Here is a 72,089-nt window from a genome sequence, read left to right as displayed (position 1 = left end):
GGTTTGCACATTTTTAAAACTGGTGGGGACAAAATTCGTATTTCAAATAGTGGGGGGGACGTGTCCCCCCCGTCCCCCCCGTAATCGACGCCTATGTCCACAGGTACCCAGTAGGGTTGTCGCGTGTGGACATTTTCACACCGAATAATACACTCGTGTCAACACCGGTATTACCGAGTATAAACGGTATAAACTTTGAAACTAGGTCAACCGCCATCTTCTCCGTAAACTCTCCTCTCACACTCGGTGACAGCGTCTGGCAGCGCGCCAATTCTCGGTGACAGCGTTTTATAACATTCTATATATAATAGTATAATATAATTGTATAGATAATATCACTGCTAAAAGCTCTGTGCGCCTCCGGATGGCCGTAGCGCGGGGAGCTCTCATAGGGATTGGGCTTCGCGGGGTTTGTTGACCGGCGTTGCTATGGTTACGATCTTGTAAGGAAGCGCGGCAATTCTCGGCGCGCCAATTCTCTTCCGCACAGAGCAGAACTATAGCCTATTTTACACATTTTTATTTTCTTAACTATAATTATATTATTAATTTCTACAGATTTTTTTTTTTATTACTGGAAAAAATAGATAATAATAACTCGGTGATAGCGGTAACACAGCAACCCTAGTACCCAGCACTATTCAAACCACACTCAAGCTTATGGTTATTGTCCCCACCACTTCTAAATCAAACTGACGCCGTTGGAGCTACAATAAGAACTCGACTGCTCTGCATGAGTAGCCGAGGAAGACGCAATCAGACGGCAGCGGCAGTGGCCATCTCCATGTCGCGTGTGAATCTTCTACCACCGTCAACGCAGCATCGCAAGAAGAGCAAGCCCACAGGACGGTTAAGGTGCCCTTAGCGCAAACTTTGCTGCAACTAAAATACCTAAAGTGTTTTGCACAAGAGACTGAGATCATTTCTGCACCTTTCATAACAGTTGATTTAAACCAAAGGACTTTAAGAGACTGAAACTTTATTCTCATTTTCATATAACAAGTTGATGTTTACTTACCCTTTCTTATTTAATTTAATTGAAATGCATTGATACTTACATTGTGTTGATATTGAGATTGGGTATGTTGGTGGTTACACTGTAAACATTCTATTAAACCAAACACTAAATTAAGAGACAACTGTATTACTGTGAATTTAAAGGTGTATTGCTGTCACTTGGCAAGTGTTTAATGTATCTAGCTTACCTTTGCAAGAGGCAATATCTTTGTTTATTGTCACTCAGAGTGATATAAGTTAAATACAGCTGTAAACAAATACCTCAAAAATATTGTAAGCTACCCTTAACTTAAAGGTTGGGTATGGGATTTGCGAAACGCCAGCAGATTTTGAAAATACACAACTCAAATGGTCCTACCCCCTCTCCTTTAACGCTGACTCTGACTCCACCCATTCCAAGTACCTGGACGCGCAATCATGCACGAGCGTGAACAGAGATGCGCGAGAGCGAGCCAGGCTAGCGTAGGTTTTCGTTTAACAAAATGGCACTACATTCAGCTGTAAGTTGCACCCAGTACCGCGGGAAGTAGGGGTGCTGGGGGTGCTGCAACACCCCCTGTCCGAGGCCCTGTCTTATCACAGAAAACGATCATTTCTAAAAACTCCGGCCAAAGTGGAGATTTCTGAAAACGCCGGTTATGTGTTGTCGTGTCAACGGGGAGAAACGGGATTTTAGGTTCTGAAGCGTCACATTATGCACCAGGAAATGCTTAACGTCATGTGAGCGCCCACTTAACCGTATTGGTCCGAATATAAACACAAACCCCATTGTAAGACGACCTATATTTGGAAAAAAGATTTGAAGACCAGATCTTGTTTTTATGAATAAATAAATTGTATTCATTGAAATAATATACGAAAATAAAAAGGCATAGAATAAAACACTGCATTGCCACTAAACAGTAGTGCAAATAGGCCGTACTGATGTGTACACCAAAGACTATTCCTGACACTCCTCTGCCCCGCTGTGTTCGCTCTGGCTGTGGTCGCTCCGAACTGTTTCGGCCCGTGGCAAAGCGAGTCATCCTCGCTGCTGTCCAAGGCATTTTGAGACGCAGCATTTATTTAATGCTCATATGACCTAGTGCTGAAAAAAGGTTATATGAAAAAGTGTGAGGGTAGCGGTGGTGCGCTAAACTTGTTCTGTGAGCAGCTGGATGTGAACCATGGTGTGAAGGAAGTGAACACAACGATCGATTTTCAACTGTGCGCGCATGCACTGGTGTAATTGAGCTGTGCTGCTATATATATCTTTTTTTATCAATGTAACGAGTTGCGAGTCTAGTGCAGGCTGAGTTTTTTTTTTCCAGCACCCCCTGCTGAGAATACGTTCCCGCGGCTATGGTTGCACCAGATGTTATAAACATTAAACGGTCACATAAATCATTACTATTTTTAGAAAATGTATGTTTGTTTCATATAATTGTATTGGAAGTCCTGGTTTTCACTAGGGTTGCCGCGGTGTGGACATTTTCACACCGAGTAATACACTCGTCTCAACACCGGTATTACCGAGTATAAACGGTATAAACTTTGAAACTAGGTCAACCGCCACACAAGCATCGGTTTTTAGACCCTTCTCGTCCTTCAGTTGCCGCCAACGTTCGAAAGCAGCGCCTAGGATTATTCTTGATTTCAGTTTTTCTCTTTCAGCGTTTTTATTATCAATTACTCTCTGAAAAAGAGTTTTCCTTCTCTTTGCTGGTGGTGGTGGTGGTGGTGGTGGGGATGGTGGCGTCTTGTCTGCCATGGAAATTGTCTTCTACTGCTAGGTCCAAATGTGGATTAACTAGTTCCAGTAGCTACCGCAGGATAACAACAAACAGGAGCTTGCTCTGGGTCACGAGTACTGCACGAAGGGGTCGCGCGCGGGGGAGGGGGAGTGCAGTACGACCGTTTGATTGACGTACTTAGTAAGTACGTCAATCAAACGGTCGTACTGCACTGGACAGTAAGTACTACTTACTGTCCAATGCAACTCGGTGGCAATGGAAATGATTGGCTGGAGTTTTTCGAGCCCTGCCCGTTCCACAGATGATTGACTTGTTTAATTTTCATGTCAGTACTTCTAACTCAGTGGCTGTAAGCGGGTTATGATAAGGATTTCAAGTTATTTTGCAAAAATGGCCAAAAAAGCGAATTCCATACCCAACCTTTAACTTTACTTCTGAGTTAATTACTAAGATAACGATAATATTGAATTCAAACCAAACTAAAGTAACCAAGTAAAATGTCAGAGTTTGAGCTAACCCCTGAGAGTGACGAAGCCATTGATGATGACATGAAGCAGCATTGCACAGAAGCACAACCACAAACGACTGAAGGCACTGAGTCGTCAAACTCAGCTCTGTGTTTGAAATTGTAAATAATTATACTCGAAGAAAATACTTTTGTTTTGAGTAAACAAAACAGGGTAACCCTAAAACCGAACCAAGGTAATCTGGACGGATGAGCAGTTGGCCAATGTTACATTAAGGTTTTACGTTTATATACCTCACAAGAGCCACAGGGAGGCAGAGTTCGTAAATTGACGGAAAAGGGCCAAGAACTGCACGATGAGCAGCTAAGAAAGGTTGCACACCGTTTCAGCCTGAGCTACGAGAAGTGGAAGGCTATCATTAAGGACGCCAAAGGGACGCTGAGTGGTCAATGCCCAAACGATCTGCTGCATGAACACATCACTAAGGTCAGCAATGCTTCAAAGAATCTAAATGATGTTTATGAAGAGCTAAGACACATCAACATTCCAGACCAAGACAAGCGTCGCAGAGTAGACACCTGTGAAGCAGTAACGAAGAGGATAATTGAAACTGCAAGAGGTTATCTAAAAACTGAAAAGGGTGAATGTCAAGTGGATGAAGAACACTGTGTTAAAGAAACAGGATCTGTGAGCAAGTCTGCAGCCGCAGATAAGATAAGCATTAAATCTCACCGCAGCAAGTCCTCCAAGTTCTCTGCCCAAAGCTCTCAATGCAGCTCAAAAAACACGTTCAGACATTCAAGTCAGTCTTCTTCAAACAGGCAATACGCTGCTGCCGAAGCTGCTGCCAATGTAGCCGAATTGCAAGTTCTGCTCGGAAAAAGAACAACATATTGAAGAACTTGAAAAACTCGAAGCTGAAGAATCGGAGAGGAAGAAGGTTCTAGAGGCCAAGCGCAGGCAAATAGAGCGAATGGATACAATAAAGAAGCTAAAGGCTGCCAAGGCACGACTGCAAGTATATGAGTAGAATGAATGCTCAGATGAAGAAATCGACACGCTGCTCCATCAACATGTCCCCTTTAAGGAGGAAAAGAAGGAGGTCAATAAGGAAAGTAACCTGTCAAAGTCTCACTCTCAACAACAAGCCATGCCACTTCTGAACCAAGAAGATACCACAGCAGCCCTCGTGAAAGTGTTCGCAGACTCCATCAGCGTGAGTCGTCTTCCTATACCTGAACCGTCAACGTTCAACGGCGATCCACTCAGGTTCAACGATCGGAAGGTTTCATTTAAGACTCTGATTGACCGGAAAAACATACCGGGTGAAGAGAAGATATACTACCTGCGAAGTTATGTGGCTGGAGTTGCGAAAAGGGCCATAGAGAGTAATTTCCTTCTAGGCACAGAGTCCGCCTATCACGCAGCGTGGACTATCCTAGAAGAGAGATATGACAATCCATTCCTCATCGCCAAAGCCTTCAGAAACAAGCTTGATTCATGGCCCAAGATAAGCTCCAAAGAAAGCTCAGAACTCCGAGAACTTGCTGACTTCCTCCGCAGCTGTGAAGCCGCCATGTCTCAGATGGATGGTCTTGAGATACTCAATGACTGCAACGAGAATCAGAAAATGCTTGCTAAACTTCCAGACTGGCTGAGCTCAAGATGGATTAGAAAGGTTATGGAAGAGGTAGAACATCGCAGGTTCCCAAGCTTCAGCAAGTTTGTCACACGTGAAGCAAAAATTGCCTGCCAACCAATAACATCCCTCCACGCTCTGAAACCAGTTGAAAGTGAGAAAAGCAGGGATCCAAGGAACAGAGGTCCTGAAGCAAAGGTATTGGCAACAAATTTAGACGAAAGGGCTGCCGCCACAAGCTGTGTGTTCTGTGAAGGGACAGGGCATAGTCTTCACAAGTGTTATAAATTCATGGAAGGAACTGTCTCTGACCGAGTTTGTGCGAGAAAGGAGGATGTGCTTTGGCTGTCTGAGGTCTGGCCACCGCTCAAAGGACTGCGAAAACAGAATGATCTGCCAAACGTGTGAGAAAAAACACCCGACTTGCCTCCATGATAATCGCACAGAGGAAGGAAGGATGTCAACAATGCCTAATGCAGCAAGAGACATGTCAAACGGACGCAAGATAGAACGCTCACAGCATAGGGCAACAAGAACCTCACTTGAAGCAACATCCAATAGAGTCCTCCAGCATGTCAAAGACACTCATAAGTCCACCATCATCCCAGTGTGGGTGTCAGCCCGAGTAAGCCGGATTGTGAAGTTCTTGTGTATGAACTTTTGGATACACGGTGACACAACCTTTCTCCTGGACGACACTGCAAAGGCTCTACATGCGAAGAACGAACCAGTTCAGGTAAAGCTCTCAACAATGGCTTCAAGAAACACTGTTGTGTCCTGTACGAAACTGACTGGTCTGCAAGTAAGAGGAATGTACTCTGACAAAATAATTCCGCTGCCAGTGACCTATACAAGAGTATACCTGCATTGCTGCAAACAGAGATCATATTCCAGCACCAGAGACGGCGAAAGCATGGCCACATCTCGAACACATCGCAGATGAGATAGCTCCGCACCAAAGCTGCGACGTAGGCTTGCTAATTGGCTACAACTGTCCTCAAGCACTCGTCCCAAGACAAGTGGTTTCTGGTGAAGAAAATCAGCCCTTTGCACTGAAAACTGACTTGGGCTGGAGTGTTGTTGGCTACGGCAACTTATGTCTCGATTATGGAGATGCGATTGGACTGAGTCACCAGGTCATCGTGAAGCAAGTGCTACCAGGTAATCCATCCTTATGAAATCTCTCAAGCGAAGTGCACTACGTCTGTAGAACACAGATCCAGGAAGTTGTCTCGCCTGCAGCTGTCATCAAGGTGCTGGAATCAGACTTTGTGGAAAGAGCTTCAGAGGACAGCAACATATCTCAAGAAGACCTCAGATTCCTGAGGTTGGAAAAGGGCATCAGGCTCAAGGAGGATGGTAATTATGAAATGCCACTGCCATTCAAGAAAGACGGACCCAGCTTACCAGATAACAAGATATGTGCTATCCACCGTCTCAGATGCTTAGAAAGGAAGCTGAAGATAAACGAGCAGTACTACCAAGACTACAAGACCTTCATGGACGAGACCATAACCCGTGGAGATGCAGAAAAGGTCCCACAAAAAGATATCGGCAAAGCCCCAGCATGGTACATTCCCCACCACGGGGTGTATCATCCGCAAAAGCCTGGGAAATGTTGTGTCGTCTTCAACTGCTCCGCAAGATTTAAAGAGACATGCCTGAATGATCATCTCCTGAGAGGCCCAGAGTTGACAAACACCTTGATCGGAGTCCTCTGTCGGTTTCGTCGAGGTCCTGTGGCAATCATGTGCGATATTGAGCGCATGTTCCACCAGTTCCACGTGAAGGCAGAAGATCAAGATTACCTACGTTTCCTATGGTGGGAGAATGGAAATCTCGAACACCTCGCCGCTGAAGGACGTGGACGCTTCAGTTTAAGACACCATCCGCTTCATCCAGAGGAATTTCTATGTTGATGATGGGTTGGCAAGTGTACCATCTGAAAGGCAAGTGATCCAACTAGTGAAAGAGGCAAGAGAACTATGTAGCACAGGCAAACTCCGGCTGCATAAGTTAATCTCTACCAGCAAGGAAGTCCTAGCCACAGTCCCTAAAGAGGAATGTGCTAAAGTTGCCAAGGACTTTGACATGGCACTCGGAGAGCAACACATGGATAGAGCACTCGGTGTTCATTGGTGCGTGTCTTCTGACCAGTTCCAGTTCAGGGTGCTTGTCAAAGAAAATCCATTTACCCGAAGAGGAGTCTTGTCCACGGTTGCCTCAGTATATGACCCGCTTGGGTTCGTGGCACCCTTCATCCTGGTTGGAAAGCAGATACTGCAGCAGATGTGTCGTGATGAGCTCAGTTGGGATGACCCCTTGCCTGATGACCTTCGACCCTTGTGGGAATATTGTCTCAAAGACCTGAAAAACCTGGCTGGTGTGAAGATCCAGAGATGCTACGCTCCACCAAGCTTCAATGTCCAACACTATGAGCTCCACCATATTTCCGACGCCAGTGTGTCAGGCTACGGAGAGTGCTCATACCTTAGAGCGTCAGTACATCAGGTGAAGTCCACTGTACCTTAGTCATGGGAAAGTCAAGAGTCACCCCTTCTAAGGTCACGACCATACCAAGACTAGAACTGTCAGCAGCCGTGGTAGCTGTCCGCACCAGTGACCTGCTCAAGAAATAGTTTGAAGTAGAATGCCTACAAGAAGTATTTTGGAGTGAATCAATGGTTGTACTTATACATCAGTAATGAAGAAAGAAGATGTCATGTGTTCGTAGCAAACCGCATAGAACGCATCAAGCAAAGCACAGAGTCAGCGCAGTGGAGGTATGTGACTACTGAGGAGAACCCAGCAGATCACGCCTCAAGAGGACTCACGGCAGAACAGCTTATAGCCTCTAACTGGTTCACAGGCCCAGACTTTCTGTGGCAGAAAGAGCTACCAAGTGGAGATGTAAAGGTGGGAAATATCTCAATTAGTGACCCAGAGCTCAAGAAGGCCCTGGTTCATGATACTCAGGCAAAGGAGGTTAAGAGTGGTCCGACTGGTTAAGACTGGTGAAAGCCATTGCCAGGCTCAAGCGCCGTGGAAGAGAAGTCAAGGGTCTCAAGCCGAAGTCCTGTGAAGCAAGCAGTCTAGAGGAAAGGAGAGAAGCAGAGAGGACCATAATCAAGATGGTTCAACATGCAACCCTATCTCAAGAATTCCAGTGCCTCCAGCATCACAAGGAGATAGCTTGCACAACTTGGATTTGAGACCTAAGTCCATTCCTGGATGACAAAGGAATCACCAGAGTGGGAGGTCGCTTAACTCATGCTGCCCTACATCCACATGTGAAGCATCCAGCAGTTCTTCCATAGGACAGTCATGTGTCAGCATTGTTGGTCGAACACTATCACGAGAGAGTGCACCATCAGGGCCGAGGAATGACTATGAACAAGCTCCGCTCGAATGGCATATGGATCCTTGGATGCAGCAAGGCAATGTCATCCCATATTTACAAGTGCACTAAGTGCAGGAAGTTCAGAAAAGGCACCGCACAACAAAAGATAGCAGACCTCCCGGAAGATAGGATGGACACTACTCCTCCGTTCACTTACTGCGGGATGGACTGCTTTGGACCATTCCACATCAAAGAAGGAAGGAAAGAGCTAAAGCGTTACGGGCTATTACTTACCTGCATATGTTCCAGAGCAGTACACATAGAGATGCTAGATAGCATGACCACAGATGCCTTCATTAACGCTCTGCGCTCCTTCATCGCTATTCGTGGAATGGTACGGCAAATAAAATGTGATAGAGGGACAAACTTTGTTGGTGCAAGGGGTGAGTTTGATGAAAAATTGAAAGAGATGGATCAAGAGGAGCTCAAGGAACTGGGATGCGAGTTAATCATGAACACCCCAGCTTCAAGTCACATGGGTGGTGTCTGGGAAAGACAAATACGCACCATCAGGAGTGTTTTGACGTCTATTCTAGAACAGTCAGCAAAACAACTTGACTGTTCCTCTCTACGAACATTCTTATATTAAGTCATAGCGATCGTGAACAGTCGACCTCTAACTACTGATAACCTGAATGATTCATCTAGTCCAGAGCCCTTGACATCGAACCACATACTGATCATGAAGTCTACGATCATATCCCCTCCTCCTGGAAAGTTTGTCAAGGAAGATCTTTACATCCGCAAGAGATGGCGTCCTAGCCAACAACTTCTGGTCACGATGGAAGAAGGAGCACCTCTTAAATTTCCAGCACCGACAGAAGTGGGTCAAAGACCGCAGGAATGACAAGGTTGATGAAATCGTTCTGCTAAAGGATGAGCTGACGCCGAGAAACCAGTGGAAGTTAGCTAAGATCAACGAAGTTTATCCTGGGAAGGATGAGAGAGTAAGGAAGCTCAAGCTGCTCATTGGTGACTCAACTCTGGATGGAATGGGAAGGCGCACCTCCAAGCCGGTTCACCTCGAAGACCCATTCATAAGACAGTCACACTGTTGGAAGCAGACTAAGGCCCCGTCCACACGAAGCCGAAACCGTTACGGTTTCGATCTATCCGGTTTCGGAGTATCTCCGTAATGACGGAGTCAAGCGAAACCGGGTAGATCTGTAGAAATGCTGTAGTACACATTCCAGGCCCATAAGGGGCGCTGCTTCTGCTACAGAAATCTTTGTTGTTGTGAGTTCTGAGACTCTGCGGGCTTAACAGTCATTGGCTAGAGGGTCGAGGGGTGGGGTGATGACGTCATGGTTTACGGTTTCAGTAGGTTTCAGGCGTCCACACGAATCCAAAACGAAACCGGGTAGATTTGAAACCACCTCCGAGGGTGGTTTCAGAAGTTTACGGTTTGGGTCAGCGGATTCGCCGGCTTCGTGTGGACGGAAGGCCGAACCGTACAAGACCTTTGCGGTTTCGCCATGAAATCGGCTTCGTGTGGGCGGGGCCTAAGACCTCAGGGTATTAAGATCACTCTGTTCATTAGTTACCTAAAATTAGATAGGACTTTATTTGATGTTTATATGCAGTATACAGCGCCCTCCATAATTATTGGCACCCCTGGTTAAGACTTGTTCTTTAGCTTCTAATAAATTCATTTTTTTTCTAAATAATATAGGACCACAATGAAAGAAAGTGTGAAATCCAGCCTTTAATTCAAGTGCATTTATTCAGTAGGAAAAAAATCCCACGTTAAGAAATAATTATTTATCATCAAATCATGTGTGCCACAATTATTAGCACCCCTGATGTTAATACTTTGTACAACCACCCTTTGCCAACAAAACAGCACCTAATCTTCTCCTATAATGTTTCACAAGATGGGAGAAAACAGAAAGAGGGATCTTCGACCATTCCTCTTTGAACAATCTCTAAATCATCCAGCGACCTGGGTCCTCTCTTCTGCACTCTCCTCTTCAGCTCACCCCACAGGTTTTCAATGGGGTTGAGGTCTGGGGACTGGGATGGCCAAGGGAGGAGCTTGATTCTGTGTCTGGTGAACCATTTCTGGGTAGATTTGGCCGTATGTTTAGGGTCATTATCTTGCTGAAAGACCCAGTGACGACCCATCTTCAGCTTTCGGGAAGAGGCCACCAGATTTTGATTTAAAATGTCCTGGTATTTCACCGCGTTCATGATGCCATGCACCCTAACAAGGTTCCCAGGGCCTTTGGAAGAGAAACAGCCCCACATCATCACCGATCCTCCCCCATACTTCACAGTGGGCATGAGGTGCTTTTCTGAATACTCATCTTTTGTGTTCCGCCAGACCCACTTAGAGTGTTTGTTGCCAAAAAGCTCTATCTTTGTCTCATCTGACCAAAGCACACGGTCCCAGTTTAAGGTCATGTACCGCTTAGCGAACTCAATGCGTTTGCGTTTATGATTTCGAGTGAGAAAAGGTTTTTTCCGTGCATGCCTCCCAAACAGCCTGTTGGCATGTAGATAGCGCCTGATGATTCTTTTGGAGACTTTGTGACCCCAAGATGCTACCATTCCTTGCAATTCTGTGACAGTGAGCTTTGGAGATTTTTTTATTTCTCTTACCATCCTCCTCACTGTGCGTGGTGGCAAAATGAACTTGCGTCCTCGTCCAGGCTTGTTTACCACTGTTCCAGTTGTTTTAAACTTCTTGACGATTCCTCTGACAGTAGATATGGGCAGGTGTAGGCGAGTGGCTATTTTCTTGTAGCCATTGCCTGATTTGTGAAGGTCGACACACATCTGCCTTACTTGAACGGTGTGTTCCTTTGTCTTTCCCATGTTGAAGAGAATGGCTTCTGTGGCATGTCATATTTATACCCCAGGGAAACCAGGAAGTTATGAATTACTAATTAAATGTTCCTACATACTCTGATCAACTTTGTAAACTACTGTAGAAATGACAGAAATACTTTAATTACATTTATTTCCTAGGAATTGTTAGGGGTGCCAATAATTGTGGAACAGGTGGTTTTATGAAAAATAATTATTTCTTAGTCAGGGATTTTTTTTTTCACTTAAATTTCACTTGAGTTGAAGGTTACATTTTTCTACAATTTTCAGTGTGAGAGAGGCTTTTAACACATCTTAACCAGGGGTGCCAATAATTATAGAGGGCGCTGTATGTCCTTAAGACGTTTAAGTAATCACATGTGATTGGTGGTAGTTTAACTGCCGCACATTGACAGTTTGTTTAATTTGTTAACCTCCCGTTTTTTGGTTCCTACTGTTCATAATGGCATTGGGGCGGAACTAATTGCCGCCGGCATAGGTTTCCGATGCCACTTTAAGTGACGTACATTGCCAAAAAACGCGAAAGAAGCAGCACCCTTTTTATAAACTAGAATTTAAAGTAAAGTTAATAGCACTTAAAGAACAAGAAAAAAAAACATAAAAGGACAAGAAAGAAGATTCCCTCCCTAAGTAGTTTAGCAGTGGACGAGGTTTGTTTACCTTTTATTGATTTATATGAAGAATGTGACCGAACGTATTCTGCTGGTTTTATGTTTCATTCCGTGACATGGTGGATAGTGATTTGCATACAATGTTAAGTTCGTGAATATGTTTATGTAAATTAACTTTGTAAATGTGTAAGTTGATGTTGAGCTGCGGGCTGTGTGTGAGTATTTTTGGTGTAATGTAGCATCTGATGTGCTGCTGTAAAAAACGGAAATTTGCATGTATTTACTTATTTGATTTATTTTTCTCTTTAAACCCAGTTCTCACGGGTCGGTTCGAACTGAAAATAAACCCTGTATTCAACAAAGACCTCTGGCTTTGTGTGACACTACTTGGGAGCTACAATCTATATAATATAATATATAATATCACAGCCAAAAGCTGTGTGCGCCTCCGGATGATATTATGAATTAAAGACTGCGTTGGGTTCGCGGACGTCTCTGGTACTTCCACAACAAGTAAAGACTCGTAGTAGGGGTTATCTCGGCCAGAGTCCTGCATTGGTTCGGGTACCCGACGGCGGGTGACCCGCACAATTTAGATTAAATGGGGAGAAAATAATGTACTGTGTTGGACACGGGTGCTGGCTTTGACCCTCTGAAGTCCAGATTGAACCACGACTTCAGATGGATGTGGAGACGTCGGAGCACCCGACGTGGTCGTTTATTCATAATGTCATCCAGAGGCGCTTTTGCCAGTGATATTATATTATTATCTATATATAATATTTTATCATTTAGATAAAGCGCTCCAGGTCTCCCGCCGGAGCTCCCGGAGCATTCTAGAATATCTTTCAGAACACGGCCAAACGCTGTGTGCGCCGGATGATATTATGATTAAACGACTGCGTCTCTTGTACTACATAATTACTTCTTTAGCTCTTGTGTGATCTACCGGTCACACCGTTCACGTCAAAATCCATACGTAGCACAAATTCACACCGGTGTAGGCCTACTCTCTATACCGTTAATACCATGCACCACCAAGTCCCACCCACTGGCACTGATCTGTAATAGTCCTGTAGCATCAGTGCTTAGCATCAGTGCTTGGTAAACCTAACCTAGTTAGGTTAGGTTTAGGGTTAACCCTAAATGTTAGCATTAACGCTAAACCTAACCCATCGGAGGAGAGCCTTTCTAACGAATCAGAGGTGAATCAGTGGCGAAAAAGGCGGTACTTTCCCCTACCATCCTACGAAGAAAGGATTTGCCTCCCGTCTCAGGGGAAAATGATGGAATGATGCAAGACATTAAAAAAGACATTAAAAAATATAAACAATTTACAATGTGCTACTAATTCTTTATAAACACAAATAATGCTGAAATTCATGATAAGGTCAGGTAGCTAGAAAGCAAAGTCGATATCTTAAGTGAGGGCTATCTATGGCTTACTAAGCATTTATAAATTACTTCTAAAGGCTGGCAACACCTCAAGTTGCGTTGCAGCAGTACCCAGTAATAAGTAGTAATTAAAAGAAAGGCAAAGTCCTCATTTTAGATGAGCTACCGCATAAGATTTAGCTAATGGTTTATAAATACCTGAACTCTACCGGATTTTACCTGATCAGAAATTATTAGCATTATTAAGGGTATACGAAGCATTATTAACACGTAAATTATTCGTAAATAATCAACTTGTGAATAATTAATTATCGTATGAACCATTTTCTCATTATCTTAATAAACTTAACTGATTGTTAATTCATGAGTAATCATTTAGGAACAATGCTTTGTAAATACTGAATTCAGTAAGAATTCACTCAACATTAAGCCTACTTTTTTAAGGTTTAATGTTGCTGTAATTCTTAAGTCCTACCCAAGTGCCCGAAATTGTACCCCACACTATTTAGGGAGTAACCATTTTGCGTACTGGTTGCCAGCATTAGGTACTACTTTATACCCATAATGCACCGTTACAAAATTGAACGACTGATAAGCAATTGTTTCCACACTATAACCCATGATGCATGGAAGATTGTCATTGGATTCATCCAATAGAGATGGCTGCACCTATGTTTATGCCACCAATACACCTGCGACCGATGCTTCTGGCGTAGAATTCCGCCAATACTTCCTTCCTTTGTGTAATTTAGTGTATTACTATAGTGTACTTCTAGTGTTCACTATATACAAATTAGGGAATGGATCCAACTAAGTTTGATGCTGACGGGGGATTTGAGTCTGAGAACATGATTAAACACCAGTAAATCTTTAATATAAAAGTATGGTTAAACTATTCAGATTGTTGTAGAGGGTTCTATATTAGTCCTGTATATCCTAAGAAACCTGAAAATCAACTCAGGATCTACCATTGATTAGTGCAGGAAGAGAAAGAGAGGTCAGAGGTCATACATCCATTGCAAATGTTTAGGAAGCAGGAAAGAGGTATATTATAAATGGATTAGATTAGATGGATGTGCAGGCCTATATTAGGGACTTTCTGGAAGTGAGTTGCTGATAAATGATCAGCAGACACCTGACGTGTCTGCTGAAACCTGAGGTTTCACTGTCATTATTTCAGTCATGTAATCAAAAGCAACAATACACCATCATGTACCATGGTGTATTGTACCGCAGACTGCTATCAAGATGAAAGATCAAAACATGAAACAGTTAATAATAGCGATAATTATAGGTCTATGAATTGAGTTTACCACTATGGATGCAATAAGAGGACTGCGTTAAGAAACACACAGGCTGTCACCTCTGCCATGTCCTACAACATGTACAGTGTCCATGGTGACTATGAAAAAGATCTGAGATTTAAACTGATTACCTTTCTGGCTAGAGCCGTAAAATAAATATAAATAAATAGACCTTGGAGTGAATTGTTTTTGTCGTCTTACTGAGCAAAATGTGAAAAGTCCCATTAAACTCCATGTTTTGTAAGGATTTTTTGTGTTTGAAAAATGTCATCGCCATCAATCACATCAATAACATTCAATGTAAAAGGACCTCTACATTGAAGCTCACAGAAGTCTTGGGAAGAACTGCCACAGAAACCAACAAAAGGGTTTACAAATATACATTCGGACGTTGGTGTCTTATTTATCCAACCCTAACCCTAACCACAAATATACATTCTATGTCGATAAGAGATAACCCTAACCCTACATTAAGACCTGCTCAAATAATGAATTTCATTGATTTTTTATGATGATTTGCTTCTGGTTACAAAATGATTCTTGTTAGTTTCCCCTAATATAAAAATATGGGCATAATTTCTCAAGACCACGAAACTACGAGAATAATTCATTTATTACGGAAAAAAATAAGTTCTTTATTTTGAATAATTGATGAAATAAGGTTTATTCTCTAAATTACATTCACATTTGGCAATATACCCTTGTTCTCCACGTTAAATGTCATCATTTAACTACATGACCCAAAACAACATGAACATAAGTTAACAGTAACACATTGAAAACAAACTACAACCAAGGAAGCCAATCACAGAAAACAGCACGACCAAATATGCATGTTGTCGGAGACTCAAGATGAATATCAAGTTCGATAACTCTCATAAAATCACTAGCAGGAAGCAAAAATAGAACCCATGTAGAACAATAAAACCCTGGTAAACCAAACAACGTTATCACAAACCCGTCTTCACTTCCTGCGACGTGATTGGCTGTTTTTCATGCGGGAGCAAATTGAAGGCGGGGTCAGCTAGTCGCACTTCCTGCTGGCAATCGCCACACTGCGGCCCCCAAACAGCGGAAAGCTCATGGCGGGACCGGTAGATCGCAGGGAGGTGCCCGGTATGCCTGGTCAGGACAAGACACCACCCAGACATGTCAGTTATCAATGAGCTCCCTAAACGTGGGTTCCCCCGACACACACACACACACACACACACACACACACACACACACACACACACACGAGCTGGCCGGGCCTATTGCCAGACCAAGCTCTATCGTAGATTGCACGTGGGTCTGGGGAGGCTGCTGTATTTTTCTTCAGCACAAGAGGTGTAATCAATGGGCGTAGTTCAAACGACTCTGTACGCAATTGGTTGCTTGCCATCGCTACCCTGATGTCCTAAACCACGGGGGGGGGGGGGCGCACTGCGTATCAATAAGGAGCTCTGAGGGGTGTTCCACGAACTGAGGTTTAACAAACACTGAGTTAACGCTGAACTCTATATTGATTGACCTACATAACCCCTTTCTTCTAAAAAAATATGTACTCGGATTGCTTCCAAGCGGTCAGCGGATCAAGTATAAAAATGAAGTATAAACAACTGGTAAGCTTTTCCCACCATCGTATTGGTATAAATTTAAATAAGCCAATTTTTTAAGCCAATCGTGAAAAGGCCGACAGTCGGCAGACTGGATCTGGCCCTCAAAATTGTATTGACCCCGGTGGAGGAGCTGTTAATAAACATAAATTCAGGGCGCCCTGGCATGGAGGGGTACCTGGAGGTACCTACCTCCTCAGAGAGTCAGGGGCCATACCCCACTGGTTGAATGTAGGTTTTTGTGTTTTCTTGTATTTTAGATTTGTTTTGCCTTCGAAGTAACACATGCAAACCGTGTGCTTGCCACAGTGCAATTTTTTAAGCCAATCGTGAAAAGGCCGACAGTCGGCAGACTGGATCTGGCCCTCAAAATTGTATTGACCCCGGTGGAGGAGCTGTTAATAAACATAAATTCAGGGCGCCCTGGCATGGAGGGGTACCTGGAGGTACCTACCTCCTCAGAGAGTCAGGGGCCATACCCCACTGGTTGAATGTAGGTTTTTGTGTTTTCTTGTATTTTAGATTTGTTTTGCCTTCGAAGTAACACATGCAAACCGTGTGCTTGCCACAGTGCATACTATTCCAAATGTTTCTTTTTTTGGTAACTTGGTAGAAAACCTAAAAGTGACAATTCATCAACTACACAGATCAAGATGGATTAGTGCTTGTAATGAAGCCGCCGGCTACGATCGAACATTCTCCAGTGGATGCAAGTCCGTTAGGACTATTTTGTACTTTATGTTGTAAATGCCTCTCGGCATAGTACTCAGACAATATTGCTCTTTGTATGATAGGAAGCCGATACAAATCTTGGATGGGTCATCTGAAACGACTGAGATGTGCTCAGCATCTCCAACATTATAGCCAAGATAAAACTACCATTTGCAAAAAACTGAGGGCTACGCAAATAGTCTGGAGTGAACTGAGGCCAGGTCCTCGATTGGTTGTGTTGGCTATGTAAGGCTATTTAAATATATTAAAGATTTGCGCGAGAATCTATATCTCTCCACTCCAGCAAAAAGTCATTCGATATGCCAAGATGTCGAGCCGTGGTCTTATCAATCGCTCCCGGTGGATTGCACGTATAATTTGCGCTCCGATATCAGCAGTTCTCTCATCAAAAGGGCATGCCATTGTGAACACATGAAATCTGCGGTGAACGCCGGTTTAAATACCCAAAACCGGGTTATGTTTCAAACTTCACCTGCGCAAAACCTGCTCCGACCAGGTTTGATTCAGAGCATGTTTCTATAGCAACTAACATACCGTGATCCTTTTGGAACGGAAAACTTAGGGTTACCGCAAACCCTGGGTTAACTTACCCGGTTATGTGATAAAACCGGCTTTGTGGAATACCCCTCTGGACGCAGCTCTAATGGCCCCAGCAGCCTTGATTGAATCTGCGTCAGCTGCTCCTCAGCAGCTGATCAATACACACTCTCTGCATGAACACAGACACATATATATGGAAGTCAGTGTTTCCCCCAGTAAATGTCTCAGTCAAGGTGGTGTTGTTGGCGCGGTGCAAAGCGCCGTGCCGAAAATTTTTGGGGGTATTTTGCTCAAAGATGCCAGTACGCATGAATGAAATAAACGACTGTTTATTTCCATATAAATAAACAACAGTAGGTACAAATGTTGTGCAAACATGCAGATTTTTCGGCCCTCGGTGTGAGGGAGGGGTCCGTTAAGTCGATGGATGCGATGTTTAATCATTTAGTCCAAACTACAGTAGGCTACGGGCAAACCTGAAGTCACCGTCGTGACATTTCATATACGTCCCGTGTGTGTGTGTGTGTGTGTGTGTGTGTGTGTGTGTGTGTGTGTGTGTGTGTGTGTGTGTGTGTGTGTGTGTGTGTGTGTGTGTGTGTGTGTGTGTGTGTGTGTGTGTGTGTGTGTGTGTGTGTGTGTGTGTGTGTGTAACTTATTTGAAATCGGCCGTTCGTGCCTGTTTGTTGTTTATTGTTTTTGATTTAACAATATATTGGTTTAGAGAAATCTGGCTTTCAGAACTCAGTGCCTACCCACTCACTGACCTCACCGCACGTCACTGGCGGTAGATTGACAGGTGACTATGCAACAATATATTCAACCACCAGATGTCCCCGTCTCAATTACACTCAAAAAACTTTATTGGCACGACTAATGTTGTAAACAGTATTACCTGAGTAATACTGTTTTTTTTTTTTTTTAACTTTTTTTTTCAATACATTGGTAGTCAAGGCGGGGCCCTAGTCTTGTTAAGGCGCCCGCCTTAACAAGATAGTGCTGGGGGAAACCCTGGAAGTACATCTGTCTCATCAGTTAACGTTAATTATTGAATCGTGTCCTAGAGCACGATTGTCCGACCTTTTTCATGACACACACACACACACACCAGTACAGTGCACCCTCTAGTTATATATAAGTCAATATTCCCTTTTTTTTTAAGCAGACCTCCTCAAAAACTGAAACGAAAGTATACTGATGCATTTCGAATGGCAGCGTTTCTCAGAAAATTAACGTGCTCCACAAAACGAAACGAGAGAGAAAGAGAGAGAGGGAGAGACAGAGAAAGACCTCAGAAGGGGTGTGCGCAGATAGTATAGTGCACCCTCTAGTTATATATACCGTAATTTTCGGACTATAAGCCGCGCCTTTTTTCCTATTTTGCGATTCTGCGGCTTATATAACGGTGCGGCTAATCTTTGAATTTAATAGCTAACGGCCACTAGGGGGCCTCCTAAATCTATGGATTTTTAAGCGGCGGGCTCCAGTGCGGCTTATATATGTAAACATCATTCAATTTAGCTGCTGCGGCTTATACTACGGTGCGCCTTATAGTGCGGAAAATACGGTATGTCAATTTCCCCCCCAAAAAAACGAAATGTTATCCAATGCATTTTGAATGGGAGTGTTTCAGACAATTTTCGTGCTCCACAAAGCGAAACGAGAGAGAGACAAAGAGAGAGAGGGAGGGAGAGAGAAAGAGGCTTCAGAAAGGGTGTGCGCAGATGGTACAATGCAGTAATCTATTGAATCGTGCCCCAGAGCACGATTGTCCGACTTATTTCGTGCAACAAAGAACGAAATTCAAACAATTGCCTTTCAACTGGGATATTTTCTTCGACCACAGAAGGGGTGTGTGCAGATAGTACAGTGAACCCTCTACTTATGTATGTGTCAAAACAAAAAATGCATCAAAGGGTAAATGTAGTGTATTAGGGATAGCCTACTCTGATTTCCCTGTTTTTTACAGCAGACCTCAAAAACTTTTCGTTCTCACACTCATGAAAAGTAATCTTTTGAATCCTGTCCCAGAGCACGATTGTCCGACATTATTCAATTCAATTTTATTTGTATAGCCCTTAATCACCATTACAGTCTCAAAGGGCTTAACAGGCCAAATATTTATGACTTCGTACTGCACAGAACGAAATGTAAACCCATGCATTTTGGATTGGAGCGTTACTCAGAACATACATAATATATATATGGAAAGGTTTCAGTCAGTCAGTCAGTCAGTCAGTCAGCCTGTAAAACGCTCCCATTCAAAATGCATCGGTTAACATTTCGTTCTGTGTAGCACGAAAACATCGGAGAAACACTCCCATTCAGAATGCATTGGTTTACATTTCTTTCTGTGTAGCACGAAAACATCGGAGAAACGCTCCCATTCAGAATGCATTGGTTTACATTTCGTTCTGTGTAGCACGAAAAAAGTCTGAGAATTGTGCTCTGGGACACGATTCAATAGATTAACGTTTGTGCGCATGAGCACGAAATCGCATGATACCGGGTTGAATATATATGCCTTTATTTCAATGTTCCAAATTCAACAAAAATATTTTCAACGTCCCCAAATTCCACATGGCAAATTCCGCTGCAAAAGTAAATGTATGTAACTCAGTGTTAACATCCGGGGACCCAAGGAAAAGCAATTGATCCTAGATTCTAGATCTCAGTCAAGCAAGGAGAGCGAGCGGGAATAAGAGCGTAGGGCTGTGCAATTAATCGAATTTCGATCGCGATATCAATTTTGGGGTCAAACGATCTCCAAACTCGTATAATCGAGTTGAAACGATTAATTTGACATTTTCCATTTTAAAGTAGCCCTAGAGAGTTTATGAAAGTTTTTGAAAGAGACGCGCATGCGAAAGCATTCAACGCGGCGAGAGAGAGTACAATCTAACAGGCGTGCTGCATCAGGAAGTATGCCGTTGGCAGGAGGCGGGACATGCCAGTGAACCGCCAATCAGCAGCATCGACTGTTGACAGACATGTTGGAGTAGACCTACCGCGTGGAATCTAAAGTTTCAGTAACGTTACAGTTTGATGAACGATAACAAGCTCCTATAGCAGACTTTAACTAAGAGTTCTTTAAGGCAGAACTGCCAAGTACATCTTGTATATGTATTTCTGTTTAACAACAATATGATTTTTATTAGCCATGTGTTTGTTATGGCTTTGTGACTTTTAACTTTGCTATGGAGAAATGCTGGGACCGTTGTTCTCTAGACATTAAATAGGTTAAGTTAATTTTGGATACTTATACGTGTTTCTGTGATATTTGATTGTCTTAATATATTGTATTCATGAAATGTTTTATAAAAATCAAATGTTAGATTCAGAATGTTGTGGCAGACAGTACACTTACACACGAAAAAGGTTTTATTTTGGATACTTATAATATACGTGTTTCTATGTCATAATTGATTGTATCAATAAATGCATGTTTTCAAACTCAAAAATAATCGTTTGAATAATCGTGATATCAATATTGACCAAAATAATCGTGATTATGATTTTTCCCATAATCGAGCAGCCCTATAAGAGCGTCACATGTTGGATACCTGACTGATGTGGGAAGACATATGCATAGCAGGTTTTAGCCATGTCCAACGGCAACAGCTGTGATGATGTCTTTCTTGATACACACTAGGGCTGGGCGATATGGACCAATAATCTATATCTTCAAGCAGAATATCGATATAAGATAAATATCGATATTTGTCGGGGGGGGGGGGGGGGGGCACGCACGCTCCGATTTACCATTACTATTCCTACCGTTCGGAATTTAATACAGTTTGATGGTTGCCGTGGAAATATCAATCATAACTATAATTACAAAAACAATAGGGATAAATATACAATATACAATCACATACAAATTATATCAACCTTGTTTATATAATTATTACATTAGAAGGAACTGTATACATTCTCCCTGTAAGTTAAAACAAATCCCTTCCTCTCTTTTAACTGAGAGAGGTTAAGTTAATTCGTATTTGAGTTCCCACTGGAGCCAGTCAGTCTGGTATCGAGACCAGGCCAATCGACTCACTTCTTTGTTGCGTAAACTGTTTACAGCCATGTCTTACAAACCTGCAGACATGTCCAATATCCACCCATTGTATTACAAATTTACTTGGCCTTAGGTCACTCCCACTCCCTACCCACAATGAAAACGTTCGCCTATAAGAATCTTGTTCACCTATTGTCTCGCTGAATGTATCCTTGGTAACCTTTGCTGCCAGTACTTTTCCCATGATCATGCCTTAAGATTAAATCAAATATTTCGCTGTCCGACGTGTCCGTGAGAGAACTTTCTCTTCATCAATGGTTGAATAAACCATGGATGGACTAGACACTGCCTCCGCCTCGTATTTGAGAACATTATAATATATTATCACGGCCAAAAGCTGTGTGCGCCTCCGGAATATTATGCACAGAATTGCAACCCTTTGAGTGCGACAGTTTTTAAGCACTCTCTACAAATTACGTGATTTTGTAATTCGTCAAGACACCTTATATCCAAACCATTTTCATACTATGGAGCCGTTGGTCTTTCGCTTACAAACAAGCTCCTCGGCACCGCTTGTGACTCCATAGCTGTGTTCGAAATCTTTCCCTATCAAGGATATAGTGACACTAAATAGGGTGCTCGCCATTTTGTAGTGGTGTTCGAATTCTCAGTGGTTAATTTCATGCACTATGTAGTGCACTTCAAATACCCAAAATTTGAGTGTACATACGATATTCCCGACATGTTACTCCCGTATACCACAATGCAATGCGGTTGTGTTTTTCCGGAGGAGAAGAAGAAGCTGAATAACCGCGAACCGTCTCCGGCTTTCGTTTAGAAATGTCAACAATGTATTTTGGATTTAACTTAGAAAATGTAACATTAAAAATTAATTTAAAAAAAACTTGATCAAGGAAATGTAACATTCAACATCAATACAACCTCCAGCTTTCTTCGTGAGTGCCCGTTTTGTTTACATGATGTGGGCGCATCCGTCTGCGTCACACAAATACCCGGCGCATTTACTGACGCAAATTACGTTTAGAAATGTTCAGCGTAGTGTCCGAATTCTCGTCTGTTCGTTCCGTATATAGTGCACTACATCATGAACACTATATAGGGAATAGTGAGTGAGTGAATAGTGAACGATTTCGAACACAGCTCATGTTTCGCGATTTCAAAAAGTGAGGTAAATCAGTGGAAGGGGGGGAGGGGGGCGGCAGAGTGCGTGTGTGAGCCGGAGGCAGAGCGGGAGAGACATAAGCAGAGTTACGAAATAGCAGGCGGCAGGCGCGGTTCGAAACTGCTGTTATTTGGAACAAATGTGCTGTAATTTCAACGCAAGTTAAATTATATCGATGTTGACGATATGGTCTTGTTTCATATCGCGTTTGATACAAATATCGATATGTTTTAAATATCTAAATATCAGAGCCCAGTCCTAATACACATCTTAATTCTAAACATCATTTTACACAGCCTATAATAGGAAATGCTCAAAGGTAAATCAACGTACTGACTGACGGCAGATGCTTATCATTAGGGCTGCTAATATCATAACTAACGATTATTTTAATAATCGATTAATCTGTAGATAATTTTTTCGATTAATCGATGAATGGGATAGAAAAAATAAATAAAATAAATTGGAATTTCCGCATCTTTATTCAAAAACGGAACATTACTTCAAATTCACAGTGCAGACTGAAGTGTAAAAACACCAGGTTATTGCTCCAACGTCCCGGAACTATTAAAAGTAATATTAAATAATAAAAAGATTAAAAAAACATAACTGGGATAACACAAAAAAAAACATACAATGTATGATATACTTTTATATGTATGTAAGGGATGTCCATGGTTAACCGGTCAAACCTATTGATACCATTTTCGAGACTCCTTGAAATAGAACATGTAATATTGCTTTAATTGCTGATAAGATGATGATAGTTCAAGTTAGGACATTAAACAGGTCATAATTCTATCTTTACTATCTATTTTATATTACTGGGAAAACAAGTTTTCACCAAAATCTAAATTTTTTTTTGTTTTCTGCTGCATTTGAACGCATCAATCATATTACTGAGCCGACCTGAACACATCACATTTGACACTGTTTGTGACCATTGGTTAGTTTAAGCTAACTAGCTCTATATCCTGCCGATTTTAACATGGATTTAAAAACTGCATTACTATTTTTAACTGACGGGACTTTCTACACCGTCCGGTTGTGTGATTACTACCGCTGCTTTGAATGACTGTTGATGATGCACGCGTCTGCAGCAGCAGCAGCTGACAGAGTTTGGTTGGACTAGACGGATACTGAGTTGAAGGAGTTTTTTTAACCCAAAGACAGTGAAGGTACAACACTTTTATGTAGGCCTACAGTCCAGTTTTAAGATATGACCAAAATACAAACTGTGGTCGCTCACACTAAAGCTCGCTGTGTGCGTGCATGAACCGTGAACCAACCTGTCGGCGGCTGGCTGTAAACAGTGCTGCGCCTTTGAGTAACTTATTAATCGCGCGACACAACGAATCGACGATCAAAACGCATTTAGTAATCGATTTTATCGATTTGTTGTTGCAGCCCTACTTATCATATCATTATACTGTAGTTTATGAAATAAGCGATGAACTAATGTGAAGTGTCTGGGTGATTGCAGTGACTTGGGTGGATTTGCATGCACCGTAAGGTTGATGTAGTGGGTTAAGAGTACATTTTATTTGGGCAACCATTTGGGGCTATCCGAGGTCCCTTTGCCTACGGAAGCATGGCGGGCCTCGGGAAGAAGCGCTCGACAGCTTGATTTTTATATTTCATCCTCATATTTTTATCTTGCCACTCAGTGCGCATTACTGTCGGCTCAGTGCGCTTGTTGCGCTCTTTTTATGCCACCACGGAGGCACGTGCTTTGTGTGGTGTCACTAAACGAATGCACCCATTGCGAGTTATCGATGACGATACAAATGTTACGTTTTAAGCTTGTGCAACGTCTCATGCCTGTCTACGCTTCAAACTCGTGCATGTTGCAGAAAATGTGCAACATCTCCCCCTGGGGTTAGAGTTTTCAGTGGGTCGCAGAATTCGGTGTAACAGCCTTTGCTGTCGGCCATGGCTAAAACCTGCTTTGCATATTAGGGATCTAACGATACATGTATTTCTATGTAACCGAATCGGTACGGACGTCACGGTTCGGTGCATGGATTTACACAGAGAATAAACGGTATCAAATTAAATAAAACTGGCGTGCAAATTAATTAATGTAATGCGGAACTAATGTTAGATACGCAAGTTCTTCAGGGATAACTAATGGGGCGTTTTCCACCGGAGGATGCGGGTCGGTTCAGTTTGCTAAGGTGCGGCACGGATCATTTTTCCACCGCCAAAAGTGGGTGTGACCCGGACTGAGCCGTATTGAGCCGTACTCGTCTCGCTGTACTCCACCGTTGGAGTACTGAGACGCCTGAAAGGGTGCCGGCAAGTTCGAGCTACACACGCCGTCCGTTGATTTGTCGACAGAATCGCACTTCCGTTAGACAGGGGGATAATAACAAACTAACACATTGCCCCCAAGGTATTTCTGGACAACGGCACAAAAGTTTGCTCATTGTGCGCGTTGATCTTTTCCTTGGATTTATTAGCAGGCTACACTGTGATGGGCTGCTATGAGCATAGCTGCCGCGACTATCGCCATCCGGTTTAAACCCTCCCCCTTACCATAAGGGTAGTGTCGGCGGTGGAAACGCGAGCCATAACTGATCTGCGCTGAACACCACCTTCACTACTCCCCCAAGCCACACCGAACCGACCCGCACCCTCAAGTGGAAAAGCGCCACAAGGGTACTGTCGGCGGTGGAAACGCGAGCCGTAAATGAGCTGCGTCGAACCGCACCTTCGCTACTCCACCAAGAGACACACCGAACTGACTCGCACCCTCTGGGGGAAATGCGCTAATTCTTTGTACTCTGCAATTACATAAATAAGACATGCTTCATTTTCAGTTTTATAACTTATTGTCATCGTTTGTTTACAAGTTACGGATGGAGTCTGGAGATGATGTGGGGTACTTATTGTTTACATCTTAGATTACACAGTTGACACTAGGTCAGGGATGGGCAACTTTCATGATAAAGAGGGCCACATTTTTCATCATAACCATCGGAGGGCCACATGACTGCACACTTCAACTAAACGTGAGCTGAGAGAAGCTACACAATTTGGAATTTGGTAGATATGATTTCCTGTATTCTGGTGCATTTTGGGGATGGCCACTACCTAAAAAATCATCCAGAATCATAACCTATGTACGGTATGTTAATTGAACCAACATACATTTATTTCATGTTTTCCATGCTCAAACAGCCACATGAAGGGTCAGTATTTTTATCAGTGCAAAGGGCTCACATACATCATCATTCAATGAAGTCAAAAAACTGAAAAACAGTGGCCCAACATTAAGTGCAACAACTCAATGAACTCAAACCCAACAAGCAGTTGTAGTAGTTGTAGTGGCGACTTAAGTGGATATCTTTAATGACTGATATCGCTTCTAAGCAAACTAGACGCATGGGTTTGCCTTCGAATTCTACTCATCTTTGTTGACCGAGTTTTCTGTAACTCGATCAATTATTATTATTCTTTATTTATTTGTGCGGGCCTGACTGAGTGAGGATGCGGGCCGCACTGAGTGAGGATGCGGGCCGCCAGTTGCCCATCCCTGCACTAGGTGGTACAACCTGAGACATGCACAATGAAAAATAATTCTATACGTTGAATTTTGCATCTGAATATTGCATATTATGATATTTGATTTTGAATTTGTGAACACGTTGAAAAAGTAAAGAGTTCAATTCAAAGGCAAAACAATCTGATACGTTACTTCAATGCAGGAATATTCAGCGCTTAAAATCCAATGGCTTTTTATTTTCAAAATCCGATGAGACAGATACTTCCATACAAACAGACATGCGCACACACACGTATACAATATTTCCCGTATGGGCCAATGAAGTGCGTCTTAAACACACAAACACGGACACATTTGCACAACCAGGCACACACTTATTAAGCTCAAGACTTTCCTCTACTATCAGGGGTGAGCCCATGGATAACCAGGATGAGCGCACACACACACACACACACACACACACACACACACAGTGATAAGCCGATAAAACACAGCTCAAATTGTTCCACTGCACATCATATGTTTCTGGTAGACTACTGAAAAGCTGTATAATTTTTACCCAAAGCCTCAGAGACCCACACAATGAAAAACGATGGACCCAATACCCCTAAACCGAGTTTAAGGTTCTAACCCTTGGGTTTGTGCGTTTTTGATTGTTTGTGCGTGTGTGTGTGTGTATGTTGTTACCGTAGAAACAGCCCTTGGCCAGTCCGGGGGTGAGAAGGCTGAGTGAGAGAATGGGAGGAAGGGAGGAGACAGGGGAGGTCATCGGCGCTCTGCAAGCGTCAGGGGTAACGGCCGGTGCCGGGTCAACACCGGGTCTGCTATCCTCCTCTGAACTGGTCAAGGTGGTGGCAAGGTTACCATTGCAAATAAGGGGAGGGGCCTGAGGGAACATAATCTTTTCCTTGAATTTGTATTGGTAAAGAGAAAACATTGTACCAGAGTAAAAGTTCATTCAATTTAAAGAAGGGTCTTCAGACTCTGATGTTTTAGATAATATCAAATAACCCTTTACATTCGATAATAATAAGAGACATGCCTGTTGGCATTATTTGACTCTAGTCAGACATACGGTATGCCATCAGAGATCTATAGCCTGAGAACTAGATGAATGTGCCAGCTTATTAGGCGAGTGCTACATGCAGCACTCAACTATTGTTCTTCTTAAAAGATCCCATTTTATGAAAATGTCACTTTATGAGGTTGTCTAACATTAATATGAGATCCCTTAGCCTGCCTATGGGCCCCCAGTAGCTAGAAATGCCGTTAGGTGTAAAACGAGCACTAAGTATCCTGCTCCGCCTTTGAAAAATGAAAGCTCAGACGGTCCGCTTTCGAATTTGGCCCCAGATGTTGTCATAAGGGGCCAGGTTACCTCCCCTTCTCTGCTTTGCCCGTCAAGAGAATTTGAGGCACCACCGCCGCGGCGCTGCCCGCTTCCGAGATGGTGGTGCCTCGGCAGCGGGCAGCGGGGGTCCGGCGGGAGACAATCGCAGTCTACAATCCCTTCCTCCTCCATGTCGTGGTTCAGTCTACTTCAGATTGATGTTGTAGTAGAAGAACCAGAGACGTCGGAGAACCCAACGCAGTCATTAAACCTAGGTTATATTTGTTCTACAAGTGCTGTGTGCTTTTTGCATTTAGAAAGCTCATCTTACCTAGGCACAATATCTGTTAGAGGAAATTGCCACGACACACGTCATAGTTATGGCAGTGACATGTCACCCTTATGGAGATACTAGAGATGCTGCGATCAGCATTTTTGGACCCGATCACCAAAACCGTGAGCTGCTGATTGCCGATCACTGCCTATCACAAAATGGCAGGGGAATGGGAATCTTCCATATCTTTTATCTATAATCTGGATAGGTGGCAAGCACCAGTTTCTGTTCCAATAGTTTGTTCTTTGGATCCTCCAGGACTGAAACATCAAAGCCTCCGCGGAATGTGTCATATACGGTCTGTCTGCGCGCATACTGCTGTCATTACGGTACTGAAATGTGCCTGCGCGCATACTAAGCTATGCAAGTTCTCAGTAAACGACACTGAACATTAAACTGCCTAGTAGGAGACATTGCTCTTCAGTTTGTTTTAATTTTCTTAATTTTAAATAAAAAATAATAGTTGCACGAATAATATACGTTATGAGATCAGCTTTTTTGATCAGTGGTTTTGGGGTGCTCCGATCAAACAATTTTTTTGCCAATATCGACGATCATGATCGGCGTCCGATCAATCAGAGCATCTCTAGTAGATACCTTCAAATAAAGTGTTACCATTTCTTTATGTCTTAATGTTGTCTTTTGTGGCTTTACTAATACATATTTTCAACCCCACTTTTTCGCATTTTCTGCAGGAAATGCATATTCTATGGTTAATTTGTTCAGTCGCATAACCAGAAGACTTGGTCCGGGTTTGCCCTCTCACAAAAGTTGATCTTATATGTGGCGGGTCTGATACGATGACTGATAAGAGGAGCGCCCTATGAGAGCGCCGTCAAGGCATCTACATAAAAAACCAAGATGGATGTCAATGTCCAATGTGTCACAGGTTATGTTGCGATTGGTTGTAGGTCTATCCACTTGCATACAGAAGCATTTTGGTTTGAGGCCGTTGATAACCCACCTCGGAAAAACGCAAATGAATTGGTTCCAAAGTAATACACATTTGCAAATCAGTCTGACAATGTCAGGCTAAGAGAGCTACTCACTTGGGAAACACAGGGCAGATCAATGGGCTGGTGGTCTGCTGCTAGCTCAGGGAGTTTGGTGAAATTGGGGGGTCTCAAGTCCTCCACTGAACCACCTGAGGCCCAGGTTTGGTCCCCCTCACTACAGCGGTTCCTCTTCAACCAGGACTCACACAGGTTCTGATCAGTGTGGAGAACAAGAAAATACAGTAAATACTAAACACCACCATACTAGGAGAATAGGACAATAGATTAACCTGGTACTACAGTTCTAACCTGGTACCACTGTATATCCTACAGGGAAAATAGGACCACTAGCAGACTCACCTGGTACTACAGTATTAACATAGTACCACAGTAGAAATTTACAAACATGCTAGAGGGACAAAAAATGTGAGTGTGCGTTTGTGCACCAGTGTTTTGTTGGAGTTGTGGAAGGCCTCGACAAGCTCCAGACCAGGAGGTTCAGAAAGTGACTCCTCTTCGAGGACCTGACAGACCAACAAACTTCATGTCAATGCAGCTTATACCAACACATTTCCTGTTCGCACACCATTACACCAACAGACTTCCTGTTAATGCAAACAAGAAAAATCTGACATCTAAATTGCGTTAACTATTTACATCAGCTACAACGCAAACATGATATTCTACGTATTTGTTTTTTAAATTAGGTTTTTTGGTTGGCATCTAAAAAGGAAACTGTACAAATGATACAACTGCACACAGTCATGCTTTCAAAAGCAACCAGTAGTCACGTAGCACAGTCCAAGTAAACATTGGCTTGTAGCGCCGACTGCTATCGAGATGAATGATCAATGCATATAACAGATAATTATAGGTCTATGAATGTAGTTTACCACTAGTGTTTTCAGGCCTAATGGTACGTAGCAAATAAACCTAAGGAGGCGCGCAGGATGGCATATTGGCGCACACATTTTTGGATAGATGGCACAACAGGCGGTTTCTAATTTATATTTGCGTTCAAATGTTTGTTCACTTGGTATATTAAGATTTAAAACAAATTGATTACAAGGAAAGGATGACCTCAATAAAGCATTTATTACATAAAAATAAATATGAACTTTGTAACAACATAGCACCAAGTGAAAACAGAGCTGTCAATCTTCCTTTAATCCCATTAGAAGTCATTATTTTTAGTAATCTGATTATATAAAAAAAATGTAATGCTCAATTTAGCCAATTCTTAATAATTATTATGTACCCATGTATTGAATACTCAGGCTTATGCATTGCCAATGGCACTAATCAACGTTATGCCCACTAGAGCGCATTCTACCAATAAAATTTTTTTCTTGCCAAGCAAATAATAGGCAGTAAAGGGTATTATATTAACGTCGCCTCTTGATGGCGTCAATATAATTAGCCGCATTGTCCACGGGGAGAGCACTGACTCACATTTTTACATTGAACCCAATTGTTGGTTGCGATTTTTTCAACGCGAAAACAAAACAAAAACAAATCAGTGAGTTGAATGGGACTGCAAACATACAATGCGATTTCCGTTTGGTGTCAAATTGTATTTGGCCCAAGGTGGATTTTCTACGGCTTTCATCAGCTAATTTATCCATTTAAGCATTCACAGTCGGGTATCTTTGTCGTAGTCACCATGGCCAGTGTACAAGATAAAGGATATGAAGGTTACAGCCTATTAACGTTCCACAACAGTGTTCTTACTGCATCCATATTGGTAAGCTACATTAGGTCTATCGTAGACCAAAAATAATCGCAATCTGTTACATGTTTTTATCATTCATCTCGAAAGCAGTCGGCACTACAAGCATTGTTTAATTGCACATTAAACAATATAGATGGTTTTTGTTTCGTTTTCATTTCGGATACAAAATGTCTTTTCAACATTGCGATTATTATAGGAATATGCCACATATTTGTATCACGGCTGACGTGGGATAGCATGAGGCATTATAGCTTTTTCTCTCACTTTTTATTGACCTGGGAAAAAAGCACAACCAACAATCGTGTTAAAGGAGAAAGGACCTTTATGTTAACAAACATGGATTTAAAGGCAATGGGAAACATCAAGGTCGGGAAACAATATCGAGGTCTTATCCATATGTTGATAAATTATTGTGACAGACTTACCGAATACTGACAATGCTGTCCTGTGATTGGTTGGGGAGTTATGGTTGTGGTCGCGTTCTCTTCTTCGTCCTCTAGGTTAATCAGCGCCTCTCTCAAATAGAGACTCTTCAGGTGGTCCCGGACACCCCCCTGAAACAGACAGAGACACGCAGAGATAAAGACAGATGGATAAAAGGACCAACATACGGACAGCTGGTAATTCATTTTTTCTTCGTTGATATTTAAATACATTTGTAAATTTCATGACAATAAGAGTTTACACAAACATGTTCTGCTATGCATGTACTGCATATGTGTGTATGCTCTGAATGGTTGTTTTTATGCATCAGTGTTCCCTCTCTAATTTCACAGGCCAATTTTCTTATTTATTTGTATGTGAATATAATTTGAATATTAAGAACAAGGAATGAAAATCGAATGGGATTATATAAAGATTCTTACAATTCTACCATGTTCATTACGTGATATGTTTTGCATAGTTCAGAATTATTTTATTCAATAAATGCACTTTATCCAAGTTATCCTCTCCTTGTGATCACTTTGCTTTTGTTATACCAACTGAAAATAACAATGTTAATCACAGGCCACCTGCTTTACCATCTGGTCAAAACCGTCCACACCAATATGCGATCTCTCTCACCTCGTTAGTTAATTTTTTTTCAGTGAGTACCAGCAGAGGAGAATGTTTTTTTAGGGGAAACACTGTGCATGCATTAGTGATGGGCGTGAGGAATCGATTACTCGAGTACTCCTCGTTACAAATGAACTCGGTTGGTGGACAGGCAAACTCGAGTTTGCATAATACACACCAGCGGCGGCTGGTCATTTTTAAAGTGAGGAAGGAAGGACCGCGCGCTTGGTTGCCATTGGCCTGCTTGCACTGTTGGTGTATGGTGGCATAAGAGTGTGAGACTCAAGTTGTTTCAGGGTGTTTTGGTGAACTACAAAATAGTAGGGAGGGATAGTTATGTGAATAAATTTGATACAAAGCCACCAGTGGCATCACTGTAATTTGAAAGCTGGTGGGCAGCATGTCTTTGAAATGGACTACAAGGGCAGAAGGAAAGGATGCAAAGCCCATTAGTCAAATCAGGCCTACTCTTGATTTGTAAAAGTAAATCTGGGCCTATTTTTGCCCTCAATGAATGAAGTTATTGGTTGTAATTTAGCTATGTTTATTTTTAGGTACAATTGTTTTAAGAAAAGACTGACCAAAAGTGATGCCATTTAAAATGCATCATGCTCTGAATCATTCACCCTTTCCACAATATCAAACAGAACGGTCAGAGTAGCAAACTAGCAAAAGAACGAGAACATTATTCTAGATTCAACCTGATCTATAGGCATGGTGCCTAGCAAGGAAAGTCGCATAGCAGCACCAACGTGAACTTGACACTAGTCGTGGCGTTTGGTTGCTCTATCAAGATTTTTCACATCAGGGAAACCATAAACAGCCCACGTTGGAGATTTGCCATTATTCATTAGCAAACGGGGCCAGCAATACAGTCGATTGCTAGTAATGCTACCAGTAAGCCATGAATACCTAGCAAACCATGTAGCACCCACAACACTGACGTTGCCATTACTTTTGGTGATCTCGATTTTGCGAAGTGGTCTACCTTTTTCTTTGGTCGCTAACTTAGCACTGTAACTCAATGAATATAATGCTTTGTGTAAATAAACATGAACAATGTCCTCTGTTTCCATTGTACACTTTCGCAAATGTTAGAATCTCGTTATCCTTCAGATGATTTCACCTGCTTTGCGTCTCTTAGACTGAGCGGCAATGCGGGCAGAGCGGGTTTGTTTGTTATCGACAGCGTTGCCAGATTGGGTAAATTTCCCGCCCAATGATAATTTTCCCAGCCTAAAGCGGTTAAAAGTAGCCCAATTGGGTGGGAAATCTGCCCAATCTGGCAACACTGCTCACCAGCCAGGGATTCTGCTGATTGGTTCATAGCGCAGCGCGACTAGATTTTTGCGCGAATCAGACGCCTGTAAGGTCCCACCCACTCAGAGGAGGACTTTCCTCCTCTCTCCCATTGAAACCCATGTTATTCACCGGCCGCCAGTACTTTCTGAGAAATGAATGGGAGTCAACGGAGGCTGAGGGAGGACCTTCCTCCCTGAAGTAATTGTCAAAAGGCGATAGGGGGTGCTAATGTCCCTTTACCCAGGGAAACGAACATTATATTCAAAGGCATTAAAGTAGTCATATTTAAGGGCATTAATTCATAACAGTAATCTACATTTTTTATTCTCAACAATGTTAAGGAGGATCTTCCTCCCTCTCCTCAATGGAGAAGCCTCCACTGATACAAAGTTTTCTGAAGCAAATGGATCAATTCTGTGCGACGCCACTAACGCCACTTACTTGCAATGGTTAGGCTACTTGTTTCGTTTTTGTTTTCTTTAAACCGTTACAGGCCTTGGTTCGACGTGATTTAAATTGTGAGACGCATATTTATTTTTGTAAGGAAAATGTTTTGAACGTTTGCAAAAATAAATAATGAAAACTCTGACTGTTTTGATGGAGAATAAGCATTACATGTTTGGTTGATAATATTGCCGTTCATCATTAGGCCTATTCCAGCTGCAGATGCGTTGCATTCTAAAAATAGATTTGATTAAACGAGTACTCGATTGATCCTCGAGGAATTCCTTCGATCACTCGAGTTTGGAATTTACTACTCGTGACCATTGTGCTTGCATACATAGCATGCATGCATGTGCTATGTACTCGCGTGTGAACAGAAATGACAGGGTTGCTGGCGTGTGAACTGACAGTGGTGCCGGGGGGGCAGCAGGGCCGGGCGTGGCCCTGCTCCAGCAAGACGGAGTGTACGTAGCGGTCGTCCTCCGTGTGCGTGTCACACAGCAAGAGCTGCAGCGCGTCACCGTGGTAACCGTGGAGGACAGCCACCAGCGTGCGGTCGCTGCACAGGCTCTGGAAGGAGGCAGTGGCCACAGCGCTCCAGTCGCCCTGCAGGGGGAGCAGACGACACACACGTACATACAGGTCAACAGAAAGCACCCAATCATGTGTCAATCACGCAGAGGTAAACTGAGCCAGTTGACAGTTGTTTTTCTGTATGTTTATCCATTTATAAAAAGGAGATTTGTCCATTAAAATGTGAACAAAAGAAACATTACACTGTGTTTATCCATTTCAAAGATTTTGAACAACTTCAGATTATTTAACATATTGTATCAGACAAAAGGGTAAACAGGAGAGAATCGCAGTCAGATTGCCGGATTTGATATACAAGTTAAACATTTTGTGTTTAGCAATACTGACAACGTGACACACACACACACACACACACACACACACACACACACACACACACACACACACACACACACACACACACACACACACACACACACACACACACACACACACACACACACACACACACACACAAAAATGATTATTTTCCGGGAATCAGTTCTTTCAGTTCAGTGTTTGATTCGTTCGTTTTCATTCGTTCGTCAAGTCAGATTACGTCTTTTTTTACTTTACATTTAATTCTTCATTATTCAGGCATTACAGAACTTTCATGGTCATAAATAAAAAATACGAACTGCAGTTTAATTTCTTTGTTTGTTCTTGAATTGACGTAGCAAAGACTCCTGGGATTGGGAAATGCATTTATCCAATAAACAGATGGAGGTCAAGTCTATTTTCGGAAATGTAGGGGAATATATGAGAATGGCATGACCCAAGATACGTCAGACAGAGAAAGCGCGCAAATTCGACAGTACCACCTTGTCATTTGTTTACCAAGGTGCCATGGCAACACCATTGCTACCTCTCATTGGCTGAATCTTTGAGAACGTTGTAGATTCAATCAATATAAGGTTGCGGGGAGACGAAGCTCTGTTCGTTTGTATATTTTATTTACGTGACCATATTTTTGTTTTATGTTTAAAAAAAAGAATCAAAGAACCAGTTCTCTTGTTTTGGGGAACCAGTTCTTGTCGTTCACCTTCGGGATTTGTTTGTTGTGAACGAATCGGTCGCGACTGACTCATCACACACACACACACACACACACACACACACACACACACACACACACACACACACACACACACACACACACACACACACACACACACACACACACACACACACACACACACACACACAACTTACAGAGATGGGTTGGACTCCCGTGAGCATTGCAGGGACAGCCTGAGTAGGAAGTTGAGAGTAACAGGATCTGGAATAATAGGATGACACTGAAAAGACTGGGTTTCATTTACTCCAGTCAATCTCAGCCCTTAGAAAACAGAAGATACCCCCAAACTACACGTTACAACACACTAACCTGTATGGGATTTAAGACCTAAAACAAATGGGTCCCATGTTGTATTAATTGTGCAAAGGAATACTTTACTTTCTCTAGATTTAGGTTCAGTGAACAAAACAAGCATTGTGTGAATGCACTGAATTCCATTGTCCAGGTCGGGTTCTCCATTTGTTTGAGGCTACAATATCCAAAGAAGAATACTTTAGCAATCCTATGATGGATATTCACAAAACCTAATTAAAAATCTTTATGTGGACTATATACAGGTCATACTCAGAAAATCGTGCAAAAGTGCATTTATTTCAGTAATTCAACTTAAAAGGCCAAACTAATACATTTTGTAGACTCATTACATGCAAAGTGAGATATTCCAAGCCTTTATTTGTTAAGATTTTGAAGATTATTGCTTACAATTTATGAAAACCCCAAAATCAAAATCTCAGAAAATTAGAATATTGTGAAAAGGTTCCATATTGTAGGCTCAAAGTGTCACATTCGAATCAGCTAATTAATCCAAAACACCTGAAAAGAGTTCCAGAGCCTTTAAATGGTCTCTCAGCCTGCTTCAGTGGGATTCACAATCATGGGGAAGACTGCTGACCAGACAGTTGTGCAGAAAACCGTCATTGACCCTCCACAAGGAGGGAAAGCCTCAGAAGGTAATTGCAAAAGAAGTTGGATGTTCGCAAGGTGCTGTATCAAAACACATTAATAGAAAGTTAAGTGGAAGGGCAAAGTGTGGAAGGAAAAGGTGCACAAGCAGCAGGGATGACCGCAGCCTGGAGAGGATTGTTCGCAAAAGGCCTTTCAAAAGTGTTGGAGAGCTTCACAAGGACTGGACTGAGGCTGGGGTGAGTGCATCAAGAGCCACCACAGAGAGACAAATCTGTGAAATGGGCTTTAAATGTCGTATTCCTCTTGTCAAGCCGCTCCTGAACAAAAAACAACGTCAGAAGCGTCTTACCTGGGCTAAAGAAAAAAATAACTGGTCTGTTGCTCAATGGTCCAAAGTCCTCTTTTCGGATGAGAGCAAATTTTGCATCTCATTTGGAAACCAAGGTCCCAGAGTCTGGAGAAAGATTGGAGAGGCACAGAATGCAAGATACTTGAAGTCCAGTGTGAAGTTTCCACAGTCTGTCTTGGTTTGGGGAGCCATGTCATCTGCTGGTGTTTGTCCACTGTGCTTTATTAAGACCAGAGTCAACACAGCCGTCTACCAGGACATTTTAGAGCACTTCATGCTTTCTTCAGCGGACCATCTTTATGGGGATGCTGACTTCATTTTCCAGCAGGACTTGGCACCTGCCCACACTGCCAAAACTACAAAAACCTGGTTCAATGACCATGGGATTACTGTCCTTGATTGGCCAGCAAACTCGCCTGACCTGAACCCTGAACTTGGCATTGCCAAGAGAAAGATGAAAGACATGAGACCGAACAATGCCAAAGTGCTGAAGGCCGCTATTGAAGCATCCTGGTCATCCATAACACCTCATCAGTGCCACAGGCTGATACAGGGGTTGACACTAACGGTTGCCCGCTTGCCCGGGGCAAGTAAAAAAAATGTTTGGGCAAGTTGAGATTTTTTGTGGTTGCCCGAACGGGCAAGTGGATTTTGGGTGGATGTTAATATAAAATCTATTTATTCAAATGTTTTTAGAAACTGCAGAACAACCTTTTGTTCCGCAAAACCACACAAAATAGAAGTATTTGCAATTGATCAGCGCGCTGTCTTCTCTTCTCTCGGAAAGCGAGTTAACAGACACGCATCGCTTCAGTGCGAATATAGCCCCGCCTTCTGTCACTCACTCGCAGTGCAGTCTCTGGCAGTGCTAAACGTTAGCCAACACAGCTAGCATCTCAAGTGCAGCACCTCCGCGAACGGTTTAGGTTGAAGTTAAATGGAGTAGTGATGGAGGAGTGCAGTTTGGAAGTACTTTGGATTGAGGCAAATTATCAAGGAAAGTCAAGAACACGGTTTTGGGTTTCATAACTGTGCACATGCACACAGCAATAGCGATCTTTTTCACGAAATTGGACCCTCACAAACTACTGTATATATTACATGAAAGCTGAGCCTCCACTTATTCCAACAGTCCAAACCATATCATTCTGTGACTAAAACTCGCAAATAACAACTTAAGAAGAAACGTCCCCTTTTCTTTTAACAACCAAAAATGAAGTATTACCTTTGTGATTTTTGTCCACAAAGTTGATTCTGATCGAATAAAACCACCATAAACAGATTATCCAGTATCTGGGCCAAATTTTGCAACTTAACGTGGTCTTTTCAATCAATGAATAAGAGAAGGTTTCTTAGGAAATAGGTAAATTGCCTTCAATCAGAAAACATATTCTTCAGCGCAATCTAGTGGCCATATATTTATTTGCGAGTGTTTGGCTTTGTGCATTCGATTGCCCTGAACTTTAAATAGAGGTGTCAAGTGTCAACATTTTAAGATATCTACCTTTATTTGTGTCTCATAGTAAGACAGCGCTCCCAACTGATAACGACCAACTGATACTGATAATTATTTCAGGTGGAAATGTTATCTTCCACTTATGCTGTGTTCCATGGCTTTATTCACTTTAACCAAGTATTATCCCCATTGAATATTTCACTTGCACAACAATCTTTCTTTTGGCCCAAAGATGACATTATCGCCCTTGCAGTTGTGGAGATATAATCTATTTACTTTGGCTATGTTCTTTCATGAAAAAAACTTTTCCCCTGATATCGAAAATGGTATAGAATATCGATCTTTTTCCAGGAATAGTGTTGAAGTTAGAAAATCCAGTATCGTGACTGACAACCCTACTAGAAACGCGATTGTGATTATTCAGTTAGAGCTACAAGAAACTTGAAAGTTAAAAAAGACATATCTTTGCTACTACCTCTGACATTTAGTTATGTACATTTGCATCAAATCATGCAGGTCTACATATAACTTGGCGATAGATTTAATAGGTTGCAACTGTGGACTGAAATCACTTCATGGCACGATGTGACCGCTCGATAAATAAGTAAACAAAGAAGTTTGTTATTTTTTAAACACATGTGTGGAAGCTAACATTCAGCTTCAGTCTGAGTTAGGATGATTTTTCTGAGCCCCCCCAAAACCAGGCCGGGTGCCTGGCAAAAAGAGGCCCGTTCACGATTCTGATTATAATTTGGGCAAGTGAACTTTACATTCGGGCAAGTTGAACCTGACCTGTACTTGCCCGATGGGCAAGTGCTTTTGAAACCTTAGTGTCAACCCCTGTGATAGCATCCATGCCACGCCGCATTAAGGCAGTAATTCATGCAAAAGGGGCCCAAACCAAGTACTGAGTACATATGCATGATTATACTTTTCATAGGGCCAACATTTCTTTATTTAAAATCTTTTTTTTTATTGATTTCATGTAATATTCTAATTTTCTGAGATTTTGAATTTTGGGTTTTCCTAAACTGTAAACCATAATCTTCAAAATTATAACAAATAAAGGCTTGGAATATCTCACTTTGCATGTAATGAGTAGGGATGGGCATAATTAATCGATGCTCGATAATTGATCGTTAAGAAATGCGTCGATCAATTTATATTGTTATCGATTAAAAGGACGTTGTGTTGCATACTGTGAGTCTTGAAGCATTTAATTTAATATAACCCTGCCGACTGGTGGAAAGTGAATGGAAGAAGGTTCCCCAGGCTGTCAAAGTTAGCGCGACAATACCTCTGCATCCCCGCAACTTCGGTCCCGTCAGAGCGGGTGTTTTCTGCTGCTGGACTGACAGTTACAAGGCTGCGTTCGCGTCTGACCCCCGAGCATGTTAACATGCTTATATTCCTAAACAAAAATATGTAGGCTGGAGTTACTGTATGCTATGGACGACAGTCACCACCGTATGTGAGTCGCTCTTTTCTTTCTTAATGTGTTGACTCTCGCTCCGCTTGGTGCCTCTTGGAGTCGTTACATTTTGCCAAAACGGTGATATTTTAGCAACAAGTCCAGCCTTATATATGTTCAATAAGGTATTGCTTTTAGATAGACTAGTTCATGCAATTGTTTGTAAATGGGTGGCTCATCTTTTTGTTGCGAGCCTTTTCCGCGCGCCGGCTGCAGGCATTATGTCGGCCTTTCCCCCCCCTTTTTTTTCATAACAGTTATACAGTTTAATGCCCACTTTTAGCCTACTGCCTTTGTTTGATTATTGTTGTCCGATAAGTTCGCTACTTATTGTAATTGGAATAGGCTACAGATTTAGTCTTGTTGAATCGTTTCCAAACCTTTAAGAGCGCCTGTAGGCGCATTGTTCGGACTTTACGAGCGCCGCATAGGCCTATAACCTATAATGCCTGTATTTATTATTTTAAAACTGTTAAACAGTTGTAGGTCTTCAAGTTAACTGTATTGTATTAATTTTGGCCCATACATTATTGTTGGAATAAAGATTTCATTGATAAAAACATTAGAAAAAAAACATAGAAAAAAGTTAATGATTAATCGATAATTGATCGATAACTCTAGCGATGCTCGATCAAGAAAATTTCTTCAAATGCCCATCCCTAGTAATGAGTCTACATAATTACTGAAATAAATGAACTTTTGCACGATATTCTAATTTTCTGTATGACCTGTATATCTGTGATCTCTACCTACTTGAGGAACATGAGCTTGTCCACGGAGACCAGGTTTAGGTCTCCAAAGTCCACGTAGTAGACCTCCACCTGGTCCGGGCTGAGCACACGCTGGACCACCACGCGGTAGAACCACAGGTCCCGGGGGGCCACGCAGCAGACCTGCCCTGGCCGCAGGTAGCGCTCTGGCAGCCGGTAGCGTGCTGCGACCCCAGAGCTGTTGTAGCAGCCCCTGGAGAGGGAGATAAAAAGAAAGGTTAAACATGGGATAGGTTAAGCACAGCAAAGGTTAAGCACAGCAAAGGCTAAGTGCCCACGTGGATGCATGAGTGTGACTCAGGAGAGACGGATTTGACAGTGTGAGAAGAATAGCACATTAGATCTCATTCAGCACACAGCGTTAGTGTTTAAATAACTTCTTAAATCAACATTTAATAGTTAAAAGATCTTTCCAAACTAAAATACCTTTACAACTGACCCCTCTTTTTCACACCATTCACCCTCTTCGAGCCATATATTCTTGTATTTTTGTTTTAGCTCTACTAGTCCCACTAAAATCCGTTTTTTAACCCTCCGCTAGACCTTCTAAATCCTTTTTAACCCTTTTCAACCCTCGATTAGCCCTATGTAACTCCATTAGGACCCAGTTTGAGCCTTTTGCTAGCCTACTTAAATCCTATTTTAAACCTTTGCTAGTCCTATTTAATCTGTGTTGTAGCCATCTCCTAGCCCCCAGCTGTGGCTCCCCATGCAGCACCTCATCTCCATCATCATGTCTTCCAGGGAGCGGGCCTCCTGGCTCTCGCTGAAACGCACGTGGAAGCTGCCGGGGGATTCCACCTGCTCTACCAGCACGGCCGCCAGGGCCCTGGGCCAGCGCCGGGTGGGGGGCCTCAGACGCTGGGCCCGCACCGCGTCCAGAGGGACCATAGAGTTTGACCGCACCTGGACTGCTGGGTACAGCTCCACTAACTACAGGCCAGGGAGCGGGTGGAGAGAGTGGAACGGGCAGGAAATCAAAGCGAGACAGGCAGGGAGACAGGGGAAGACACACTAAGATGGGCAATGCAAAACAAAGAGATTGTATTTTATAATTTAGATCCATTTTATTTCCTTTAATATGCTTTATGCAATATTTATCATCACTTGTGTTTTTTTGTTGTACATAATCATAACCTCAACCTACTATACATCTGCTGATAACAAACACTTACAGTCAAGATAAGATTATTAATTCTTACAGGTAAGATGGATGTCACAGTAAATGTGATTTGACTTTGTTGTACAAGAGAGCCTGGAGGAAGACCCTCACAATTTAGGGCAATCCCAAGTCAGGGGTTGCATGAGCTGTTGACGGATTGGACTTGACACCAGTTGAAGGTGGAACGGGCAGCTAGATGGACCAATGGCAAGTGAGGGAGCTAAACCGGTAGAAGCAATGCCCATCAGACTAGGGTTTACCTGCTGGTTGGTAAGAAAGGAGGTGAGGCAGGTGGTGGGATCAGGCTGGTCCTCTTTCTCCTCCTTGTCATCATCTTCATGCTGCTCCCAGAGGGAGCGCCTGATGCTCTGGTACAGACAACCTTCTCTCCGTCTCCCCTCCTCTCCCCCACACTCTGCTGGAGGATACAGAGATATACACTCTAAGCTGCTGGCTAACATTTGGCCAACAGACAAAAACATAACCGAGCTAACGCTTCACATAGATAACAGTAGCAGGGTGGCAGATAGGAGGACAGCCAGAGAGAGCGAGAGACAGCCAGAGAGCAAGAGAGAATGAGATTGGGAGGGAGACAGAGAGTCAGTGAAAGAGACAGAGCAGGAGAGAGACAAGAAGAGACAGGCAGAGAGACAGGGAGGGAGACAGACAGGACGACATAAGAAATAAACATGAGAGAGAGATGGAAAGAGAGACAGGTAAACAGACAGACGTGTTCTGACCCGACTCAGTATGCTTGTTGCTGAGGTTCTTGACTATCCAGTGGGGGTCCTTGGTGCCCCCTGCTGGCTCCAGGTGGAAGACGTCACTCAGTGCCGCCACCAGCTGTGTGACGCTGAGGAACCCACTCTGCAGCACTGGAAGCTCCTCACGAAACACCCTCTTGACACCATAACAACCAGTAGAACCACCAGCAGAGCAGCAGAACCATAGGATCACATCACAGAAAAGTCGTCGTGATATCAATAAGTTAATGGATGTTCAATAATATTAAATGCCAACGACTATACATTTTCTACAATAAAAGGTAGCATCCAATGGTTCTACTGTTAATAAATTTTCAACTGAAACATTCAATAACCCCCACAAATAACCACAAAATATCAATTCAGGCACAGTAAAATGAAATGTATGACACATGTATCAGATGATACCAGAGGATTGTTGGAGCAGAGCCTACCTTGTAGTGAGTAGGCAGGTCGTGAACGGACAGCCCCTGGCTGTGGTCTCGAACAACCTGCAGAGTGTAACTCATATCAGCCTGCTGGGGGGACCGGTCGAGACGGGGATAGAACATAATTTTTACTACCTAGTGTTTGATGGCTTTTTGTTATAGAGTTGAAAATAATTCGACTTTAGCCCGGCTCGGGGATCGAACCCAGAACCTTTAAGGTGAGAACACCCATGTCAACCTACTATCCTGCCCCGTATCCTCTGCTTCCTATGCTAGGTCCGATTTCTTGCCATCTTGTTAATTAGCATCCTAGCAACTATGCTAGGTCGGCCAACCTCTTGACTTTCAACTCATTTGGGAAGGATGCATGGAGGTTGCCATGGAAACACTTCCAGTACCATACTACATATAGGAGACTGGTCTCAGTGAGGGTCGGGGTCCAGACCTGTTGTAGCTTGTCCTTCAGCTCCGGACTCACGGAACCTGCGTAGCCGTTCTCAAGAATCTTCTGACGAAGCTCCGTCTCCAGCTGGCAAGAGGGCACAATAGCAGGAGGTGACAGAATATTGACAGAATACTTAGCATGTGAATCACGATACGGAACATTGTTGGAACATCAATTTACTATTTGATCAACAGACAAGAGTCGAATCAAAGAATGAGCTGTCTATAGGATGAATGAATGAATGACAAAACACACCTTGAACATGAACTTCTCCAGGAGCTGTCCATCTTGGTAGGGTTGTTGAGGTTCTGGGCCTGTTGGTTGATGTGGGGGTCCGTTATCTGGGACCCGCTCTGACCCATTACTGATTGGATCCCAACTTTTACAGGAAGGCACCAGGGAATTCTGGGTAGCAGAAGTAGTCCTCTGGCTCGGACTACACTGTGACGGTGCTACAGTTTGTGATAAGAGTATGTTACACTACTAAACATACTTACTATTAAGCAAACGCTCTTATCAAGAACAAAATAACATTTAATATAAAAACATGATATTAATGAGATGGTTAGGGCATCAAGCCCACCTGCAAAGATTCCCACACCCACCTGAGCTTTGTCCAGGCTGTAGTAGCCCAGTCTTTGGATTTAAAGAAGAGAATAAGCAGGGAGAGGGTCTGATGGCCTCAGGCTTCACAGATTCTGTTTTGGGCGACTGAGGTCTGGACTGAGGCCCCGGCTGTTCCGGCTGTTTGAAGCTGACAACGGAGCCCATCCTGGTGTACAGGATGCAGAGGTCCGGCACGCGGGCAAGCATGTCCCCCAGCGAGTAGAAGCCGTAGTCAGTGTAGCGGAGTGGGTGACCGAAGCACTGCTGGAACCTTCTCTCCAGCTCCGAAAGACGGAGCGGACCCTGGAACCAGAATCGGACCAAAACCTTCTTTTTTTTTTATAAGATTCACACTTTATTGGCAGTGTGTATAAAAAAAGAACAAATAATTCAGCATAGACCAAGATATAAGGCTTTCATTGAGGTTGCACTCTATGTTAAAATGGATGGTTTCTGTTGCTGCTGGCCAAACCCTCATTGAGGCTGTGCATAAACCAATAGGCTACCTAACCGACGCTACGTCAACGTTCTATAGAGTGCAACAGTGACCGCCCCCTTTTAAGCCTGGAACCAAGCCAATCATTCGGCAAGGTAGTCAGAACCATAAAACATTTGATTAGGGGCAAAAAATAATTTGAATAACTGAGGAAAAAGGCACAAGATTGTGTACATTTTAACAAGTGAAGGAACTACTCATCCAACAAACCATTGCAAACTCGCAAATGGTTACAACCCAATAGTTTAGCGAGTTTCTTGCATCTTATAACCTTTGCCATTATTATATAGATTTTTACAAGTTGGGTCATATTCTGTGTTTGTGTGTGTGCGTGCGACCGTGCGTGCATTGTTTTCATCGACATGGTATGTTCCTTTGTAGATGACTGCAGTCACCACGTAATAATGCGTTTTTAAAACATGTGAATTCAGTCTCAAGTTACCTATTAATTGAACATTATGTATTCCTATGCTTTCATGCTACCAAAATGACTAAAAAGCACTGCTAGTGCTAAATCATATATTTTTTACTTTTATTTATATATAAATAAAGGAAAATAAAATAAATCATATATTCTAGATCAACATATTTTTCATCATGTAGAGTTCATGAAGAAGCTCTAACCAGGCTGACGACTTGAATTTTGCGGGTGCGGGTAAACGTTTCTATGGTTCCAGCGAGCTCAGCCAATCGAAGAAGTCATGTAACACTTCAGAATTTATGGATAGTGCAGTGGTTTCAAAGTTGCGAATATAACTTTTTTTCTAAAAACGAGATGTTGCCCTTTAAACTTGGGGCTTCTACAGGAGAATATACCATTGATTCACAATATAACGGCGTGTGGCAAGTATACTTGGTTACGACATTATGGCTTTTAATCAAAACCTCTATTGAGAAAATAAATGGTATTATTACTTCCGGAGGCACACTGACACTCGCAGTCTGATGGCAGTACCTGGGAGATCAGCTGACGTAGCTGGGATCTGAGCTGGGCAGGGAGGGCCGGGGGTGCCCGGCCCCACCGAGGCAGTATAATAGGGGCCATGGGGCGGGGGTACCGCATGGGGAAAGACATCAGGTACCCCCTCTTGTTCTTGGGCTTGGTGAGCCGCTGCTTGGAGACCAGCTGGTTGATGCCTTCAGTGCTCTCGTCAGAGACCGCTATGGTGGAGTAGGAGGATGTAAAGATAAAGGAGGAAGGGAGAGAGAGTAGAAGAGAGGCAAATTAGAGGATTAAAGAGGGAAGAATGGTTGTGAGGAGGAGAGAGGAAGAGGAGAGGTTGAGGATAAATGGAGAGAATGTGATGCGAGAGAGGAAATGGAGTGAATAGCAAAAGTGAAGAGAGGAGTGGAAGAAGAGCGAAAGAAGAGGAGGAGGTGAGAATAGGAGATGAAAGACAGTGAGTGGAGGAGTGGTGTGGAGAAGGACAAGAGAGGATAGGATATAAAATGAGCGGAGAAAGGAGGATAAGAGAGGAGGTCAGAGGGCCCGAAGAGTAGTGAAAAGGAGACATGTCTAAATCAGTGTCACATCTTAAAAGGTGAATATATATAAATACACTTGACACAGCGGGAAAATCTGTGTTCAGCTAATTCACAGCCTCTGGGTGTTTTAGTTACATGACAGACATTTTCATCTTTTAATAGCCAGTCTACCCCAAATGACACAGCATCAGTGACCACATTGGTCTTACCTTTTAGAACAAAGCTGCCGTCTTCCAAGTATATGAACGACACCACTTCAGGCATCTCTTTGGCCATATCCAGGATGCTCCGGAAGCCCAGCTCCTTCAGGGGCATACGCTGGCCCAGCATGCATACGTAGTCCTTCCTCAGCTGCTCTGCACTCAGACCCAGCTTGGAAGAGAGTAGTAGAGAGCGGACATCCTTCTTCAGCTTGGCCAACGTCCGATCCTGGCTCATCATCATGACTGTTGTGAAAATGAGGAGAAAAGACTCTTAAGATAGCGGAAATAATACAAAAACAACAACGACGCTGAAGTTGGCATCCGATTCGCAGCATCCGATTCGGCTTGAAAACCACTTAGAATCTTCAAATTGGTCCTGATTGAAAACCACTACACCTATACTCTTCAAATCTGGACTACATTATCACAGTGAGGCTATACATTATGTAAAACATAGTTTCCGATTTTTGAAACCTTTACCCTATTTGTGAAAATGCAATGCGGTCTGGACCCCTAAATGAGCCTGTATTGCATTTTCACAAATAGGGTAAAGGTTTCACAAATCTGAAAATATGTTTTACATAATGTATAGCCTCACTGTGATAATTTAGTCCAGATTTGAAGAGTCTAGGTGTAGTGGTTTTCAATCAGGATCAGTTCTAATGCGGTCTGGACCCCTAAAAAGCATTAAAATGTGCCGTTATTGCATTTTCACAAATAGGGTAAAGGTTTCACAAATCTGAAACTATGTTTTACATAATGTATAGCCTCACTGTGATCATTTATTCCAGATTTGAAGAGTCTAGGTGTAGTGGTTTTCAATCAGGACCGATTTTAAGTGGACCAGCTGCCGAATCGGATGCTGCCGAATCGGATGCTGCGAATCGGATGCCAACTTCAGCGTCGTAAAACAACATAATAGTGTGGAGTGGACATTAAGTTGTTTTTAATGTGCACTCCAGGGCCTATGTTGATAGGTCTATAGGAAGTCTCAAGAAATGCTCTTTCTGCGTTCTTTCCTAACTTTGCAGTATGTCGGTAACATTACAAGCGTCGAGAAATGACCTGTAGGCCTACCATCCTGCATTTAGTTATCCTGTTGCAGCATTAACGTTACACCCTACCTTTACATTCTAGTGGCATCTACCCTCGTTCACATAAGACTAAATTTGCCTTGTTATATTGAATACCATGTTGCCGAATTACACGATAACTTTACATTGTAGTGGTATCTGCACTCATCCACGTGATATGAACATCACCGTGTTGTCTTTAAAACATGTTGCAGCATCAGACCATGTTTTATTACCATCACCAGATAGGTTAGCATTAGCTTCCTTCCACCTATTCCCGCTAAAGTCCGTAGTTTTTTTAAGTTGTTTCTAATGACTGCCTGAAGTAGTGCGGTACTTACCGACTTACTGCAGAGCAGCTGACCTACAGGGGAAATTTAATTGAGAATTCAAAGCATTTTCTTTCAGCACTGGTTTGCTTATTTCAATGCATCGATTAACGTTAGATCTGTTATTGAAGTGCGTGGAGTCACGTGAGGAGTGGACTGGGTTGATGAGCGCAGGGAGAACAGGTGTTGTGTCGAGATGTGTTTCCCCGTCGAGATGTGTTTCCCCTAGTCCCCGCCCCCGTCCGAAATTACCCGAAGGGCGAAGGAAGCGCGCGTACACAAAAAGCTCGCCCACGAGCTGCTGTGCTCGTACCATAGAGGCACTTTGGAGAGAGCTAAGGTTCAAAACTGACTTTTTTTTTAGCGAGTTTTGTCTGAAGATGTTGTATTGTAGATTTCTATCAATAAAAAATATTATTTTTGTGAGAGACTTTTCATTTTGAATGTTATGGACTTTTGGAAGGAAGTGTGCTCATTCATAATACTGTCAGATACTGTTCCCCCTCTGTTCCATAGGAAAGGAGGCTCACACATCTTTCAAATTCATACTGCTGACTTATTTCCCCACAACAGATAAGTGCTGTGATTTTCAGATTGATATCATTCAATTTGACCATTTAGAACAGGGGGAACGCATCCTGACAGTCATTATCTGACAGTAATATTCCACACTGTCAGGATGCGTTCCCCCTGTTCTAAATGGTCAAATTGAATGATATCAGCCTGAAAATCACAGCACTTATCTGTTGTGGGAAAATAAGTCAGCAGTATGAATTTGAAAGATGTGTGAGCCTCCTTTCCTATGGAACAGAGGGGGAACAGTATCTGACAGTAATATTCCAAGCTTTCAGGATGCGTTCCCCCTGTTCTAAATGGTCAAATTTAGTGATATCAGCCTGAAAATCACAGGACTTATCTGTTGTGGGGAAATAAGTTAGCAGTATGAATTTGAAAGATGTGTGAGCCTCCTTTCCTATGGAACAGAGGGGGAACAGTATCTGACAGTATTATGAATGAGCACACTTCCTTCCAAAAGTCCATAACATTCAAAATGAAAAGTCTCTCACAAAAATAATATTTTTTATTGATAGAAATCTACAATACAACATCTTCAGATAAAACTCGCTAAAAAAAGTCAGTTTTGAACCTTAGCTCTCTCCAAAGTGCCTCTGTGGTACGAGCACAGCAGCTCGTGGGCGAGCTTTTTGTGTACGCGCGCTTCCTTCGCCCTTCGGGTAATTTCGGACGGGGGCGGGGACTAGGGGAAACACATCTCGACGGGGAAACAGATCTCGACACAACACCGGCATCAAGTGTTCGATTGAAACACTTTTCAGTTAAACGTCTTTTTCAAAGATGACGTTACTTATTCAAATAATTTCAACATGTGATCAACAACTCACATGTGTGTTCTCTTAGTTACAAGTGTAATTTAATACATATGTTGGATGATCGAGCTGTTTTTTAACTTTGAACGTAAAGGCCGATTTATGCTCAGTTACGTAAGCGTAAGCGCAAGCGCAAGAGGCCCTTGCGCGCCCTTGCGCGACTTCTCACGTCTTGCGTGCGTCGGGCGATTTTTCTAGACTTGCGTCATTTTTTACGTAAGCTTTTACGCGAGCCGCGCAGCCTGCAAGGCTGTGATTGGTCTGCTGGTCTGGTTACTACTTCCTGTCTGGAGTATCACATTTCTCTGCCATAGTTCACTGAATGTGTAGAACATGACTGGGAGGCGGTGTAAGTACCATATTGGCTCGGCTACCAGATCGGCTCGGGGTCCGTCGTCTGCTGATTACGTCACACAATACGCTATCTACAGCAATAAGGTCTTTTATGGCTTAAATTAAAGAGCCTGTATGATCTTTCATTTTGAACATAGACCATTCCCAACCTATCTGTATGGATAGTTTTCTTCTAAAAACAAAACATCCCTCGGAATCATCTTGGCTGTTAAGATAAGCCGTCCGTGTTGCCAGATTGGGCACATTTTCAGCCTGATTTGGCTACTTTGAATCACGTTAGGCTGGAAAAACGGGACATATGCCCAATCTGGCAACACAAACCGAAACTAGACAGACCTACTCACGCTCACACATGTGCTCGCTGTGGTTGCTATGACGACAGCCAGAGCTACAGCACAAAACAGCCAATCACAACTGTCCCTTAGCAGCCAATCACAATGTAGCCTACGCCCATTCAAGCGTACAGCCAATGATATTGTGTAACGTAATCAGCAGACGACGGACCCCGAGCCGATCTGGTAGCCGCATGGACATAATAAAGGATGGACCACGGACTGGAAAATGGCCGCCCATTCATTCCTATGCAAACTGCTCAGTGGCGCATGGCAACATACAGGAGCGATTTGCTTCCGCGTTATGTGCATGGACATAATAAAGGATGGACCACGGACTGGAAAATGGCCGCCCATTCATTCCTATGCAAACTGCTCAGTGGCGCATGGCAACATACAGGAGCGATTTGCTTCCGCGTTATGTGGCCAGGACACGTGACCTAGTCCGTGACGTACCGGATGCAGAGATCTTCTTCGTCTTCTAGTTTAGTGGCGGATCATAGTTTTTCCCCATATACCGCGACCTACTGGACTACTACACAGGAGTTTGTGACAAGGACGTGGACAAGGACGTTGGCAAATCATACTTTAAATCATACAAATAAATTCAAAGAAAAAACCAAACTAACGAAACAAAATAAAACAAACTAACAAAAGAAATGAATAAATAAAAATAAAAAATATATATACTTAAGGTTAAATTCTTCTAATTAGGTTAGTATCTTTTATCTAATTTATCAGCAATTTCATTGCCATATATTCCATGGTGGGCTGGAATCCAACAGAACTGAATAACTAAACCAAGGCTTATAATATTTAAAAGAAGATGCTTTACCTCTATCACCAAATCTTCACGTATTGAATTATTTGTTATAAAACTTAGTATCTACAACCCATCTAAGAGCGGTTATTATTGTGGCCATCTCGATTGAGTATACTGATAAAGTCACCCACTCTATATCCATATCCTTTTTCAAATTCTGGAATATATATGCCACTACCACATTGTCCTTTGGGATCTTTAGAACCATCTGTAAATATTTTCAGATATCCATAGAATTTAAATAACTTGAGCAGGCATTAGCAAAACTTTGCTTGGTGAGATGCTCGCTTTTTCGAAATGGAATAAGATGCAGCTGGGTAGGCGCTGAGAGGTGATGCATGAGGCATGATGGTGGCACGGCAGACAAGTAGAGGAGCATGATGGACTGGGATCTGATGAGGAAACAAAAAAAGATTATCTAACTTAAGATAAAATATACTCTGAAGTTTCCATTTTCTGCAAACAGAAGAGAAGGGGTTTAATTAAGGCTTTGTATCATTAATAAGATAGACTGTGAATAACAAACGAAAAAATCTAAAAGGCCTGGCTTAGTTTAAAGCCCACTCACCACGTCAAGGTGCAGGCAAAGAGTGGGAACATAGAACAAAGACTCACATCACAAACTCAGACAGTCACAACATGTAAAAAACATAAATACATGAAACATGCATATAAATACGAGACCAAAGACTCACATCACAAACTCAGACAGTCACAACATGTAAAAAACATATGAATACATGAAACATGTATATACAAGACCATAGACTCACATCACAAACTCAGACAGTCAAAACATGTATATGAATACGAGACACAATAGAACAAAGACTCACATCACAAACTCAGACAGTCACAACATGTAAAAAACATATGAATACATGAAACATGTATATACAAGACCATAGACTCACAATTTACAATATTATGAAAATTACGTAGGTCTCCCATAATCATTCAGGTAATCAATACGTGCGTGCCTGTTCCAGCTATTTCAATGATATGTGTGTTATATATCCGTGTTCAACGCCATTCATGTCAAGTAAAGGACAAATCTCAGACTTTGGAAGTTAATGGAGTTAAAGGTCCCATGACATGCTATTTTATGTATTCTTTAATATAGGTATTAGTGGGCAACTAACACAGTATTCAAAGACGTTCCCTAAATTCAGCCGTGGTGCAGAGTTACAGCCACTCCGAGCCAGTCGCACATTGAGCTTCCCCCAAATGCGCTGTTTCGGTGGGCGTGTCAAGGAGGAGGGTGGGGGTGTGGCCCTGAGCAGCTTGCAGCCACCATGCGCTCTGTTTACAGTGGATGTATCGCAATGGCGAGCCGCACACAGCCTTTAGCCGTGTTCTGTAAATATTCTAGAACACACGGGAGTCCTGGAGCTCTATATCTAAATATTATCATATAGCCTACACAGATATCTATATCATATAATATATATTATCACGGGCAAAAGCTGTGTGAGCCGATATTATGAATCTCATACGACCGCGTTGGGTTCTCCGACGTTCCTGGTTCTTCAACGTCCACATCAATGTGAATACACACACTGTAACGCAAGTGTTTCTTGTCGGTTCTTTGACGTGTCTTGTATTTCCACAACGAGACTGTCGTGGGGGTTATCTGAGCCATGGTTGAGAAGGAATTGGGGGAAAGGAACTTTGATTTGACTCGCTGAAGTACATGAACTGCGACATGCCGCCGGTTGCCGCGAGGCACCATCGCCCGGCAGCGGGCAGCCGGCAGCGCGCGGTTCAGTCGACTTCAGGTTGATGTGAAAGTGGAAGAACCAGAGACGTCGCAGAACCCGACAAAGTCGTTTGTGATTCATAATATCGTCTGGAGGCGCACACAATATGTTATATGATATAGATATCTACGTATATGATATTATTTAGATATAGAGCTCCAGGACTGTAACGCAAGTGTTGTACACTTCCTTGTTATTTGGATAACCGTTCTGCTGTTGGTGTGACGTCGGACTCTCGTATCTGGTATTTCTACAACGAGACTCGTATTGGGGGTTATCTCAGCCAAGGTTGAGAATGAATTGGGGGAAGGAACTTTGGCTTTGACTCCCTCAAGAACATGAACCACGACAAGGAGGAGAAAGGGATCTTTGCCGGGCAGCGCTTATGCACCTCCGCCTCCGGCGGTGGTCCCTCAGCGGGGCTCAAGCGGGAGACATTCGCCGCCAACAATCCCTTTCTCCTCCATGTCGTGGTTCATGTTCTTGAGGGAGTCAAAGCCAAAGTTCCTTCCCCCCAATTCATTCTCAACCTTGGCTGAGATAACCCCCAATACGAGTCTTGTTGTAGAAATACCAGACGTGTTATGCGCCATCACACCAACAGCAGAACGGTTATCCAAATAACAAGGAAGTGTACAACACTTGCGTTACAGTCCTGGAGCTCTATATCTAAATAATATCATATAATACATAGATATCTATATCATATAACATATTGTGTGCGCCTCCAGACGATATTATGAATCACAAACGACTTTGTCGGGTTCTGCGACGTCTCTGGTTCTTCCACATCAACCTGAAGTCGACTGAACCGCGCGCTGCCTGCGGCCGGCTGCCCGCTGCCGGGCGATGGTGCCTCGCGGCAACCGGCGGCATGTCGCAGTTCATGTACTTCAGCGAGTCAAACCAAAGTTCCTTTCCCCCAATTCCTTCTCAACCATGGCTTAGATAACCCCCACGAGTCAGTCTCGTTGTGGAAATACTAGACACGTCAAAGAACCGACAAGAAACACTTGCGTTACAGTGTGTGTATTCACACACACATGTGGCGCTCGCACGGTCGAGTCTCATTGGCGGGCCAACGTCTCTGGGCGGGCCAGGCAGAGTAAGGGGAGGAGCTGAGATTTATCATGACGTCATGAGCACAGATTTCCAAATCAGCGCGCTTGAGCCTCCGTTTTTTCAAAGGCGAGCAGAACAGCTAGTGCTCGTTTTACACCAAACGCAAGTTTTAGCCACTGGGGGACCATAGGCAGGCTAGGGGAACTCATATTTATGTTAGAAAACCTCATAAATTGAGATTTTCATGTCATGGGACCTTTAATGGAAGTTAATTCGGAATTTAATTTAATTCGGAAGTTAATGGAGCCGTGCACTTCAAAATAGGATCATAGCAAGGAGCCGTTTGTTTCAGTACGGCTCCTTTCAGCTGCTGTACCCAACGTAAACTGCTAATAAAACGCTTGAGGAGGCGTTTTGAAAAGAAAAAACTTACATTTTTTTAGAACAGGGTAGAAATATAATTATGAGCCTTTGATTGATATCCAAACATTTCTTGCGGAGACACAATCCTGTTCCCCACTTGTATTGGAGTGGACGGCGATATCTACTTCTGGGCCACATGAAATGACGGACCCCCGTCCACTCCCAGCTAAACAGCTGCAATACCAGGCTTGGCCTCTGAGCACGGGTGGATTGCGGAAGTATATGCCTGTCCTGGGGGCCTGGGTAGCCGAGCCAATATGGTACTTACAGCGGTTTATAAACAGCCGACGACGACGCCCACACACAAATACACCATATAGGCTTCACTTAGGTAGTCTTCGACCAATACCAGGAAAATCTCCTTTTCATGGTTCAATTTGAGAAACGCTGCCGTAGGAGGAAGGAGGGTGGTTGGTTTGATAGAATGGAAGCCGGCCGGCAGGCTCATATACAAAAGCATTAACGTGAAGTTAACTTTGCTGCCAAGTGCCAACACATTATGTTGTTTTAAAATGTAGAGAGATATGCACATTTATACAACCCCAATGATCAACAACTTCATCACCCCTGTTCCTGTCTGTTGCCATCATTCACTGTGTATGGGGAGAACACGATCTGGCACATAAACAAACCAACGACTCCCACAGACAAAGACGTCATTCTCGAGGTCGTCTTCAACGAAAAACTTTACTCCACATATTACTCCACCTACTGTTCTGGCGGTAAATTGCTTGGCAACACGCGCAACCTAAAAGGGAGCATGAATTGCTTTGAGTAAATTTTGCGCAACAACGTAACACCAACGCTGAAGCATGCAGCCGCCTTAAGTTGACATCTGTTTCAAACGCCCCGCCTAGTCGGAACGTTTGAAACACACATGCGGGACGAATGAAACAGCATATTCTAAAAATAAACTATTGACCTTACTCTTGTTTTTACGCAACATACCGGACAACATAGTAGTGTACTCGTCATTACTAAAATTTCACACAATGCCGCATGATATAAATAGGTTAAAATATATTTTTGGCCCGTGCGTAATTGTGCGTAATTATCCACATACACATTTCGATTAAAACTCACCTTTCTTATTTTGGACGACTAAATTGCATTAAATTTAATTATTCCCTGTCCTAAGTCATGTTTAGGGATACACAATTGAACATCCTTTTATTTATTTTAAATATTTTTTTTATTTTAAATAAATTAAATTAAGTGTTTCAATCGTCCCGACAGCGACGACTGACACTTAATTTTTTTTTACTTCTAAACTTCAAAACTCTGACATTGCACATTTTAATAGAGTGGCGAAGTCACGCCCCTTCCGGTAGGGCTCATGGGACCTATGAGATCGAAAAATATGAATGGGTGTCAATGGAGAGAAAATAATTATTTTCTGGTCCCAGTCTTTATATGCCCTGGATTACACATATGTTGTTTGTGGATTTAAATGATAATTTTTCTTGCAAAGAAAACTAAAAATGTTCGTGAAGAAGTTTGATAATTTTAGGTTTTATGTGAGGCCGCTTTGTGAACTACAGCTCTTCGCTGCACTCGACGCATATGATATACGTCACCACACCCGCCCTTGGAACTCGGCACAGAGATGGCGATCTCTCTGCCCCACTTCACCGCTTTTTCCAAGGGGAGAATAAAAGCATCGAAAGAGGTGAAAACCATTATAAGTCGGGGCACGTGCAGAGTTTCAGTTTTGCCGATGGGAAGATTGTCGGTCTTCTCCACGCCAGTCGCAGGGAGCGTGACGTCACATACGAGCCGTGTAGTCTTTCTCGTTGTGTTTTCTCTACAGCCTTTATCTGAACAATTGCACAATAAACGGTCGAACTCTTTGCATGAAAAATTATCCTTTAAATCCACAAACAACATATGTGTAATCCAGGGCATATAAAGACCGGGACCAGAAAATAATAATTTTCTCTCCATTGACACCCATTCATATTTTTCGATCTCATAGGTCCCATGAGCCCTACTGGAAGGGGCGTGACTTCGCCACTCTATACAGGTTTAGACCTATATCACACTTCCTGCTTCCGGAACGCGTTGTAGGGTAATCCAACTTCCGGGCGCGTCTAGCAGCAACAACAATGGTAGCTCCCGTTCGCAGTTGTTCTTGTAGTGTACCGTGTTGCTCTACATCAGGGGCCGTATTCACAAAGGATCTTAGGGCTAAAAGTAGGTCCTAACTGGCGAATTTAGGAGTAACTCCTAAAAATAATGGGCGTGTCACTCTTAAATTTAGGACTCCTAACTTTTTTCACTAAGAGCAATTCACAAAGTATTTTAGGACTAAAAGTAGCACCTAAGTCTAGGAGAGCTTAAAAGTCCTCAAGAGGACTCCTAACTCAGTAAGACCTATTCACAAAGAATCTTAAAATGCCTGCGAGACGAAATGTTAGGGTATTCAACTTATTGTGGAGTTAATGCGCGATGCAATAACATCCCCGACTAACAGGAATAATCCGATTAGTCCCGAAATAAAATGTTATAAAGTTATAAAGTTATAAAAATATATATATAACTTATAAAAAATAAAAATAATTGCGCCATCAAAAGACGAGGACGTGTTCGTCAATAGGAAGAAAGTGCATTCCATCAACACGCAGGTTGTTTTTGATGCAAATTTTAACATAGCCTACTGGATGTTGTTGCAAAGTGGCCTGGATCTTCAGCCACCCATGATTCGCGCATTTTAATGGTGAGTGGTCTGAGGCAGCTTTTTGAGATGTACCAGTTGGGTGTCACTTGCTGGGTGACAGTGACTATCCATGCAAGACGTGGCTCTAGACACCCTACCTCAATCCACAACCGGGAGCACAGTTAAATGTAAGTGATTACGCAGATTACGCTTAGTCCTATGCGTAAAACACATCGTATTGGCTCTTTGCGAGCACACAAACATACACGAAATGTTGTGGAGAGAGGAATTGGGCAGATGAAACGTCGGTTTCATGTCCTCCACGGCGAAATACGCCTCACCCCAGAGAGGGCAAGCACAGTAATCACTGTATGTGCCATTCTACACAACCTCTGCAAGCGGAGGAACATTCCACAGCCAGACGATGATGATGATGATGATGATGATGATGATGATGATGATGGCGATCAACATTACAAGGAATTTGGCCGTGTGGAACCGAGTGGACAGGCATTTAGGGATCACTTTGAAAACACATTTTAGGTAAACACCTTGGCACAAATCAGTCAACACTTGGGTAGTTCGTAACATTTATTTTCTTTTAGATTTTACGTATTTTTATTGTTATGCTTTCTCTTTCTCTCTTGAACGTGCAGGCTACAACGTCATTATCGTGGTCTGCACAAAATTGTCATTATGCGTGTATTCTGCTAACTGCACTATAACTACTCAATAGGAATTCATTTCTAGCCTAGGCTATTTCCTTGTTTTTCGGTGATTCAGTGGGCTCGTCTGAACAACCAATCACCGAACTGACCGCTTCTAAACTCGTGCACGAGAATTGACGTAATCCATAGCAACGGCGCGTCACTCTTAGTTCACTCTTTGTGATTTATCCTTAGTAAGAGTAGGTCTCAGCGGCTTTGTGAATAACTTTTAAGAAAAAACTCCTACGTAAAATGTTTTAGCGCGAGTTAGGAGCACTCCTAGCGGTAAGATAAAATGCTTTGTGAATACGGCCCCAGGACGTATACAGCCATACCTCAGTTTCCACGCTTTCCCGAAGGACAATATAAATCTTGGTGGAGATTATTTTTTGCCCAGTACTGTCCAAACGTGCGAGTGATTCTAGACTGCACCGAAATCAGGTGTGAGGCACCCTCATCACTCACCCTCCAGTCTGAAACATTCTCCCACTACAAGAATACCAACACCTTCAAAGGTCTGATCGGCATTGCTCCATGTGGAGTTATCACCTTAATTTCTAAGCTGTACACTGGTTCCATATCAGACAGAGAAATCACACAGCAGTCAGGAATCCTTAGTGTAACTGTCTCAGAGACAGTCTGGACATTACAGAGATTTAAATATGTATTTACATTAATTGTTTAATTCATGATTTTATTCTTTGTTTAAAAATAATTTACGTTGTGCTGTAAAAAATAGATATTGTGTCATTGCTTTATGTTAAAGGTTGGGTATGGAATTCGCTTTTTTGGCCATTTTTGCAAAATTACTTGAAATCCTTATCATAACCCGCTTACAGCCACTGAGTTAGAAGTACTGACATGAAAATTAAACTTGTCAATCATCTGTGGAACGGGCAGGGCTCGAAAAACTCCAGCCAATCATTTGCATTGCCACCGAGTTGCATTGGACAGTAAGTACGTCAATCAAACGGTCGTACTGCACTCCCCCTCCCCCGCGCGCGACCCCTTCGTGCAGTACTCGTGACCCAGAGCTCGTGACCCAGAGCAAGCTCCTGTTTGTTGTTATCCTGCGGTAGCTACTGGAACTAGTTAATCCACATTTGGACCTAGCAGTAGAAGACAATTTACATGGCAGACAAGACGCCACCATCCCCACCACCACCACCACCACCACCACCAGCAAAGAGAAGGAAAACTCTTTTTCAGAGAGTAATTGATAATAAAAACGCTGAAAGAGAAAAACTGAAATCAAGAATAATCCTAGGCGCTGCTTTCGAACGTTGGCGGCAACTGAAGGATGAGAAGGGTCTAAAAACCGATGCTTGTGTGGCGCTTGACCTAGTTTCAAAGTTTATACCGTTTATACTCGGTAATACCGGTGTTGAGACGAGTGTATTACTCGGTGTAAAATGTCCACACCGCGGCAACCCTAGTGAAAACCAGGACTTCCAATACAATTATATGAAACAAACATACATTTTCTAAAAATAGTAATGATTTATGTGACCGTTTAATGTAAAATAACCTTTTTTTCAGCACTAGGTCATATGAGCATTAAATAAATGCTGCGTCTCAAAATGCCTTGGACAGCAGCGAGGATGACTCGCTTTGCCACGGGCCGAAACAGTTCGGAGCGACCACAGCCAGAGCGAACACAGCGGGGCAGAGGAGTGTCAGGAATAGTCTTTGGTGTCCACATCAGTACGGCCTATTTGCACTAGGCCTACTGTTTAGTGGCAATGCAGTGTTTTATTCTATGCCTTTTTATTTTCGTATATTATTTCAATGAATACAATTTGTTTTCAAAGTGATCCCTGTGTTTTCAAAGTGATCCCTAAAGGTGTTTTCAAAGTGATCCCTAAATGCCTGTCCACTCGGTTCCACACGGCCAAATTCCTTGTCATGTTGATCGCCATCATCATCATCATCATCATCATCATCATCATCATCATCGTCTGGCTGTGGAATGTTCCTCCGCTTGCAGAGGTTGTGTAGAATGGCACATAGCCTACAGTGATTACTGTACTTGCCCTCTCTGGGGTGAGGCATATTTCACCGTGGAGGACATGAAACCGACGTTTCATCTGACCAATTCCTCTCTCCACAACATTTCGTGTATGTTTGTGTGCTGTAGCATATATGGAAGAAATCAGTAAACAATAATAAATATGGATTCAACAAATAAAAGGCGTCAAAGAGCCAATACGATGTGTTTTACACGTAGGACTAAGCGTAATCTGCGTAATCACTTACATGTTATAGCCTACTTTAACTGTGCTCCCGGTTGTGGAATGAGGTAGGGTGTCTAGAGCCACGTCTTGCATGGATAGTCACTGTCTCCCAGCAAGTGACACCCAACTGGTACATCTCAAAAAGCTGCCTCAGACCGCTCTCCATTAAAATGCGCGAATCATGGGTAGCTGAAGATCCAGGCCACTTTGCAACAACATCCAGTAGGCTATGTTAAATGTTGCATCAAAAACAACCTGCGTGTTGATGGAATGCACTTTCTTCCATTGACGAACACGTCCTCGTCTTTTGATGGCGCAATTATTTTTATGTGCGTCCCGTCAATAGCACCGACCACACCGGGCATACCTGCAATTGCCATGAAGTAGGCTTTGATCCTGTGTAATTGTTGAATGTCCAAAGGAAAGTTTATGGCACGGCTGACTGATGGTTGCGATATTTTTAAATCGTCGGCATTGCAAAGTTGCATTTCCCCTGTTGCTAAATAATGTAGTGTGTGTGGCCAAACATTTTATTTCGGGACTAATCTGATTATTCCTGTTAGTCGGGGATGTTATTTACAAGTTTAATACCCTAACATTTCGTCTCGCAGGCATTTACGATTCTTTGTGAATAGGTCTTACTGAGTTAGGAGTCCTCTTGAGGACTTTTAAGCTCTCCTAGACTTAGGTGCTACTTTTAGGCCTAAAATACTTTGTGAATTGCTCTTAGTGAAAAAAGTTAGGAGTCCTAAATTTAAGAGTGACACGCCCATTATTTTTAGGAGCTACTCCTAAATTCGCCAGTTAGGACCTACTTTTAGCCCTAAAATCCTTTGTGAATACGGCCCCTGGGGCCGTATTCACAAAGCATTTTATCTTACCGCTAGGAGTGCTCCTAACTCGCGCTAAAACATTTTACGTAGGAGTTTTTTCTTAAAAGTTATTCACAAAGCCGCTGAGACCTACTCTTACTAAGGATAAATCACAAAGAGTGAACTAAGAGTGACGCGCCGTTGCTATGGATTACGTCAATTCTCGTGCACGAGTTTAGAAGCGTTCAGTTCGGTGATTGGTTGTTCAGACGAGCCCACTGAATCACCGAAAAACAAGGAAATAGCCTAGGCTAGAAATTAATTCCTATTAAGTAGTTATAGTGCAGTTAGCAGAATACATGCATGATGACAATTTTGTGCAGACCACGATAATGACGTTGTAGCCTGCACGTTCAAGAGAGAGAAAGCAAACAATAAAAATACGTAAAATCTAAAATAAAATAAATGTTACGAACTACCCAAGTGTTGACTGATTTGTGCCAAGGTGTTTACCTAAAATGTGTTTTCAAAGTGATCCCTAAATGCCTGTCCACTCGGTTCCACACGGCCAAATTCCTTGTAATGTTGATCGCCATCATCATCATCATCATCATCATCATCATCATCATCATCATCATCATCGTCTGGCTGTGGAATGTTCCTCCGCTTGCAAAGGTTGTGTAGAATGGCACATACAGTGATTACTGTGCTTGCCCTCTCTGGGGTGAGGCGTATTTCGCCGTGGAGGACATGAAACCGACGTTTCATCTGCTCAATTCCTCTCTCCACAACATTTCGTGTATGTTTGTGTGCTCGCAAAGAGCCAATACGATGTGTTTTACGCATAGGACTAAGCGTAATCTGCGTAATCACTTACATGTTACACTTTAACTGTGCTCCCGGTTTTGGATTAAGGTAGGGTGTCTAGAGCCACGTCTTGCATGGATAGTCACTGTCACCCAGCAAGTGACACCCAACTGGTACATCTCAAAAAGCTGCCTCAGACCGCTCACCATTAAAATGCGCGAATCATGGGTAGCTGAAGATCCAGGCCACTTTGCATCCAGTAGGCTATGTTAAAATTTGCATCAAAAACAACCTGCGTGTTGATGGAATGCACTTTCTTCCTATTGACGAACACGTCCTCGTCTTTTGATGGCGCAATTATTTTTATTTTTTATAAATTATATATATTTTTTTATAACTTATAATTTTTATAACATTTTATTTCGGGACTAATCTGATTATTCCTGTTAGTCGGGGATGTTATTGCATCGCGCATTAACTCCACAATAAGTTGAATACCCTAACTGTCCGTCCACACCAGAAGCGAATTGAGCGACCAAATCGCCGGAAGTCATTCACTTTCTATTGGCAAGAGCGACCAAAGCGACTAAAGCGACCAACGCTACCAGCGGCCAAAGTTGAGCGACCAGAGCGTCAAAAAGAAGTTGAAAACTTTTTAACTTTATGCAAATGACTATTATTCGCTTCAGCGACCAAACACTGACAGCCAATCGGAATGTAGACGCTCTTCGCTTGCGTGGATCCCAGGGAACATCGGCAGGCACTTTGGTTCCTACCTACCTTTATTCACTCACTGAACAAAATGTCGGCTGAAGTATTAATCACGGCTGTAACTGGGCACCCGGTGTTGTACGAACCCACCCTTTTTCAGTTCAGAGATCGAAACGCCATAGTGGTTTGGATATCAAGTGATGATAAGAGGGAGTATTTATAGGCTACATCTAGAACGTTCGTATTTAAGCGGGAATCATTATAATTTGCTCTACATGCCACCAATCTAACCAACCAATCGCGTGTAGCATGCTTTAAACAAAACCGTCACATAAACAAACTAATCGACAAGACGAGGGATAAATGACAAGGGATATATCTCTTGTCTTTTATCCCTCTATTCCCCACTATTCACGGAGCCTGAGGTGAATAATTTTTAATTAAATAGTCTAGATAGATAGATAGTCAAGTCTTTATTAATACCAAACGACACAAATCGTCGGGAATCCATTTAGGTGGTTCGTCCCACACAGGACAGTAGCCTACAAGACCACACAGAACAAGTCTGACTGGACATACACACAATACATCACATTAAAACTAGACACGCGTTGATAGATAGATAGACAGAAAGACCTAGATAGATAGATATGTTCCATTATTTGCCTTGCGGAGCCAACCAGTCCTGTGCACGTATGCAAATTAGCCATGTGCGCTAACGTCTATTTGTTTTGAATGCGACGAATGAGTGCAGATCATGATTTGCAGATCCAGATCAGTGAAACATATTTCAACTACTACAGCACGCAGGGTTTTTTGTTCTCGGTTGTAATTGGCCTACATTTTAGGATTTTTATATTGGGGGGAATCACTGTCCTACTTGTTGTCGAAGCACTTTATCGAACAAGCAAAACCGTCTCGGCAATATGGCCAAGGTGTATGGGAGAGTTCAATATTTGATATGGCTGTCTGTAGGGCCTACTAAACGCATACGGCTCCTTTAAATGCGTCTGCATAATTGAATTGTACGTCATGAGCGACTTGAGCGACCAAAGCGAACAGAAAAATTTGCAGCGAAAATTCGCAGCGACCAAAGCGTTTGACGCTTTGGTCGCTCCTGGTGTGGACGTACAGTTAGGAGTCCTCTTGAGGACTTTTAAGCTCTCCTAGACTTAGGTGCTACTTTTAGTCCTAAAATACTTTGTGAATTGCTCTTAGTGAAAAAAGTTAGGAGTCCTAAATTTAAGAGTGACACGCCCATTATTTTTAGGAGTTACTCCTAAATTCGCCAGTTAGGACCTACTTTTAGCCCTAAGATCCTTTGTGAATACGGCCCCTGGGGCCGTATTCACATAGCATTTTATCTTACCGCTAGGAGTGCTCCTAACTCGCGCTAAAACATTTTACGTAGGAGTTTTTTCTTAAAAGTTATTCACAAAGCCGCTGAGACATACTCTTACTAAGGATAAATCACAAAGAGTGAACTAAGAGTGACGCGCCGTTGCTATGGATTACGTCAATTCTCGTGCACGAGTTTAGAAGCAGTCAGTTCGGTGATTGGTTGTTCAGACGAGCCCACTGAATCACCGAAAAACAAGGAAATAGCCTAGGCTAGAAATGAATTCCTATTAAGTAGTTATAGTGCAGTTAGCAGAATACATGCATGATGACAATTTTGTGCAGACCACGATAATGACGTTGTAGCCTGCACGTTCAAGAGAGAGAAAGCAAACAATAAAAATACGTAAAATCTAAAATAAAATAAATGTTACGAACTACCCAAGTGTTGACTGATTTGTGCCAAGGTGTTTACCTAAAATGTGTTTTCAAAGTGATCCCTAAATGCCTGTCCACTCGGTTCCACACGGCCAAATTCCTTGTAATGTTGATCGCCATCATCATCATCATCATCATCATCATCATCATCATCATCATCATCATCGTCTGGCTGTGGAATGTTCCTCCGCTTGCAAAGGTTGTGTAGAATGGCACATACAGTGATTACTGTGCTTGCCCTCTCTGGGGTGAGGCGTATTTCGCCGTGGAGGACATGAAACCGACGTTTCATCTGCTCAATTCCTCTCTCCACAACATTTCGTGTATGTTTGTGTGCTCGCAAAGAGCCAATACGATGTGTTTTACGCATAGGACTAAGCGTAATCTGCGTAATCACTTACATGTTACACTTTAACTGTGCTCCCGGTTTTGGATTAAGGTAGGGTGTCTAGAGCCACGTCTTGCATGGATAGTCACTGTCACCCAGCAAGTGACACCCAACTGGTACATCTCAAAAAGCTGCCTCAGACCGCTCACCATTAAAATGCGCGAATCATGGGTAGCTGAAGATCCAGGCCACTTTGCATCCAGTAGGCTATGTTAAAATTTGCATCAAAAACAACCTGCGTGTTGATGGAATGCACTTTCTTCCTATTGACGAACACGTCCTCGTCTTTTGATGGCGCAATTATTTTTATTTTTTATAAATTATATATATTTTTTTATAACTTATAATTTTTATAACATTTTATTTCGGGACTAATCTGATTATTCCTGTTAGTCGGGGATGTTATTGCATCGCGCATTAACTCCACAATAAGTTGAATACCCTAACTGTCCGTCCACACCAGAAGCGAATTGAGCGACCAAATCGCCGGAAGTCATTCACTTTCTATTGGCAAGAGCGACCAAAGCGACTAAAGCGACCAACGCTACCAGCGGCCAAAGTTGAGCGACCAGAGCGTCAAAAAGAAGTTGAAAACTTTTTAACTTTATGCAAATGACTATTATTCGCTTCAGCGACCAAACACTGACAGCCAATCGGAATGTAGACGCTCTTCGCTTGCGTGGATCCCAGGGAACATCGGCAGGCACTTTGGTTCCTACCTACCTTTATTCACTCACTGAACAAAATGTCGGCTGAAGTATTAATCACGGCTGTAACTGGGCACCCGGTGTTGTACGAACCCACCCTTTTTCAGTTCAGAGATCGAAACGCCATAGTGGTTTGGATATCAAGTGATGATAAGAGGGAGTATTTATAGGCTACATCTAGAACGTTCGTATTTAAGCGGGAATCATTATAATTTGCTCTACATGCCACCAATCTAACCAACCAATCGCGTGTAGCATGCTTTAAACAAAACCGTCACATAAACAAACTAATCGACAAGACGAGGGATAAATGACAAGGGATATATCTCTTGTCTTTTATCCCTCTATTCCCCACTATTCACGGAGCCTGAGGTGAATAATTTTTAATTAAATAGTCTAGATAGATAGATAGTCAAGTCTTTATTAATACCAAACGACACAAATCGTCGGGAATCCATTTAGGTGGTTCGTCCCACACAGGACAGTAGCCTACAAGACCACACAGAACAAGTCTGACTGGACATACACACAATACATCACATTAAAACTAGACACGCGTTGATAGATAGATAGACAGAAAGACCTAGATAGATAGATATGTTCCATTATTTGCCTTGCGGAGCCAACCAGTCCTGTGCACGTATGCAAATTAGCCATGTGCGCTAACGTCTATTTGTTTTGAATGCGACGAATGAGTGCAGATCATGATTTGCAGATCCAGATCAGTGAAACATATTTCAACTACTACAGCACGCAGGGTTTTTTGTTCTCGGTTGTAATTGGCCTACATTTTAGGATTTTTATATTGGGGGGAATCACTGTCCTACTTGTTGTCGAAGCACTTTATCGAACAAGCAAAACCGTCTCGGCAATATGGCCAAGGTGTATGGGAGAGTTCAATATTTGATATGGCTGTCTGTAGGGCCTACTAAACGCATACGGCTCCTTTAAATGCGTCTGCATAATTGAATTGTACGTCATGAGCGACTTGAGCGACCAAAGCGAACAGAAAAATTTGCAGCGAAAATTCGCAGCGACCAAAGCGTCTTTGACGCTTTGGTCGCTCCTGGTGTGGACGTACAGTTAGGAGTCCTCTTGAGGACTTTTAAGCTCTCCTAGACTTAGGTGCTACTTTTAGTCCTAAAATACTTTGTGAATTGCTCTTAGTGAAAAAAGTTAGGAGTCCTAAATTTAAGAGTGACACGCCCATTATTTTTAGGAGTTACTCCTAAATTCGCCAGTTAGGACCTACTTTTAGCCCTAAGATCCTTTGTGAATACGGCCCCTGGGGCCGTATTCACATAGCATTTTATCTTACCGCTAGGAGTGCTCCTAACTCGCGCTAAAACATTTTACGTAGGAGTTTTTTCTTAAAAGTTATTCACAAAGCCGCTGAGACATACTCTTACTAAGGATAAATCACAAAGAGTGAACTAAGAGTGACGCGCCGTTGCTATGGATTACGTCAATTCTCGTGCACGAGTTTAGAAGCAGTCAGTTCGGTGATTGGTTGTTCAGACGAGCCCACTGAATCACCGAAAAACAAGGAAATAGCCTAGGCTAGAAATGAATTCCTATTAAGTAGTTATAGTGCAGTTAGCAGAATACACGCATGATGACAATTTTGTGCAGACCACGATAATGACGTTGTAGCCTGCACGTTCAATAGAGAGAGAACGCAATCAATAAAAATACGTAAAATTTAAAAGAAAATAAATGTTATGAACTACACAAGTGTTGACTGATTTGTGCCAAGGTGTTTACCTAAAATGTGTTTTCAAAGTGATCCCTAAATGCCGGCCAAATTCATTCAAAATTCAGTCATGTTGATCGCCATCATCATCGTCTGGCTGTGGAATGTTCCTCCGCTTGCAGAGGTTGTGTAGAATGGCACATACAGTATTGACTGTGCTTGCCCTCTCTGGGGTGAGGCGTATTTCACCGTGGAGGACATGAACCGACGTTTCATCTGCCCAATTCCTCTCTCCACAACATTTCGTGTATGTTTGTGTGCTCTAGCATATATGGAAGAAATCAGTAAACAATAATAAATATGGATTAAAAAAACACATACGATGTGTTTTACACGTAGGACTAAGCGTAATATGCGCAATCACTTACATGTTATACTTTAACTGTGCTCCCAGTTGTGGATTGAGGTAGGGTGTCAAGAGCCACGTCTTGCATGGATAGTCACTGTCTCCCAGCAAGTGACACCCAACTGGTACATCTCAAAACTCTGCCTCAGACCGCTCTCCATTAAAATGCGCGAATCATGGGTAGCTGAAGATCCAGGCCACTTTGCAACAACATCCAGTAGGCTATGTTAAAATTCGCATCAAAAACAACCTGCGTGTTGATGGAATGCACTTTCTTCCTATTGACGAACACGTCCTCGTCTTTTGATGGCGCAATTATTTGTATGTGCGTCCCGTCAATAGCACCGACCACACCGGGCATACCTGCAATTGCCATGAAGTTGGCTTTGATCCTGTGTAATTGTTGAATGTCCGAAGGAAAGTTTATGGCACGGCTGACTGATGGTTGCGATATTTTTAAATCGTCGGCATTGCAAAGTTGCATTGCACCTGTTGCTAAATAACGTAGTATGGGCAAACATTTTATTTCGGGACCAATCTGATTATTCCTGTTAGTCGGGGATGTTATTGCATTGCGATTAACTCCACAACAAGTTTAATACCCTAACATTTCGTCTCGCAGGCATTTATGATTCTTTGTGAATAGGTCTTACTGAGTTAGGAGTCCTCTTGAGGACTTTTAAGCTCTCCTAGACTTAGGTGCTACTTTTAGGCCTAAAATACTTTGTGAATTGCTCTTAGTGAAAAAAATTAGGAGTCCTAAATTTAAGAGTGACACGCCCATTATTTTTAGGAGTTACTCCTAAATTCGCCAGTTAGGACCTACTTTTAGCCCTAAAATCCTTTGTGAATACGGCCCCTGGTCTTCAAATCTTTTTTCCAAACATAGGTCGTCTTACAATGGGGTTTGTGTTTATATTCGGACCAATACGGTAGGGACTCTCTAAATCGACGCCACTTCGACCTGGGCGGGACTTTACGTCCTACGTCACTCGCTATGGGTTTGCATGTGTGCGCGTAGCCGTTTGTCTCAGGGATCTGTGCACGAAGAACTCCCTTGCACTACAGATTACGAGCGTCAGTGTCGTACGTGATGGAGGGTGGGTGACATTCCTACAGTCTGTGATGATAGGCTATATTTCTACAAATGACTTAATATTACTAGCGATTAACATGACGAAACAACACGAACTAAGCTAACATTAGACTATAGCCATACCAGATAACGCCATACCAGCTAACCCTAACTATTTCTATTAAACTCTGAACCATTTTGCAACAGGCAACTGTGTGTTGGTGCGTCTTATTGCTTTCTGCGTCTGCGTCTTTCCCACTCCTGGCTAATAGTTTCAGCTTTTGTACTGTATATCAGAAATGATCACCCTGTACCACACTGCTGACTTGTTGATGTTTTGTGAGCACTCACGCATTTCTCTAGGTATCTTAAGTTTCCTACTGGAGTCATCAAAACTTGGGACTTTGTTATTGTAAGAAATATTGTGTTGCAAAAACACTTTGTGTCTTACCCTTAGCGTTACCCTAACCTTAACCCCAGTAACATTTCTTCATCATAAACTACAAGTTACGCAAAATGGCATACAAACATCCAGTCCAATATGAAAGAAAAAAGCTAGCTTCATTAAGGAATCAAACCCCTTATCCCCGCATTAATGAGTTGTTCTCTGACCACTAACCCATCAGGGGCCGTATTCACAAAGGATTTTAGGGCTAAAAGTAGGTCCTAACTGGCGAATTTAGGAGTAACTCCTAAAAATAATGGGCGTGTCACTCTTAAATTTAGGACTCCTAACTTTTTTCACTAAGAGCAATTCACAAAGTATTTTAGGACTAAAAGTAGCACCTAAGTCTAGGAGAGCTTAAAAGTCCTCAAGAGGACTCCTAACTCAGTAAGACCTATTCACAAATAATCGTAAATGCCTGCGAGACGAAATGTTAGGGTATTAAACTTGTTGTGGAGTTAATCGCAATGCAATAACATTACGTTATTTAGCAACAGGTGAAATGCAACTTTTCAATGCCGACGATTTAAAAATATCGCAACCATCAGTCAGCCGTGCCATAAACTTTCCTTTGGACATTCAACAATTACACAGGATCAAAGCCAACTTCATGGCAATTGCAGGTATGCCCGGTGTGGTCGGTGCTATTGACGGGACGCACATAAAAATAATTGCGCCATCAAAAGACGAGGACGTGTTCGTCAATAGGAAGAAAGTGCATTCCATCAACACGCAGGTTGTTTTTGATGCAAATTTTAACATATTACGCTTAGTCCTACGTGTAAAACACATCGTATTGGCTCTTTGACGCCTTTTATTTGTTGAATCCATATTTATTATTGTTTACTGATTTCTTCCATACATGCTAGAGCACACAAACATACACGAAATGTTGTGGAGAGAGGAATTGGGCAGATGAAACGTCGGTTCATGTCCTCCACGGCGAAATACGCCTCACCCCAGAGAGGGCAAGCACAGTCATTACTGTATGTGCCATTCTACACAACCTCTGCAAGCGGAGGAACATTCCACAGCCAGACGATGATGATGATGATGATGATGATGGCGATCAACATGACAATGAATTTGGCCGTGTGGAACCGAGTGGACTGGCATTTAGGGATCACTTTGAAAACACATTTTAGGTAAACACCTTGGCACAAATCAGTCTACACTTGTGTAGTTCATAACATTTATTTTCTTTTAAATTGTACGTATTTTTATTGTTATGCTTTCTCTTTCTCTCTTGAACGTGCAGGCTACAACGTCATTATCGTGGTCTGCACAAAATTGTCATTATGCGTGTATTCTGCTAACTGCACTATAACTACTTAATAGGGATTCATTTCTAGCCTAGGCTATTTCCTTGTTTTTCGGTGATTCAGTGGGCTCGTCTGAACAACCAATCACCGAACTGACTGCTTCTAAACTCGTGCACGAGAATTGACGTAATCCATAGCAACGGTGCGTCACTCTTAGTTCACTCTTTGTGATTTATCCTTAGTAAGAGTAGGTCTCAGCGGCTTTGTGAATAACTTTTGAGAAAAAACTCCTACGTAAAATGTTTTAGCGCGAGTTAGGAGCACTCCTAGCGGTAAGATAAAATGCTTTGTGAATACGGCCCCAGGTCTTAGTACATGCGATTCAAGAGTTAACCACTTGACAATCTTTAAACTTCGGTTGCCTAGAAATTGTAAAGACAGTGATGTGTGTACATTGTGCGAGTATCCGTCACTCGCGATGTGTCCAAAATGAAAGAAAAGACCTTGCATCACTAGGGAATCGAACCCCCAATCATCAGTTGGTCGTTGGTAACTGTAAACAAAGAGATCGCATTTTGTTTAACTGCTAACTAACAAACGGGTTTATGCGTTCACTGAACAAAGATTATGGAAATAAAAGACCACTTTTCCATCAGAAAAATCATCAGAACAGTTATTACCAACCCATAGAAACTAAAGCCAAAACCTTTCTCACATGCACACCCATCGCGAGTGACGGCTATGCGCACACATGCACACCCATAGCGAGTGACGTAGGACGTAAAGTCCCGCCCAGGTCGAAGTGGCGTCGATATAAGGCCGATTTATGCTCAGTTACGTAAGCGTAAGGGCAAGCGCAAGAGGCCCTTGCGCACCCCTTGCGCGACTTCTCACGTCTTGCGTGCGTCGGGCGATTTTTCTAGACTTGCGTCATTTTTTACGTAAGCTTTTACGCGAGCCGCGCAGCCTGCAAGGCTGTGATTGGTCTGCTTACTACTTCCTGTCTGGAGTATCACATTTCTCTGCCATAGTTCACTGAATGTGTAGAACATGACTGGGAGGCGGTTTATAAACAGCCGACGACGACGCCCACACACAAATACACCATATAGGCTTCACTTAGGTAGTCTTCGACCAATACCATGAAAATCTCCTTTTCATGGTTCAATTTGAGAAACGCTGCCGTAGGAGGAAGGAGGGTGGGTGGTTTGATAGAATGGAACCCGGCCGGCAGGCTCATATACAAAATCATTAACGTGAAGTGAAGTTAACTTTGCTGCCAACACATTATGTCGTTTTAAAATGTAGAGAGATATGCACATTTATACAACCCCAATGATCAACAACTTCATCACCCCTGTTCCTCTGTCTGTTGCCATCATTCACTGTGTATGGGGAGAACACGATCTGGCACATAAACAAACCAACGACTCCCACAGACAAAGACGTCATTCTCGAGGTCGTCTTCAACGAAAAACTTCACTCCACATATTACTCCACCTACTGTTCTGGCGGTAAATTGCTTGGCAACACGCGCAACCTAAAGGGAGCATGAATTGCTTTGAGTAAATTTTGCGCAACAACGTAAAACCAACGCTGAAGCATGCAGCCGCCTTTAGAGAGTCCCAATACGGTACAGCGGGCGCTCACATGACGTTAAGCATTTCCTGGTGCATAATGTGACGCTTCAGAACCTAAAATCCCGTTTCTCCCCGTTGACACGACAACACATAACCGGCGTTTTCAAAAATCTCCACTTTGGCCGGAGTTTTTTTAGAAATGATCGTTTTCTGTGATAAGACAGGGCCTCGGACAGGGGGTGTTGCAGCACCCCCAGCACCCCTACTTCCCGCGGTACTGGGTGCAACTTACAGCTGAATGTAGTGCCATGTTGTTAAACGAAAACCTACGCTAGCCTGGCTCGCTCTCGCGCATCTCTGTTCGCGCTCGTGCATGATTGCGCGTCCAGGTACTTGGAATGGGTGGAGTCAGAGTCAGCGTTGAAGGAGAGGGGGTAGGACCATTTGAGTTGTGTATTTTCAAAATCTGCTGGCGTTTCGCAAATCCCATACCCAACCTTTAATAGGAATTCCTTTCTAGCCTAGGCTGTTTCCTTGTTTTTCGGTGATTCAGTGGGCTCGTCTGAACAATCAATCACCGAACTGACCGCTTCTAAACTCGTGCACGAGAATTGACGTAATCCATAGCAACGGCGCGTCACTCTTAGTTCACTCTTTGTGATTTATCCTTAGTAAGAGTAGGTCTCAGCGGCTTTGTGAATAACTTTTAAGAAAAAACTCCTACGTAAAATGTTTTAGCGCGAGTTAGGAGCACTCCTAGCGGTAAGATAAAATGCTTTGTGAATACGGCCCCAGATGGCCTATGTCACGGAACAATTGAAGACCGGAAGAAGCTCGCGGAGTAGGGTAACTGCTCTTCCGCTTAGCTTAGCTAAGCTGTTTACCATGGCGGAGGCAGATCGATACCTGTGGACCAAGTCTCTCTCCAACCTACCTAAATTGTCCTACGACGACGTCCTAAGGATCGTAAATCAGCACTCACGTGTCGAAACATCTAAACTACGCAAAGGATATATGTTCTTCTGGGAGAAGTACATTTTTAATTACAGAGGTAAGTGTTTCAAATCTGTTGACACTGTGTAGCTTGACTGTGACAGATAGCACTACGTGTAATACATGTCAATTAAAACGTATCCTTTTTAATTAATCGCAAAATATTATTTACACTGGTAGGAATACATATTTAGTTTGGGTGTCTCTGAAACTTTGCATGAGGAACCCCAAGATGTTAGGTATAGGCAGGGGCGGACTGGGGGAAAAAAGTGGCCCGGGAGTTTCTGTCAGACCGGCCCACTCAATACACGGCGCGCGGCCCACTAAGTACACGCCGCGTTGCCCACTCAATGGATCGCGCGTATCGTCAGTGGCCTTCTGGGAAAAATACCCATACACTTAACATTATTTTGGATGATTACAAAAAAATTACATCATATATGTATGTTTGTTTTTTAATAACATTTGGATCCACCAATTTGCCTGGATGGACACATGGAATAAAATGATTATTGGCTATTGTAACACTCCAAGGTAGGTATAGTTTGCTAGATGAATATGCTTAACTCTTTGCTAGTATCAGATGGTTATACAAGTATAACTACAAAGCCTTAAGGAATGAATGTCAGCAGAGAAAGACCACACAATAAAGAAACTGGAATCAGAGGGTAGAATTAGTATGAACAATATATTAGAAATGAACAGAACAGAGCATACGATGGGGTGTGAACATCAGTGGTATCAGTAGTGTTGCATGCTGGGTGTGTGATTGTTTGTGTGTGTAGGGGTGCTGAAGGTGCATAACAAAACAGTAAGTTACATAACAGAACCTAAACTAACTCTGTCAGCCCAGGTTCTTTAAGGTCATAAATAAATAAATATATATATATGGTTATAAATAAATATTTATATATATAGAGATATAAAAAACAATATCAGT

General features: G+C 42.7%; 1 protein-coding gene across 8 annotated transcripts; it reads right to left on the bottom strand.

Moving 5' to 3' along the window:
- Positions 1-14,995: 14,995 nt before the first annotated feature.
- tdrd5 (tudor domain containing 5) lies at positions 14,996-46,940 on the bottom strand. 8 transcript variants are annotated; one of them, XM_060066846.1, is made up of 18 exons: positions 46,768-46,940; positions 45,360-45,623; positions 44,621-44,826; positions 43,169-43,472; positions 42,819-43,015; positions 42,564-42,647; positions 42,125-42,208; positions 41,667-41,826; positions 41,187-41,344; positions 40,483-40,697; positions 39,748-39,957; positions 34,947-35,013; positions 33,570-33,767; positions 30,785-30,913; positions 29,074-29,151; positions 28,682-28,840; positions 26,656-26,854; positions 14,996-15,517 (listed from the first exon to the last, which is right to left on the bottom strand). In XM_060066846.1, the coding sequence occupies exons 2-18, from the start codon at positions 45,592-45,594 to the stop codon at positions 15,420-15,422; spliced, it is 2,781 nt and encodes a 926-aa protein (XP_059922829.1). In that variant the 5' UTR covers positions 45,595-45,623; positions 46,768-46,940; the 3' UTR covers positions 14,996-15,419. The 8 variants fall into 8 exon arrangements, with proteins under 8 accessions (XP_059922829.1, XP_059922830.1, XP_059922836.1 ...); XM_060066847.1 differs by having other exon boundaries at positions 41,187-41,341; positions 45,360-45,596; XM_060066853.1 differs by having other exon boundaries at positions 42,819-42,877; positions 45,360-45,596.
- Between the last annotated feature and the right edge of the window lie 25,149 nt (positions 46,941-72,089).

The sequence above is a fragment of the Gadus macrocephalus genome, chromosome 12 (assembly GCF_031168955.1).
Source record: "Gadus macrocephalus chromosome 12, ASM3116895v1".
Classification (NCBI taxonomy): domain Eukaryota; kingdom Metazoa; phylum Chordata; class Actinopteri; order Gadiformes; family Gadidae; genus Gadus; species Gadus macrocephalus.
The sequence above is the reverse complement of the archived record's forward strand: the minus strand, read 5'-3'. Positions and strand labels throughout refer to the sequence as shown.

Excerpts from the sequence above, each read along its gene's own strand:
- tdrd5 (XM_060066846.1), bottom strand. The coding sequence starts at position 45,594 with ATGATGATGAGCCAGGATCGGACGTTGGCCAAGCTGAAGAAGGATGTC. Across the intron at positions 43,473-44,620 it reads TACGTCAGCTGATCTCCCAG|GGTCCGCTCCGTCTTTCGGA; the intron begins GTACTGCCATCA and ends TTCTGGTTCCAG. Across the intron at positions 35,014-39,747 it reads GACAAGCTCATGTTCCTCAA|ATCCTGTTACTCTCAACTTC; the intron begins GTAGGTAGAGAT and ends CTATTATTCCAG.